At 35.9% G+C, this 72,089-nt stretch overlaps 1 protein-coding gene across 1 annotated transcript; it reads left to right on the top strand.

Annotated features, from left to right (window-relative positions):
* Positions 1-53,474: 53,474 nt before the first annotated feature.
* LOC101251711 (bifunctional bis(5'-adenosyl)-triphosphatase/adenylylsulfatase FHIT) lies at positions 53,475-61,639 on the top strand. The gene is made up of 5 exons (XM_019215702.3): positions 53,475-53,783; positions 53,872-53,982; positions 60,747-60,893; positions 61,167-61,265; positions 61,344-61,639. The coding sequence occupies exons 1-5, from the start codon at positions 53,664-53,666 to the stop codon at positions 61,458-61,460; spliced, it is 594 nt and encodes a 197-aa protein (XP_019071247.1). The 5' UTR covers positions 53,475-53,663; the 3' UTR covers positions 61,461-61,639.
* Positions 61,640-72,089: the final 10,450 nt, after the last annotated feature.

Below are 72,089 nucleotides of genomic sequence, written 5' to 3'. Positions count from 1 at the left end.
CCCATTGTTATTTGACCAAATAAAGGACGACCGTTCGAGGTAGTGTGTGATAAGAGTGGACTGGTACTTGGTATAGTTTTGCGACAAAGGTGAGAGAAGATTTTTCACCTAATCTAATATACAAGCAAATCTCAAAATGTTTATTAAAATAATTATACAATGACTGAGCTAGAACTCTTTGTTGTGTTTTTCTCATTTGAGAAATTTTTATTCTACTTTCTTGGTACTAAGGTCATAGGGCATATTTATAATTCTGCACTGAGGTATTTGATGGCTAATTACGATTCAAATCCTAGGTAGAATTGTCAGCTGTTGTTTCTGCAGGAGTTAGATTTTGAGGTTAAATTTAGAAAAGAGACAGAAAATTAGGTTTCCGATCACTTGTCCATGTAAGAGGGAGAGGCTATGTTCAAGCTAGGAGATGGGGCTGAAATTGATGATGCTTTTTCTAAATGAACATGTATTGGTTATTTCTCATGATATGATTCCTTGGGTTTTCAGACCTTTCAAACTACTTGGCAAGGGATCTAGTTTCATCGAATTTAACTTTTGACCAAAGGAAGAAATTTATGCAAGATGTGAAGATGTTCTTTTATTCTGTGAGCCTAATTTGTTCCGCTTTTTTGTTGATGGGATAATTCGTCATTGTAAGCCTTAGGTTGAGATGTTTAGTATAATTGAGCCATGTCATTCATCACAAGTTGGTGGGCATAAAATTTCTATTCGCACTATAGATAAAAATTTTGCAATGTGGGTATGACTGGCTTACCATCCATTAAGATGCTTCTATGAGTTTGATACTGCTGATTAAGTTATTTCATGTTTGGGGAATTTATTTTACAGTTGTATTTGGGAGATCACATGGGCAAGCATCCTCAAAAGCATGAGGGCCTACCAAGTCTGGATGAATGCTCCACGTCCGGATAGTTGTTGCGTCGTATCGTAAGCTTAAGCGTCCGTCCGTGTCTGAACCTAAAAGTATAGAGTTGTATGGGATTAGTACATACTTGTACTGAGTATGTGTATATGCAACCACACACAAAGTACATGCATGAGTACGAATAGATTTCTCCTATCGATATGAATTATGGAATGTCAAGTTAGTGGACTTGCCAAATAGATTAGGAAAGTCATGTTATGAGAGTAACATGGTATATCATACTTATCATTTTGCAAACAGCACATAAGATATTCCATATATTATATCACATTGTTCATATCATTCTTTCTTATTCTATGAGACCTTGAAATCATGGACTTGACATTAGGACTTCCTAGAATGAGGGCTCAGCACATGGGACCTCAACTAAGGAGCCTTCTTTTGCAAACACAGAGTCTGCATCATTCATTCATACGTATTTCATTTTTCATTCTTTCATATATTAGTGCATCAACCAGTCATACCTAGGATGTAGTTTAAGACTCTCATCGGGTTCGCTGTGCAATGACCAAGAATAACCTAGTGTCATTACATAAGTCTAACTCACCTCTTGATTATCCTATCCTAACACCTTTGATATCATTGATTTCATCATGTGCATTTGTTGAGGCTGGACTCATTCTTTCTTTGGGAACTTTAACCTTAACATACATAGATCATGTGAGTATCAATGAAATCCAGTGTCTGCCCCACACCGAAAAGAAGTGGAATCACCGGCAAAAGTGACCCGAACATTCTAGCTTATATAGGGAGTCGAACCCTGTTGGATCCCTATATTGGTAGTATAAGGTCAAAGACTAGGATATATAAGGAGAACCATACCCATCACGATGGACAGTCTCATCTCATGAGATTTACGTGAACCTCCGCCCTTCTCGAAGGAAGGCATCACCATTCATAGTTAACCTATTGTTGCGTAGTACAAAGTTTTATTACATTCAACTCATACATCATGGAAGTTGGATTCTAGCATAAAGACATAATAGCTCATAAGATGATTTCTCATCTCATCATTGTATTAAGTATGCATTAACTTAAATACTTTCATTAGAATGTTCATAGAGACTGGTCTCTTCATTAACTTTACACTCTCATAGGTGAGTACTTTTTGGTAACTTTTACTTAGGCTCATTTGAGATTGCTCTCATCTTTCACATTAGCCTCTTATCATGTTGTCACCACATTCATTATCTTTAGCACATTTTCTCTTCATAATTACTCACCCCTTTTACGTGAATGTTCATTTCATCATATGTCAATGCACTTGTCCCTTTAGTGTGTATCACACTCCAACTTAACCCTTTTAGGGTTACATCATTTCATCACATACATATTAGGTTCACTTGCTTTTAAACGTATGCTAGACTTATGAGTCTATACATAGAAGCCATGAGGATTCATTCATATTTCATTTAAGTGATTCATATCTTCCTAAAATTATGTGGTACAAGACTTATGCATCTTCTATGTATGCCAAGATCTTGACTTAGATCTGTGTAGGCAGCATTCTTTTGAACATTTATTCACGTACGACATATGTATCAATACGGAATTTGGCAAGGAAAAACAATTTTGAATCACTTGAATAATACTTATTCTTTTATTTATTTTACCTTTCTCCTAATCTTCACCCTCGGGTTGCAAACCCAATTTTAAATCCCCTCAATAACATTTTTTCCTTTCCCTCACTTTAGGTTAAGCGTTTAGTAATTAGGGGACCCGAGATCAAACCCCCACAAGCACATTTCATTATTTTTCTTCTTTCTTAACTACTTCTGTGTTGGCGGAGAGGATGTTAGTTTGAATCCCACTCCGCTCATCTCATTATTTTATAACTTTCTCCGTGTCTCCTCATTCGATCGAGAGGTCGTGGGATCGAATACCACTCCACCCATCTTTTCTTTTTTATTTATTTTTAACTTTATCCTTATTCTCATGTTTTACGAAAGGTGGTGGGTTCGAAGCCCACTCCTCTCACTGATTCATTTTTATTTTCAAGTATGAGAATTGGCTAAGGCACCCAGTTTTGATTCCCCTTAACCCCATTATCCTTACTTACATTTGTTTAGTGATTTTAACATGGTGAGGTCTCAGGTTCAACCTTTAGTGACCTCACTTATTTCGCATTCATTTTACATTGCATATTGTACAACTTCGCTTGTTCAAAACCAACTAACAAGGTCCCGGAAATTGGGTCATGTTTTTCAGCTCATTTTTATCAACAATTATACTTTCGTTCTTAGGGCATTTCCTGAATCATCTAGTATGTTTTTTAGGTGTAGTTTCATAGCTACATTTAGATAAATGTTTTCCACTCAAATCGTCCACATTACACCTCATATGAACATCACGATTTATACAAGTTTATGCATGTTAAATACAACCATAACACATGTCAATTTCGAATTTCAAACTAAAAGTATATGACACAGCTTAGACATTGCACACACATAATTTTTCACATTATTTTGGAAGACATAAATTATCATCCTTACAATTCCGAACACAGTTTCATGAACATATTCATCACAAACATCAACTTACATGCCTAATCTACAAGCAGACATACCAACCTTAGATCATTGGGAGCTAGTCACAGGGAACATGTTATTGGGAACAACCCTTGTTTTCGGAGTAGATTAATCTGAGACTTAAGGGTATCTTGGGAAAAGGACTAAGAGGAAGAAACCCATACCTGGTTTTAGCTTTCAACACCTTCAAAGTGCTGCCAAATCCACCAATAAAACAATTAACCAATGAGAAATTACCTTTTAGCTGTATGTTTTAACATTATCTTGTCGTTTGTATATTTTTTTTTAAGTTCTTCAACTGTGAAGAACTTTTGGTTTTTTCTTTGTTTCATATTTTATAAAAAGAAAGTGAGTGAAATCATGAGAGTGTGCTTGAAGAGAGGCTTATAAACATGAAAGAGAAAGATGAGAGGTAGTGTTCCGTTTGAACTAGGACTATTAGGCAAGACTTAGTACAATTAGATTAAATAATAGTTAATAAATAATAAAAATCAGATTTAATTTTTCTTATATAAGCATTTAAATATTATTTAGTTAAATTAATTCACCAAATTAAATAATCAAATTAAATCATTGCTCCCACCTAGGTTCAAACACGGGTGTAGTAAGATTTCGCTCAAAGGCAAATTTCTGCCCTTTTTACAGAAATTGCCCTCCGCCATATTGATTAAAAAATTAATTAAATACTTAGGGTAATAATGATGCTACCCTTATCCAAGAAAAAGATTATTTTACCACTAGACCCTCCAAACTTAAGATTGCCCCTTTTTAAGTCCGGTTAAGACTTAACCGGGTAGATCTTCATATTCAGGTGCCCTAAATGGCTGGACCCAACTTTTCCTAGATTAACTAACTCACCAAGTTGATTGGCTTGGTTATTTCAAGGTTTCAGAGGTCTGGTTCTACGCATATCAATCTGCGTGAACCCGTTCTAATCGTAGGCGTTCTAGACATATTAAGCATTACTTAGCATAGCCATTTTTAGGGTTGTTACATCCATAATGGTTGAGTCAGCTCTAAAAGATTATGAATATAATGAATGTGAGAAAAGAACCATTAGACTAGTTATGAGCAAGTGCTTTCACGTTCAAGTCTCATGAGACGAGACTACCACCGAGGTGGATAAGAAGTCTCCATAAGTCCCTAGTCTTTGAACTATGTCTAGCCAACATAGGAACTAGCATGTGATTTCCATCTAAGAGAGATAGGTATGTTTTTTTTTCACCTTGGACAGTGAGAACACCTCTTTTCGGTGTGGGTAGACACTGGATATCATTTCTAGCTCACATGATCTATGTCCGTTAATGCACAAATCATGTTTTTGGTTTACTATATCCGTGAGCTACTCCTTTTCGGCGTGGAGTAAACACCTGAGATGGATTATCCTTTGACAAGAATCACCCTTTTTGGTGTGGGGTAGACACTAGATTTCATGAGTAGCTCACATGATCTAGATTACTTTTAATCAGAGAATCACCTCTTTCAGTGTGGGGATGACACTAGATTTCATGTTAGCTTGCATGATCTTAGTTCTAAATATGTGTCTATGAAAGCAAGAGAGAATTATGATGGAGCGTATGTTCAAAGTGATCTATGAAGAAGAGCTTAAGAATGTCAATTGTCAATATCAATACTTATGAAGTTTTAGCAAATAAAGGGCAAGGCAAAAAAGATTGGCTTATAATGAATTATTATATCATGCCAATAAAGGGAATTAGAAACATTGTGAAAACTGAAAACCTCATAACTTCCCTAACATGAAAGAAATGAAAAAGATGGCATAGCCAATAGAGAGTGGCTTATGAAATGTTAATGGATACATATAGTAAAGAATGAATCATTGTAAGGTAGTGAAATCATTCCTTAGTCTTCGGATTACTTACTTGATTCATTGTGAGTATGGGACTACAATGAATCATTGCACTTGAAATAAAAACATAGGATCAAAGCAATCATTGAACTACACAATAAGAAGGAAAAGACTGAAAAAAATTCCAAGTAATGAAAAAAATGGGCTCTCAGGTTTAGCATAGCAAAATTTCAAATTTTTGCTCAAGTTATTCAAAAATTATGTTGATGTTTCTAATGTCTTTTTATAACATAGAAAATTATTTGTGTGCTTTGAATGCATTTAAATACGTCATATTCATACCACAATTCACAAATAATGAATAAGGAAAGTCTAATGAAGTCACTTTCCAGAAATAGCATGTTGTTTAGGAAGAGATTTCCTTGGTCATGCATAGCATTATGTGTATGTATGCATACACCCATACTTATTAAAAGTGTGTACTAACCTTATACAATTCACTATTTTTATAGGTGCAGGTCAGAGAGCAGATTTAAGATTCATTGCAGCGATTGGGACATAAGCGTTCTCCAGACCATTTGGTAGGTCCTTTTGATTTTGAGAATGCTTCAATTTTAGTCTAGACTTGTAGTTGACATAGCTAGTGGATGTTGTCCCTAGCGTTTCTTTCAGACACTTTATTTTTAAAGCTTTTGTATTAAGGTCATGTTTGGCAAACTTATTTATGAAATATTGATTCTCCCTTTGAATTGATTTTTATAATAGATGGTTGTTTCTTCACTTTGAGCTTAGTATATGATGTAACTATGCAATAAATATATGAAGTCTACGTATACTTTATATTTTTTAAAAAAAATTAAATTTTCGCAAACTTAAATATATGAATGTGATGAATGCAAGAAGAGGCTTGTTTGGGACTTTTGAGAGATCAACGATGCCAGTTGTGATTCGGATTAAGGAATTCGGGTCGTGACAAACCTGGTATTAGAGCATGACATGAAATTACCTTAGAACTAGAGCTCAAAACAACCACGTTATGTAGTTTCTAACTTATGGTTGTGAAGCGCACCACAATCATGACTTAGAGAGTAAATGATGTTAGGAATATTCCCTTCTTCTACTCTTTATCATGCCGTGTAGAGATTTGACTTTTTGTGTCATTTTAGCATCAAACTTCCATCTTGTGTGTGCGTGTATAAATATGAACACAAGAAGAAACGCAGGCAGGAGAGTTGGAGAAGCAGTTTTTGGGGGAGACCAAGCTCCTCCTTAAGCCCCAGCTGCTGGAGTGTGCGGTAAGTGCGGCCGTTTGCAATGAGGTGAGTTCATGGTAGGTTCTAATGCCTTTTATGGGTGTTAATAAACAGTACAACGCTGAGTTGGCTGCATACCAACTCAAGGATGTGGCTAAGGTATGGTGCAAGATATAGGTCAAGATGGTCGACTTGTTTTAAGAGCCAGACTCAACTTCTGGTCTTTACAAGATGAGACAACATTAGAGCTGAAAGAGTTTATATAGAGTGCCCAATTCACATCCTTGATAGATTCACTCCCGCTGATCTTTTGGAATTAGCCATGCTTGATTTTTATATAATCTTGGGTATTAGTTGGGATCCATAAGTGTTATGCCATAATAGACTGTCGAAATAGGGTAGTGAGGTTTCAGTTTCCAAATGAGTTAGAGTTGGAATGGGAAGGGTGTGGTTCAAGTACAGTCGTCCAAATTATTTAACATTTTAAGGCCAATAAGATGATAGCTAAGGGGTATTTATACCACTTAGTTAGAGTCAATAACTTAGATAAAGAAGTTCCTTTCGTAGACTCTTTGTCAATAATGAATGAGTTCCCATATGTTTTTTTGAAGGATTTACCAGCAGTCTTTCCTTAACGTGAGATTTACTTTGGTGTTGATTTAGATTCCAACACAAAGCAAATTTCTATTCCCCCGTATAGGATGGCACCAGCTGAAATCAAATAGTTGAAGTTACATTTAAAAGATCTACTTATAAGGGCTTTATCCAGCTGAGCATTTCCCTATGTGGTGCTCCAGTGTTGTTCGTAAAGAAAAGGGATGGGACCGTTAGAATGGGCATTGATTATTGGCAAATCAACACAGTCCCTATATAGAATAAGTACCCACTTCCCAGAATCGACAATCTATTCGACCAACTTCAAGGTTAAAGTTTACTTCAAAGACAAACCCTCTGACAGGCTATCATAAGCTTAAAGTGAGGCGAGAAGACGTCCCTAAGACAGCTTTTCGTACTATATATGGGCATTATGAATTTCTGGTCATTTCATTCGGTCTCACTAACGCACCAACCGCGTATATGGACCTTATGAATAAAATATTCCGTGAGTACCTTGATTCATTCATCATAGTATTTATAGATGCATCCTCATATACTCTAACTCTAGAGAAGAGCATGAAGTACAATTAAGAGAGACATTGCAAGTACTTACAGAACATCAGTTGTATGCAAAGTTAAGCAAATGTGAATCAAGGATGAGATTTATGACCTTCCTTGGTCATGTTGTTACTGACCAGGGTGTAGAACTTGATCCTAAAAAGGTTGAGGCAGTGAAGAAATGGTCGAGACCCCTTATTCCTTTAGATATTCATAGATTTCTAGGCTTGGCTAATTATTGTCTCAGGTTTGTGAGAGCTTTTCTACTATTGGTGCCCCGCTGAAAGACTTAACAAAGAAGAAGGTGAAATTTTAGTGGTAAGAAAAGCGTGAAAAGAGCTTTCAAGAAATCAAAGACCGACTTACTTCAATCGCAGTGCTACCGTTGCCAAGGAGTGGTGAAGGGTATGTGGTATATTATGATGCTTCCTAAGTAGGTTTGGCATGTATTCTTATGCAATTGGCAAGGTAATTGCATATGCTTCCAGGCAGTTGAAAGTCCACGAGAAGAATTACCCTACTCACGATCTTGAGTTAGCTGTTTTGGTCTTTGCATTAAAACTTTTGAGGCATTTTTTACATGGTGTACATGTTGATGTATTTACTGACCATAAAATTCATCAGTATGTTTTAATGCATAGAGATTTAAATCTTCGTCATATGATATTGATAGAGCTTCTTAAAGATTATGACATGAGTGTTCATTATCACCCAGGTAAGGCCAATCTATTGGTTGATGTGTTGCACCATTTGAGCAAGGATAGGATGGTTCATATTGATGATGAGAATGAGCTTGTAAAGAAGGTACACCAATTGTCTAGATTGGGCGTACGGTTGGTAGATACACCAAATGGGGTGTTTCATTTCATTCCAGTTCTAAATCATCATTTGTTGTAGTATCAAAAACAAGCAGCACCTTGACCCAATACTCAGGTAGTTGAAAGACTCATTGTTGAGTAAATTGAATTAATCATTTTTTCTAGGAGGGAATGGTGTATTCAGGTTTCAGCACAGATTATGTGTGCCCACTGTTGTTAATTTAAGGGCTAATATTATTGCATAGGCTTATGGCTCCAGGTATTCTATTCAATCAGGTTGTACCAAAATGTATCATGATCTTAGACAGGTCTATTGGTGGGAAGGTATGAAACGTGACATCTTGAAGTTTAATGAGGAGTGGCAAAATTGCCAACACGTTAAGGTCGAACACCTTAAACCTGGGGGTCTCACCTAGTCAATTGAGATACCATATTTTAAGTGGAAGGATATCAATATGGATTCTTTGGTTGGTCTGTCAAAGACTAAGAAACTATATGATTCTATTTGGGTTATTGTTGACAGGATGAATAAGTCTGCTCACTTCATTCCTGTGAAGTCTACTTACAGGGCTGACTATGCCAAGCAATATATTGATGAGATAGTGAGATGGCATGGGATTTCTTTGTCTATCACTTTGGATAGGGGAGACCAATTTACTTCTCAATTTTTAAGCTCTTTCCAAAAGAGCTTGGGTACCTAGATGAAGCTCAGTACTTCTTTTCATCCCTAGACGGATGGACAAGCAGAGCGTACTATTCAGAACCTTTAAGACATGTTGAGAGCATGTTTTATTAACTTCAAGGGGAGATCACTTTCCGCTAATTGAGTTCTCTTATAATAATAGATATTATTCAACTATTGGGATGGCACCTTTTGAAGCACTATATGGTAGGAGATTCAGTTCTATAGTTTGGTGGTTTGAGGTAGTAAAATCCTCCATCCTTCTCCCAGAAATAATACATGAGGTTGTGGAATAGGTGAGAATGATCAGGGATAGATTGGCTATTGCGTACATTCGTCAAAAATCCAATGCAGATAACAGAAAAAGAGCTCTTGAATTTGAGGTGGGTGATCAAGTCTACATGAGGATATCACCTATTAAAGGGTGATGAGGTATGGTAAGAAATGGAAGTTGAGTACGAGGTATATAGGTCCTTCTGAGATCTTGCAGAGGGTAGGAAATGTTTCCTACGAACTGATTTTACCAAAAAACTTGGCTTATGTTCAGCCATTGTTCCACGTTTCAATGCTTAAGAAATGTCTAGGCGATCCAGCATCGATCCTGCCTGTTGAGGGGTTAAGAGTTAGTGAGAACCTTTGTTATGAAGTGGTTCCAGTTGAAATTTTAGATCGCCATGTAAAGTTACTGAGGAACAAGGAGGTTGCCACCGTTAAAGTATTGTGGAGGGAGAAACATAGGAGGCCGAGCCTGATATGAGATCCTGTCACCCTCACTTGTCGAGTTCTTAAGGTTAGATATATTCTTCCTATGTCTAGTTTTTGTGTAAGAAACTCTATGTTTTACTACATTAGTCGATCTTGGTATTTTAAGTCCATAATTCCATGTCCTGTAATTTCACTATATGAAATAAAATGAAGTAATGTTTACATGTCATGTTGTTGTTTTTGTATAGCGTAGACACAATTTTTGTTTTGATTGAGTGGTGATGTGCATTAAGTTAAGTGTAATTGAGAAGGAAATTCCTCAATCTCATATATGAAGCTTCAGGTAAGCTTGAATGTTATGCATCATCCAAATAAGTATGAATCAGATATTCACAAAAGAGAAAAGTTTAAGCATGTTAAAGAAACTTTTGAAAATTACCCTCTTTGTATTAAATAATGTGGAGTGTCATTCGGGTACAAATGTTCCTAAAGGGGGATAATGTAACATGGAAAATTTCATGTCTAGTAAAGAGCCGAATAAGTCATTATGAATGTGTGTTGGGGATATATAGGCATTCCAATGCCCAATATTGAGAAATATTAGGCATATTATAGAAAATTGTCTAAGGGGGTATTAGCCAATTTCTATATAATACCCAAATAAGAAAAATATTGGGCATAGTAGAAAATATTTGCTTAAAGGGTGTTATACAATTTTTGTAAGTATTAATGAGATTGTCTAAGAAATTTACCTTCAATTAAGACCCTAAGCTAATAAAAATGACATCTCAACAAAACATATAAAGTACTATGCATCAAAGTGTCAAGCCTAGCTCCATTATAGATGACCATTTAAAATGATCATGTAAATTAAGCATTCACAAGGACATAGTGAGGGTCCTTGGGATATCAAGTAAATATTCCAAATAGAAAATCAAGAATTTTTTTTTATGAAATTAAAACCAACCCTCTTTAAAGAACATGGGAAAAGCATATGGGAATCGTCCATAGGAGGGGACCACCCTAACCGAATTCGGATAGGGTAATTAAGGACAGCATGTGCGGACGAGTCCCTCAATCAGGGGACTGACTAACTCTAGGCTCTAACTAACTGTCCTAACTTGCCAACTAACCTAGGTCTAACCGAATTAGACCCACTAGTACACCCGACAACCTAGGACTAAACTGGGTTGCCACTAACCTAGTACTAGTTAAAAAGACAACCTAGTACCTAACCTAGGATGGTCCAAAGAGTTAGTTATGATCGTAACAACTTAAGGGTACTTTAATAATTACCCTAGGTTACAAAATTAATTAATTAGGTAACTTAATTAATCAGTTTAAAAGGGATAAAACCGAAACTACAAAGGAAATTTCAAAATTTCAATTAAGACAAGAAAGGGACAACCTAGTACCTAACCTAGGATGGTCCTAAAGAGTCGATTATGTTTCCAATGACTTAGGGGTACTTTATTAATTAAAATAGATCCCTAAGTTAATTAAATTAAGGATATAATTAATTAATATAAATTCAAAATGTTTACCGAATCCATAGTCAACACCAAATTCCAAATTTTGGGTCAAGTCAACATTCTCCTATGTTTAGTCAACTAAGGAGGGGTGTTTTCATAATTAATTAATTAGTCTATTAAATTAACTTATTAAACAATATTTGAATTAGAAAATATCAGTTCCTAATACTTAGACTCACGTTCAATCACTAAGAGTTTCACACAACGCAAAACAGTAAACATCAAAGCAAAACCGAAAAATTTGTATAGGACGTACTTTGGTGATTTCATGCATTCTTCAAGGTTTCATAAAGGTGGTATTCATATATTAAGGTCTAATTAAGGTATGGGTTTATCTCCTGGAATTCTTTCTTGAGGAGTACTTTCCTTCTTACAATTCAGGAGATCTTGAAAACTAGGGTTGTTCCTAGCATTCTCATCGAATTTCCTTTCCCTAGTATTTTTTGTACTATTTAAATGTTTAACAAGTTAGAGATCATGATGTTTGTATGTGGTGCTCACTGACCTTGATGTGTAGGGTTCTTGAATTATGAATGTCGAACGAACCTATGAAATTGTAATCATATGAAGTTTAATGTTTACAACGTGAATTAAGAATCGAGGATATGCTAGTTACGTCCATAAATGTTGAAGTGTAGATGTGTTTTTCGGAATGCTGAATTCCTTTTATCGTCACATTATGAAGATGTTATATTCATCAATTGTTAATATGATGCTTTCCAAGATGTTTCAAAACGTTATGCCTAAAGTCATGAACTAAGATTAGTTAAAAGGACCTCCATGAATTCACATCTTGAGTGTATTGCTTATGTTCTGCCAATAAATTGGCTAACAGTAAATTGTCCCAAAAGGATGCATTCAAATGGCTATAAATTTATGTTAAATGATTAATGTATTGGATAATGGTTCATATATATTAAATTTAAATATGAACACACGTAAATTTGGTTTATGCCAACAAAAAATTGGGTATATAGTTTACTATACAAGTGTTTAGGCAAAGACTAATCATATGCCAATCTTGTGTACTTAGAATAAAGAAATGAGAACATAAGCACTTCTAAACTAATTCAATGAACCCATATCCAAGAGCATGTCGTTCATTGGGAAAACTCTCAACATGTTCTACAAGAATGATATATGAACTTATGGAACTCGTTGAATGAAGTGATCATCATCCATAATCGATGATATGAAGCTACATAATCGATGATATGAAGCTACGACACTAAAGTAAATAAGTAACATGAGTAATAACATAAATAATGAGGTCTAAGTTAAACAAATTACAAGAATGAGGTGTTAAAGGAAGTGAGACAATCCTCACTTACACCTAAGATACTATGCTAAAAATACTCACGAATGAAGCTGTTAGAAAGTGTGAAACTAGTCTCAATTTACACCAAAGGATGATATGTAAGGACAATTAACATTTAATCAATGTAAAGTAAGGATGACAAGTCATCAATAGAGTAAGTAAATATCAATCTAGAAGCAAGCTTCCATAATGTTTGAGTCAACTCAAAAAGATAGAGAAGATAATGAAAGTGAGCAAAGCACTGAAGACTAGTTATGAGCATGTACTTGCACGTGTAAGTATCATGAGACGAGGCTACCACCGAGGTGGATAAATACTTTAATCAAGTCACTAGTCTTCGAATTATGTCTAGCAAACATAGGAACTAACATATGGTTTCCACCAAAGAGACTAGGTATGATTCGATTTCACCTTGGCCAGTGAAATCACCTCATTTCGATGTGGGGTGAACACTAGATTTCATGTCTAGCTCACATAATCTATGTATTTTAATGCTCAAAACATTTTCTTGGTTTACTATTGTCGTGAGCCACTTCTTTTCAGTGTGGAGTGAACACCTGAGATGGATTATCCTTTGGCCGAAATCACTCTTTTTCGCTGTACGGCAGACCTAGATTTCATGAATAGCTCACATGATTTAGATTCATTTTAATCAGAGAATCACCTATTTACGTTGTGGGAAAGACACTGGATATCATGTTAGCTCGCATGATCTATGAAAGCAAGAAAGAATGATGATGGAACATATGTTCAAAGTTGTATATGAAGAAGATCTAAAGGATGTCAATTGCCAATATCAATACTTATGAAGTTTCAGCAAATAATGAGCAAGGCCAAATAAGATTGTCTTTTAATGACTTATTATATGATGCCAATAAACGGAAGTAGAAACATAATGACAACTAATAATCTCATTACTTCCCTAACATGAAAGTAATGAAACAGATGGCATAGCCAATAGAGATTGGCGTATGAAATGTTAATGGATACATAGAGTAACGAATGACTCATTGTAAGGTAGTGAAATCATTCCTTAGTCCTCGGATTGCTTACTTGATTTGTTGTGGGTATGGGACTACAATGAAACATTGCACTTGTAAGTAAAACATAGAATCAAAGAAATCATTGAAATACACAAGAAGAAGAAGGAAAAGACTAAAAAAAATTCTTAGTGTAAAAAAAATGTGCTCTCGGGTTTAATGTAGAAAAATTTCAATTTTCGCCCGGGTTGTTCTAAAATTATGTTGATGATTGTAATGTCTTGTAATCACATATAAAATGATTTTTGTTCTTTGAATGCATTAAAATATTTCATATTCATACCACAATTCACAAATAATGAATTAGGAAAGTCTAGTGAAGTCACTTTCCCGAAACGACTTGTTGTTTAGGAAGAGCTTTACTTGATCATGCATAGCCTTACATGTATGTTTGCATACACCCATACTTAGTAAAAGTGATTTATAACCCTATACAATTTAATATTTTTGTAGGTGTAAGTCAAATAGAAAATTGAAGATTCATAGCAGCAGTTTGGACATCAGCGTTCTCCAGACCATTTGGTAGGTCCTCTTGATTTCGACAATGCTACAGTTTTAGTATAGCCTAGTAGCAGACATAGCTAGAGGAAACGACGCCGGTTGTGATTCATATTCAAGAATACTGGTCGTGACACTACGAAGGTGTGATATTATGTATAAGATTAAATGATACAAGGTTGGTTATGAATTGCTTATGTGCCTTGTTATAACATGATAATGATAATGTGTTGATTCATATATAAGGGTTGTATTGAAAGGACATTCTCACGCAATTTCTAATTAGCTAATGATATGAATATACAAGGGCCTAGTCTTCTATGCTCTATACTTAGTAATGATGATTAATAAAGGCTTAATAAGATTCCAAAAAGGGACTCTAGCATAGAAGTGAATGACCTAGATGTGAGATATGTCCCTTCGCAATGTGGGAAGGTAAGGTCACAATGTTTCTCATGAGATGGTGACATAGTGCAATGGTGCATCAAAAGGGTCTCAAGTATATCTTTTAGTTCTTGAGCTATGTTTTCCCCATAAGAATACAAGCTAGTGGATCCACCTAGAAGGCTATGTTGATGTTTTTGTACTACCTTGGCAAGTAGTCCACCTTCTATCAGTGTAGTGTTTGATGACACTGGATTCCACATTTAACTCCTATGGTCTTTGTCGGTTAAGGCAAGTGTTCTTGAAAGAAAAATGAAGTAATAATGTCAACGCTTACTAGGGTGACCTAAGGAGTTTGAATTAGTCGAGGTAGGTCTATGGGACCTACCTATACATTTAACTAGTTGGCCTTGAGGGAATTCTTGTGAGGTTGTCTCATGTTATATAAAGTAAATGATATGCATATGTTAAGCTTACATGTTAAAGACCTTATACTATGTTTGTTTCATTTATGAGCATGCTATTGGTCTATGTTGCTAGATTTGATGATGATTCCTCTTAATGTTATGCTATATCATGTTAGACATTTCTTATGGTCTCTTCTAGGGTTTGCTTGGTTGAGTAAGGTTATGGGGTCTTACTTGGTCATTGCACTTGTGGACTTGATGTTGGGTTATGATTAATGGTCTTGTATGTATTGTAATGATATGAAATCTTCTACATGCTTTGTTGTTATAATATGATGTTAGAATTGGGGTTGTTATGTAATCGATTGTGCTATTACACATGTTGACTTGCTTAAACTTGATGAAGTTGGTCTTCAGTTGAATATAGTTGTCTTAAGGATATGTGATTATTGTACTATATGTGTTCTTGATTGTACATGAGGCTTTAGAAAGTAAATTTGTATGGTTAGTAAATGTCCCTTTTTTAGCATGATTTCTATGTTGTGTGTGCATATGTTTGCATGATTAGTACAGTACTTACCCAATTTCTCCCCTACACAAACGTTTTAGGTTTCGGTTGTTGAATGGCTCATGACCCTTTTTCCAGGAAGTCTTGAATCATTTCTCTATGTGTGGGTGATACGCTCAAACTTACTTCTCAAATGAGAAGTAAAGCGGTCGCGTCAAGTAAATAACCCAACTAGTGAGGTTGGGATCGTTCCCACGAGGAAAATAGTCTAGACTTAACTTCAACTTGTTATTACTATTGTTCGTTGATGACTTCCTTAGAAAGTAAAAGCATAAAAAGGGGGGTTTGTATTTCCTAATGAGTAAAAATAACTAACGAACTTGAAAGAGACACTTAACAGCTTTTAATGTTGGGTTTTAATCAATTAATCAAAGTAACTAGGGTTTACGTGTTCCCGACAGGTTCATAACTTGATAATTCTAACTATAACAATTCTTTCCTAGTATCTTGCATGCAAAGTGATAAGTTATGTATTTCTAAATCCTTGGTCCGGCATCTAGAAAATCTCACTCCGTACCTTGGTCCGGCTGCATGTGTTGCTTTCCTAACCCTGATCTTTACCTCATATTAAGCATCGTATTAGATATTTGACTAAGTTATTACCTCGTACCAATCAATACTAGCCTATTAGATAGTATACACTAAATCTATGTTAATAATTCTTTTCCTATTATCTACCTCCTTGGTCCGGCAAGTAGCATTAAGGCGAGTTCTAACGTTGATCATCCGTTAAAAAGACTTCTAAGCGAAAGAATTATTAATACATGCAAGACACTATTCTAGAATTGTTATTTTATCTAGGGTTTATCTCATTATTTGCCTATGGTTCCCACAACCCTAGTTATGGAGTTTAGTTCCTCATAGCCATAAACACAATATTCAAATATGTTAAACAAGAATTGATGTACTTACTTGAATGAGAAAGAATAAAGTCCGAAAATTTGTTTGATTAATCACCAAAAATCACTTGTAAGAATCTCTAAAAATCAAACACTCAAACACAAAGTCTAATAATATGATGTTTTATCTCACAGAGTCTAACCTCAAAAACGAGGTTTTTCAAACTATTTATAAAAAAATAAAAACCTAATTAAACAAGGATTCTAATTACTTGAAATCTGCCAAAACACGGCTGGGTCGACGGACCACGCGACGAACCGTCGTGGTCATGACGGACCGTCGTGGACTCCGTCGTCCCATACTTGGTGCAATTTCTTCTGCTGCTTTCTTCATTCCCCTCGACGACAAGTGTGACGGACCATCATAGGAACAATGGTCCGTCGAAGGTCTCATTTCAAAATACTTCAACTCTTGGAATCTGGGTACTGGGATCACTTCTCTGATCTTCACGACGAACCTGCAGGACGGACCGTCATAGCCATGACGGACCGTCACAAGCTTCGTAATCCCACACTTGGTCAGACTTCCCCATCTTCCATCAGCAGCTTCTCTACGCTGCCACCTACGGACCGTCTCAGGAACGACGGACCGTCATAAGCTCCGTAGGTGGTCTCTTCTGCATTTTTTCGCTCAAAATCTCCGCATTCAGCTTTGGACACATTTCCTGCAAAACAAAGAAAAACTTATATCAAAATTAGCACAAATAAGGCTTTCGGACACACTAAACTTAAGGAAATAGTATTAATTATACCGTGAAACCACGGTATATCAACACCCTCAACTTAAATTTGTTGTTTGTCCTCAAGCGACGCACTATGACTCACTACACAATCTTTGTACAATAGTATTCATGTTTTATCCTTTGCAATCATTTGGCTATCAATCCCGATTAATCTCATCAAATCTATGCATGCTATCACTATTAGTCTTGAATTTTGTGGGATTCGAACATGACACAGACTCACCATGCACTAAAACCTATCCTCTTCAATTTCTCACCGAGGTGCTAACAATTCCGGTATTGCAACTAGTGTCCTCACTTTAGAACAAAATCCTCATTTTTCACACAGTGATTTCAGTTTGAGTATAAGGATTACATTTCAACACTCGCTCTCAGAACAAAGTCACACTCATTCATACCTATTGCCATAAGCTTGCCCTTATTTTCACTGACTTAAGTTTGCTATACAACCCTTAGGATCACGATAGAACTTTTTTAGCTTGTAACGTAGGCTCAGAGTCAGGTAGGGTATATTTAGGTATACTTTAGTGACTTTTTGCCCTCCTTGACATATCGGCTTAAACTTCCACTTTCTATCACTTTATCTCGCCCAGTTTCTCCTATTCTTTCACCTTGCTGTTTCCCTTCTTTCTTCATTTGTGTAAGTAACTCTTTTCTTTTCTTGTTTGTAATTCTTGAATATTTCTCTTTTTCTTTCCTTTTCTTTCAACGAGTTCTTGAGTCACTTTACTTTTGTTCTTTCTATCTCTTTGTTCTTTCAACCCCACTTTCCAGAGCATTTCTCAAAACAGCCACCCTCAACTCATGGCTTTGCCATGAGTCAAGGTACACAATACCCAAAGTCGGGTTAGGGCAATAACAAAGGTTGTTTATGCATTAGCCACCCTCAACTTATGCTTTTGGCATAAGGTGAGGTGCACATGTCCAAGGAGGGACCAGGGCCAACATATTGTTCCCAGAAAAGATCAGTTGGGGTGAAAAAGAAAGGTCTAATTTTAAGCTCAAATTATTTGGATCAAAGAAGGATAACTTTCATTTGGTTTCTTTTATTTAGGCTAGAAGTGGGCTATATTGAATAAGGGCCTATGATCCTTTCCTAATTGTCTGTTACAGCTTACTTTTAGCAGGACTAACCAGGCAAGTTCTAGCTCAGTACCAGTAGTGGACTATTCAACTTTCCTCACACTCACTTGACATCTCATCACTATACCAGATTATCAGACACCTAGTTTGACTTGATGATTTAGGGTAATGCAATGGTGTAACTCTATGTCATGTTTAGAGCCACACAATTATCAGTTACTACGCCTAGTCATGCAACATTTTCCAGTTTTATCGGGATATCATTTTAGCCATCATGCTTCAGAGTTAAACTATGTACAAAAGATATAACGTGCCGGTTCAACAGAAAAAGTAATCAGTCTTTTGGGGAAAAAGAACACAGGCAAGAAAACCCCAAAAGAGGATAGTGAGTTGGGCTACTCAGACTTCACCCTAACACTCACTTTCCATTTACCCCACCCCCAACAAAAAAGCATAAAATTTTCCCCAATGCATAAAAAAATCTAAAGATTAGAGGGGTAGGTGAATCAAACCTGTGGCGCATAGCGCCGTCGATCAGCAAGCTGGTGGGTCTGGTTTCCCAGAACCCACATCCTCTGCAATCTGGACACCCTCAGTGGTGTCCTCAGCAATCTGGACACCCTCAGTGATGTCCTCAGCAACAACCGCACCATCAGTAGTGCCTCCTGCTGTCTCTACAGTGCGGGAGCTAGACGCCCCAGCCGCTATCTGCGATGCTCTGATTTGGTGTGCCTCCACCTCAGCAAGTGAGGCTCTCCTCGCGGCCTCCATCTCTCGGCGCTCCTTCTTCCTTGCTCGCGCCTCATCCTCTGATCGACCCCTACGCCTCTTGGCACTCTCTCGAGGGGAAGGTGGGGGAATTTTTGAAGTAGCAAACAGGGCTGCCAATACAGTGTCCTCAACAGGCTCGACAGGCTCCGGCACTCTCGCCTCTAGGATCGTGTCGATGTCTACACGAAAACTATCGACTGCAGCCTGAAGAGTCGACACATCTACCGGAGGGGCTGGGCGGGCTAACACTCTCAACTCAAATGCATCTAGGCACTGGTGAACCTCAGCAATCTTCCGCTGCATCTTCCTCTCCATACGCGCTTCAGACTCAGTAATAGACTTCTGCATCCACGGCTGGATATGATGCAGAAGAGTGGCCATTTGTGCCTCCAGTTTTTGGACCCTAGCAAGCGGGGCCAGTACCGGTAGAGGGGTTGTGTGAGAGGAGCTCGGTGCTGGGCTACTACCCAGGATAGACTCGACCGGGGTAGTGTCAGTGGACACCTGTGTAGCGGTGCGGGCTTGGGCCACCGTATCCGCAAGATCATCAGCAAGTGGTTGCAGCTCTGGACGGGGCCCTCGACATGGGGCCAACTCATTGGACTCGTCTCTGATGAGGCCGACGTGAACGGTGCCCTGCGGGGTCTTCAACTGATCTATGTGCCATATAGGCACACCTGCGGTCCTACAAAGGGCAAAAATCATACACGGGAAGGGGTAGGTAGTAGTGACCTTGAATGCCCTCTCGTGTATGACTGCCTGGAGAAGCCATGCGAAGTCGACCTCGAATTCGGCTATCATCGCCTCTATCAACACTGCTCGATCCCAAGTGACGATGTTATTAGCAGCTGTGGGGGAAAGGCAGTGACGGACGAGCAGCCACAAGAACTTCGCGATGAACGTGAGGTTGGCCTTCTTGATGGCCCCCTTCGGCTCAGTGACCCAATCTGCACCCTCTCCGTCGACTGATAGGTGTAGGGCCATCCACCTCTTGGTGGTCTCTCTTAGTGCCTGCTCGCGCAAGAACTGGCCATCCTTCACTATCTGCCAGCGGTAGTCAAACTCGGCAGTGTGGGGAGTCCGCGTAGCATCTGCACTCTCACCGTATAGGAACCGGTGGATAGCTGGCAGGGAAATGTCAACCTGCACGCCCCAGACTCGAACCTACTCCAGTGGGGCCTGTTTAGCGGAAGCAGCCCGCTTATCGATCTGTGATCGGAGAGTCGCTACGTAGGATGCGTAGAACTCTTGGACCACTTCCTCACTGTATCGTCCCAACGGACGGGCTGTCCACTCTAAGCAATGCCTGGCGAATAGGTTGTGGATCTCTGGCATCGATGGGAGACTCCCTGTAAGTACCCGCCGCTCCAAGGTGAGTGTCTGAGTCATTACTCCTTTATCAGTCAGGAATTTGGCGTCGAGTAAACTTGAAACTGGCCTTCCACGCACCATCGGTTTGGCTGGTCAGAGGCTGGGGTGAGGACCTGGGCCGGTGCGCTGGATGTAGAGTCTGAACTGTCAGCCTCATCAGACAAGGCTGACGCTGCAACAGTGGCGGGTGCGGGAACCTCAAAAGAGCCTGAAGCTTCCTCGGACCATGATACTCCTGAGGATCCAGACGCTCCTTCCTCATTTGTGGCTGACCCATAGGGTGTGCCGGTCAGTGTGCGCTCCTCATCAGACTGGGAGGCAGTGACTATGCCGGACGCCACCGTCTTGGGTGTGGCTCTGGGGGCACGTGCAGCATGGGAAGGTGCGGAAGTGCATGAGGGCACATATTCAGGGTCCCGCTCATCATCAGAGCCGATGATCAAGCGTGCAGGCGGAGCGGCAGACTTAGATCGCCCGCGTGCGTGATCTTTGATACGCTCAAACTTACTTCTCAAATGAAAAGTAAAGCGGTCGCGTCAAGTAAATAACCCAACTAGTGAGGTTGGGATCGTTCCCACGAGAAAAATAGTCTAGACTTAACTTCAACTTGTTATTACTATTGTTCGGTTGATGACTTCCTTAGAAATTAAAAGCATAAAAAGGGGGATTTGTATTTCCTAATGGGTAAAAATAACTAACGAACTTGAAAGAGACACTTAACAGCTTTTAATGTTGGGTTTTAATCAATTAATCAAAGTAACTAGGGTTTACGTGTTCCCCACAGGTTCATAACTTGATAATTCTAACTATAACAATTCTTTCCTAGTATCTTGCATGCAAAGTGATAAGTTATGTATTTCTAAATCTTTGGTCCGGCATCTAGAAAATCTCACTCCGCACCTTGGTCCGACTGCGTGTGTTGCTTTCCTAATCCTGATCTTTACCTCATATTAAGCATCGTATTCGATATTTGACTAAGTTATTACCTCGTACCAATCAATACTATCCTATTAGATAGTATACACTAAATCTATGTTAATAATTCTTTTCATATTATCTACCTCCTTGGTCCGTCAAGTAGCATTAAGGCGAGTTCTAACGTTGATCATCCGTTAAAAAGACTTCTAAGCGAAAGACTTATTAATACATGCAAGACACTATTCTAGAATTGTTATTTTAGCTAGGGTTTATCTCATTATTTGCCTATGGTTCCCACAACCTTAGTTATGGAGTTTAGTTCCTCATAGCCATAAACACAATATTCAAATATGTTAAACAAGAATTCATGTACTTACTTCAATGAGAAAGAATAAAGTCCAAAAATTTGTTTGATTAATCAACGAAAATCACTTGTAAGAATCTCTAAAAATCAAACACTCAAACACAAAGTCTAATAATATGATGTTTTATCTCACAGAGTCTAACCTCAAAAACAAGGTTTTTCAAACTATTTATAAAAAAATACCTAATTAAACAAGGATTCTAATTACTGGAAATCTGCAGAAATGCGGCTGGGTCGACGGACCACGCGACGGACCGTCGTGGTCATGACGGACCGTCGTGGACTCCGTCGTCCCATATTTGGTGCAATTTCTTCTGCTTCATTCTTCATTCCCCTCGACGGCAAGTGTGACGGACCGTCATAGGAACAACGGTCCGTCAAGGGTCTCGTTGCAAAATACTTCAACTCTTGGAATCTGGGTACTGGGATCACTTCTCTGATCTTCACGACGAACTTGCAGGACGGACTGTCATAGCCATGACGGACCGTCACAAGCTTTGTAATCCCACACTTGTTCAAACTTCCCCATCTTCCATCAGCAGCTTCTCTATGCTGCCACCTACGGACCGTCTCAGAAACGACGGACCGTCATAAGCTCCGTAGGTGGTCTCTTCTGCATTTTTCGCTCAAAATCTCCGCATTCAGCTTTGGACAGATTTCCTGCAAAACAAAGAGAAACTTATACCAAAATTAGCACAAAAAAGGCTTTCGTACACACTAAACTTAAGGAAAAAGTATTAATTATACAGTGAAACCACGGTATATCAATGGATATTTCCTTAAATTCTGATGATGATGCCTTTCTCTCACAATACCTATGTTACATTGTTATAGTATAAAAACAATTATTTCACTCTTGTTGTTTCAAGATATTATTGTAACCCTAAGTGACATTTATACATTTGTGTAAGGTCTATGTCCATATTGTTCTATTATGTTTAGATGGTTTAGTATGCGACATCCATATTTAGACTTAATTGTGTATGTTATATATGTGACATAAAAGTAGAAGGCGAAGTAAGCTTCTTATTGAGAGAAGTCTAAGTGAACTCCCTACGTATATTATGTGTAAGTGAAAGGTCTAAGTTAATCTCATGAAGTAGATGTCGGTGAAAAATTTTAAATTTTTGAACTTTTTATCCAATGAATTTAATGACGAATGCGAAAAGGTTAGTCTAGGAGGTGCTCCCCAATCTGAAAAAATTTATATCAGAGCATGAGGTTGAATATTTTTAGGATGTATGTCTCATTAAAACACATATATGTATATTCCTATTCATAATTGTGAAGCACTCTACACTTATGAATGAGATACTATGTGATGCTTAGGAAACTCTCATCTTATTGCATTCTTATGTCATGCCTCTAGAGTTTTATTATATGTTGTCACCTAAATCATGTATCATGGTTATATATATGAATACTCGAAGAGAAGCTGTACGAAGTGCCAAGGAAAGGATTGCAAATGCGAAGGCTCATAACAATCAAGCTCCTCCGCAACGCAATTAAGTCCTTCCACTTGAAAAAGTTTCTATGGGTAATCAAGTTCCGATTGTTCCTCCACTGATGACCGATGGGGAGATAAGGGAATTTTTTCTCAATTTGGCCCAAGACATTACTACACAAGCAAATCCTGTCACTTCTCAAGTCCAAGCTATGACGGCAAAAGTGAATTGGAACGTTGGATCTCCAATTCCTCAACATGCTAGCACTATGGCATCTCGTTTGATACACATTACTAGGATGAACCCTCCTATTCTCTATGGGTCAAGGTCAGATGAAGACCCTTATGATTTCCTATATGAAGTCTATAAGATCCTTTTTACTATATGAGTGACTACGCGTGAAAAGGCCAAGTTTGCTGCCTATCAAATCAAAGATGTTGCACAAAGTTTTTACACCTAATGGAGAAATAATAAGGTGCTAACAGGTGATCCGCTGACTTCGGAGATCGCAAAGAGCTCTTTCTTTGATCGTTTCCTAAAAAGTTGAGGGAAGCTAATTTTAAAGAATTGGTCAACCTTCATTAACGAGGTATGAGCATACTTGATTAATCCTTGAAGTTTACTGAATTTTCTAAGTATGATTCATCCTTGGTGTCTAACCCAAGGTATGAGATGAGCCATTTTCTTACGGCAGTGTCTGATGACTTGGTGGAAGAATGTTATTCGGCTATGATTTATATAAAAAGTGGAACAGAGTAGGTTAAGGAAGAGAAAGATAGAGGCCAAGAAGACCAAGTCTTTTGAAAGTGGTTTTTCAAAGGGAAGGTTAGAAATTCAAGACAAGTCTAGATTCAAGAAGAGGTTCTCCAAATCAAGTCACTTAAAAATTTCTCAAAGCTCATGAGGATAGGGTGTCTAACCCGAAGTCCCGAAAGGCCAGAAGTGCAAAGTCACAAAGTGATAAACCAACTTGTTCCAAGTGTGGTGAGAAGCATTTGGGTGAATACCTATTTTTGACGGGAAATGGCTATAGTTGTGGAAAAGTGGGTCACAAGGTTAGATATTGCCTAACATTAAGGGGCAAGACAAGAGTCGTGGGCAAGCTAAAGAAAGTACTTCTAATGTTTATTCTCCAAGAAATAATCACTTTATGCTATTTATTACAGGGGTGAACAAGAGAGTTCTCCCTATGTGGTGACCGGCATGTTACAAGTCTTCTCTATAAATGTTTCTTCTTTACTTGACCTGGGTTCTACCTTGTCATTTGTTACTCCTATGGTACCTAAGGAGTTTTTTAGTTTTACCAATACCTTTAATCAACAATTTATGGTGACTACCCCGGTGGGTGAGTCACTTGTTGCCAAAAGGGATATAGATATTTTCCCATAACGTTGCCCAATAGAGTCACTCATGTTGAACTAGTAGAACTTTATATGGTGGATTTTATGGTATTTTTTGAATGGATTGGTTGCATGCTTATTTTTATTTCATTAATTATAGAATATGCGTGGTCAAGTTTAATTTTCCTAATGAACCCCTTACGTAGTTGAAGAGAGGAAGTTCTATTCCTAGAGATCGTATCATTTGTTGTCAAAAGGCTTGTAAGATGATCTCTAAAGATTGTTTATACAATATTGTGAGAGTCAAAGATTTAGAATCCGAGTATCCTCCGATAAAGTTAGTCACCGTAGTGAGGAAATTTTTGGTGGTCATTTGAAATGATCTCCCCGGAATTTCTCTTGAACGAGAAATTGACTTTGGTATTAACTTACTATCATATACAAATCTCATTTCAATTTCTCCTAATTTGATGGCTCCTGCCGAATTGAAAGATTTGAAGGTACAACTCATGGATTTAGTACACAAAGGCTTCATTCAACCTAGTACTTCCCCATGGGGTTATCCTGTTCTTGTTGTAAGGGAGAAGGATGGGTTACTTAGGATGTGTATTGACTACCGTCAACTCAACAAAGTTACTATAAAGAACAAGTATCCTCTCCCTCATATTGACGACTTGTTTGATCTACTCTAAGGGGCAAGATACTTTTCAAAAATTGACTTAAGGTTAGGATATCACCAACTTAGGGTGAGAGGTGAAGATTTTTCGAAAACGGCCTTTCAAACAAGATATGGTCACTATGAGTTTAGGGTGATTTATTTTCGATTGACTAATGCCCCGGTAGAATTTATCAACCTAATGAATAGGGTGTTTCAAAACTACCTAGATTCCTTTTTCATTGTCTTCAAGACAATATCTTTGTGTATTCGAAAAAGGAGGGTGATCATATAGGGCATTTGAGAGTGATGTTATAGTTTTGAAGGAACATGAACTATTTGCAAAATATAGCAAGTGTGACTTTTGGTTAAGGTTGGTGGTGTTTCTTTTTTACATCATGAGGGTGTAGAGGTTGATCCAAATAAAATTGAGGCGGTTAGAAATTGGCCTAGACCTTGGCTCTAACTCACATTAGAATGTTTTTGGGTCTTTCCAGATACTATAGGAGGTTTGTGGTTGGTTTTGCGTCCATTGAATCTCCTTTGACTACTTTGACCCAAAAGAATATGAAATTTTAGTTGTTGGAGGCTTGTCCAAGAAGCTTCCAAATCTTGAAAGATAGGCTTATCACCCCTCCGGTGTTGACCTTAATAGAGGGTACTAAGGGTTTTGTGTTATATTGTGATGCATCCCGAGTGGTATTGGGTTACTTCCTTATGCAATATGGGAATGTTATAGCATATGTTTCTAGACAACTTAAGGTGCATGAGAAGAATTATCCAACTCATGATCTTGATTGAGTAGTCGTGGTATTTGCTTTGAAAATATGGAGGCATTAACTATACGTCGTTCATGTTGATTTGTATACCGACCACAAGAGTCTTCAATATGTATATACTCAAAATGAGATAAATCTCTAACAAAGAACATGGTAGGAATTGTTGAAACACTATGAGATGAGTGTTCTCTACCACCCAGTAAATCCAATGTTGTTCTGAATTCTCTAAGTCGTATGAGTATGGGTAGTGTGTTTCATGTTGAAGAGGGAAAGAAAAACCCAATGAAAGATGTCCACAAGTTGGCTTGTTTGGGTGTTATATTGGAATATTCTTCAAATGGTGGTTCTATGGTCCATCATAAATCTGAATTATCTTTGGTTGTTGAGGTGAATACAAAAAAACACCTTGATACATCATTTACAAATTTAAAGACATCGGTTCTTCTCAAGCTTAATGAATCATTCTCCTTAAGGGAGATGGTGTTTTGAGGTACCAAGAGACGCTATGTGTACCCAATGTGGATGATTTGAGAAATTGGATCCTAGAGAAAGTTGATGGTTCCCGTTATTCGATTCATCCATGTTCTACAAAGATGTGTCATGACCATAGATAATTTTTTTGGCGGGATGTCTTAGTCATAGAAAAATTTGTTGCAAAATGTCCAAATTGACAACAAGTAAAAGTTGAGCACCTAAAGCCGAGTGACTTACTTCAAGAAATACATGTTCCTGTTTGGAAGTGGGAAGATATTAATATGGACTTTGTAGTGGGTTTGCCTTGGACTCGAGGGAAAAATTACTCTATATGGGTGGTTGTTGATAGGTTGAGGACATCCGCTCACTTTATCCCCGTTAATTCTACTTATTCGGTGCAAGAGTATGCTAGGATCTATATCAATGAGATAGTGAGTCTTCATGGTATTTCTTTATCCATTATTTTTGATAGAGGTGCTCAATTTACAACTCAATTTTGGAGTTCATTCCAAAAAGAGTTACGCACCCAAGTGAAGCTAAGCACCGCTTTTCATCCCCAAATTGATTGTCAAATAGAGCGTACAATTCAAACCCTGAGGATATACTTAGGACTTGTGTTATTGATTTCAAGGGGAGTTGGGATAAATGCTTGCCTTTGGTGAGTTCTACTATATTAATAGCTATTATTCAACTATATTCATGGCTCCTTTTGAAGATTTGTATGGTAGAAGGTATACATCTCTTATTGGTTTGTTTGAAGATGGTGAGTCCTCACATTTTTTCCCCGAATCGATCTATAGGACTTTGGAAAATGTTCATATAATAAGGAATCAGTTGAAAAAAGCCAATATTGTGTTAGTTTATATTAAATGATTTTATTATACCTATTGAATATGAAATTGGATTGGTTTAGGGTAAGTCAAATAATGATGGCTTGTTGAAGGATAATTCATAAGACTTTTTTATCTTGAACCTGTACTTCAATTCTGACGACTTTTACTTGGCGATAAAATTCAATTGAAGCATGCCTTGTGATTATATTTATTAGGTGTTGGTATGATGATGTTATTAAAATGTATTGATTATGTGAAGGTGTGAGATTATGTTTAATATGAAATGATATATGGTTTGTCCTGAATTGCCTATGAATGTTATTATGATCTCATGATGATAATGTGTTGATCTCACATATAAGGGTTGTATTGAAAGGACATTCTCATGCAATTTCTAATGATCTAATGATATGAATATACAAGGGGTTAGTCTCCTATGATCTATAAAAAGTAATGATGATTAATAAAGGCTTAAAGAGATTCCAAAAAGGGACTCTAGCTTAGATCCGAGTGAACTAGATGTGACATATGTCCCTTCACAATGTGGAAGGTAGGGTCACAATGTTTCTCATGAGATGGTGACATAGTGCAATTGTGCATCAAAAGGGTCTCAAGTATATATCCTAGTTCTTGAACTATGTTTCCCCCTTAGGAATACTAGCTAGTGGATCAATCTAGAATGTTATGGTCATGCTTTTGTACTACCTTGGCAAGTAGTCCACCTTCTTTCGCTGTAGGGTTTCATGACACCGGATTCCACATTTAGCTCATGTTGTCGATGTTGGTTAAGGCAAGTGTTCCCAAAATTAAAATGAATCAATAATGTTAACACTAACTAGGGTGACCTAGGGGGTTTGACATAGTCTAGGTAGGGGTATGGGAATCTACCTATACATCGCTTTAGTTGTCCTTAACGCAAGACTTGGGATGTTGTTCTTATGTTTTATAAAGTACATAATATATCTTTGTTTAAATTGCATTTTTATAACCTTATACTATGTTAGTTTCATTAATGAACATGTTATTGGTCTATCTTTAAAGATATGATGATGATTCCTCTAAATGATATGTTATATAATATTACACATTGCTTATGGTCTCTTGTGTGGTTAACTTGGTTGCGTAAGTTTATGGTCTTTACTTAGTCATTGCACTTGTGGACTTGATGTTAGGTTATGAGTAATGGTGTTGTATGTATGATAATGATATGAACTCTTCTACATGCTTTGTTGAATGGTGTTGTATGTATGATAATGATATGAACTCTTCTACATGCTTTGTTGTTATAACATGATATTAGAATTAGGTTTGTTATTTAATCGATTATGCTATTACACATGTTTACTTTCTTACACATGATTGTCACGACCCAAAAGTACCTCCTTGAAGTTATAGAGAATCCTCATTTCGTGGCATGGGGTACTTGACCCTTTGGGTCATGTACAAGCCCTTTAACTATCGTTCATTACATAAGACATGAAAAGTAGTGCGGAATTAACAAACTTCACGACAATTAATATAAAAAGGAATTCTTTATAAATACTTAGAAAATCTCATCGTAACAAGCCAACTTAAACACGACATAATAAACTTAGGACACCGCCCTTTACATTTGAAAGAGATACATAATACGTCTTAACATAAAGAAACTAAGAAGATATGAATTATGCCCTCAAATATATGAGGACACACTTTGTCTTGAGAGGAACTTTCCCAAGCTTTGCCTTCTAGACATCAACCATTATTCCAAAACCTATATTTAGATTGTATAAAAAAGTATGGGGTTAGTACAAACAATGAACTATGGCATACGCAAAAACATGCAAAAGAGGAAATTTTAGTAAAATAAAATTTCATGCCGAATAAATAAAACATTCATAAATGTAGAAGACAACATAAGAACCATCACTTAACACTTAGAGAAGTATTTTCCAAAATTTTAAACCAAAGGAAGGAAATTACCGTAAAGTAACCAAAACTTACAGTGAACTCCTTAGACTTTTACAGTGAACAAAAATGACTCCAAAGTAGTGAACTTCCACAGTATTACCAATGAGGAAATAAGCATCCTTTACGTCGTAGTTTCACTATCTAAGATCATCCTAAGACTCACTAAGGTATGTCATGAAGAAAGTATGCATATGGCTCCTTCAATATCCACCTAAGCAACCCACAAGACTACCTCCCTTTTTGGCATACTCACCTAGGGAGAATAAGCACCCACTCAAAGGCAATACAATAGAAGAGCACCCAACAACACACCAAGAATTCCCTTTCGGAACGCCTACTTAGTGCAATGAGTAGATGTCATCCCATACCACCACCTACCCTAAGTAGTACACTCTTTTAGAAGACTTGGCACGAAGACTCCCCTTTCGAAAAGTCCAACCTAGTGCATTGCATAGATAGTGTCCCATTCCACATCCTACCCTTAGTAGTACATTCTTTTAGGAGACATAGTTCAATCAATTCAAATAAGACTCACCAAGACTCCCCTTTCGGATTGCCTACCTAGGGCAATGGATAAATAGTGTCCTTTCCACTACCTACCCTAAGTTGAACGCTCCTGTAGAAGACTTAGCACATTCATCTTATTTGTGGAAGTTAGCTTAGCCTACATAGACGATGAGAGCTAGACATGGAATCCCGATATTAACCCCTATCGGATGAGGGATCCTCACTTTCCTAGAACGAGGTCATTCTGTTAGCTTTTACATGGTTTTTCTAATAGTTAAACCTATGCGGACGCATATTTAAGGGATAAGCAGATTGCTACTAGTAACTCATTCTCTACTAACGAGGAATACTCATCTCAAGAGGTACATTGGAATACAACATCTCAACTCACAAAGTATAACCACCTCTTCTTTATATCCTCTCGGTGCAAGTCATAACTTCCCAAAGATTCTAACCTTTATGAACTATAGGTTAAGGATAACTAGGGAACACCACATATCAACTCACGAAGGGCATTCATCCTCCAACCTATATTAGAAAGATCATGGGATGTAGTGGGGTTGCTACTACATACTTCATCTAAACTCACAAAGAGTGTTCACCCCAAAACTCCCCTTTATGACTTAACTTCATTCATTCATTCAACTGGGAGTGTGTGTGTACATGTGAGAAAACCTTGCACATAAACTTCATTTCATTTACATTTAACTTATATACATGCTTAGACCTTCATTCATCACATCACACACTTTACATGCTTCACATAATCATTAAGTCCTTTAGACATAATAAATAAAATACTTATCATAACAAGCTTCATAAAATAATTAACAAGAACAACTTCATTAAGAATACACTCTAGTCTACTTCACATAATAACCTCATAAGGAACATTTAACAAAAATAGTATTATTATCATATTACTTCACATAAAAGACTTAATATACTCATTCACAATAAACTAGTAACATAACATTCATAGACTTCAAGTAAACACTGCCACCAAAAAGGTGGACCATACCACTCAAAAGCATTTTATAACTAAAGCTTAACCAGCATAACCAACCTACCCTTTAATCCAAGCTTCCATAACGTATATTGTTTTATTGAATATCTCATCGTAAATTATACCTTAGGGAAGTAGCTAAACATCAATAACAACATACGGAAACCATTGTTCAAAGATTACAAAACTAAGCTCATATAATCCATTTCTTAAGGCAACATTAGATGAAAAGATTTAACATGATTTCATTGAATATTTAGCCTTAATATCATCAACTAAAATTAGAAACATCATTATTAAGTCATTCCAAACATTTTCATGCAAGACTCATATTTAGATTTGAAGATAGAAGAAACTAGGATTAAAAACTCTTTTTGCAATCTTTTACAAAGGGGATCTTTGAATGGAAGAGAGTTCAAGGATGGATACCATACGTCTTATTTAATAAAAAACCAATGATTTTTGATGAATAAAAGACCACCACCATCCCTCCTAGTTCCTTCTTGACTTCTAGCTTCCATAGTGACTTGAGAGAGTCTTCTAAGAGAGAGGAGTTTGGGTGTTAGGAAATGAAGTCTAGAACTAGGTATTAGGTTTTAGAACACATTAATATATATATAAAAAACCCTTCAAAAATTTCCTAATATCATAAAAGACTTGCGATGAATTTACCAAACACCCCAAGCCAAGGCAGCCCCTTAACAACTTTTGCAGGCCTCCCAAACGAGACCTAACCAATGGACCGTCTGTCCATAATGGACCGTTGGTGGGGTGTCGTGGGTTGACACTTATAAACATTTGGACCCTGGACAACTGACCTTACAGGTCCAATCTACTTACCAAGACAAAGGGCCGTTGGTTTACCTACTCGTCGTTGTTTTGGTCTCGTTGGTGGACACTGCCTAGGAATTTATGGTCCAAGTCTTGGGCCCTTCTCTAGGTCCCCTTATGGGTCTTAGGAACATCCCACATAAATTTCTAATAAAACAAACACGTAAAACTTACTCAAACACATCAAGACACACAAGCACTATCTTAGGCACGCCTTCCGAACGTCTTTGACGTTTGACTTCAAAAATAAACTAAACTTGAGACACTGCCTAAGAACACTAAAGTATCTTATTTTAAATTCATGTTCACTCAATAAACATTTAGAAAGCTCTAGATCACCTTAGTTCATTTTGGGGCGTTACATTAATTATGTTGGTCTTATGTTTAATATCATTTTGTATTAAGGAATATGTGATAATTGGCTTATATGTGTTCTTTGTTGTGCTTGAGGATTATCAAAGTAACTTTGCATGGTTGTATCAAATGCTCCTTTTTAGTATGATTTCTATGTTGTGTGTGCATACGTTTCCATACTTAGTATAAGTGATTTGCTAACCCTATTTGTCCCTTCCCCATTGAAGGGTTCGTGACCATTTTTCAAGGAAGGCTTGGATCATTTTTCCATGTGTGAGTATCTCTTCCGGTTCCGGGGGTGATGCCTTTCTCTCACTCTACCTATGTTACATTGTTATAGTCTATACACAATCATTACACTCTTGTTGTTTCAAGATATTATTGGAAGCCCTAAGTGATATTTATACATTTGTCTAAGGGCTATACCTATATTTTTCTATTCCATCTAGCTTGTTTAATATGAGACATCCCTATTAAAACTATATTGTGTATGTTATATATATGTGATATAAAAGTAGAAGACTAAGTAAGCTTTTTATTGCGAGGAGTCTAAGTAAACTCGCAAGGAGTCTAAGTATACTCCCTATATTTATATTATGTGTAAGCGAGAGGTCTAAGTAAACCTCATCAAGTAGATGTAGATAAAAAGTTTGAAAGTTTTGCACTTTTTAGACTATGAATAAAATGTCGAATGCTAAGACGCTAGTCTTAATCATCTCCGAGGACGACAATCCCGATTACTTCTAGGGGTGATCCCCGGATGTAACACTTGCAACTACTTTAGAGAATCTAAATAGTGAAAATAAGGGCAAACATATATTATTTAGAACTAACTATACCTAAAATCACTTTTGATCATGAATATTTAATGAATCCTAAAACTCCAAAATCTATATCATTTGTGTGAAAAGGATTTTATTTGAAGTAAGGGCACTAGTTACATTTATCGGAAAGTTTGTATGATTTTGAAAAATGTATGTTGTGATGTTTGTTGCTCGATCTTTGTCCAATCTTAATCTACATGAGTTCGCTTGTTGATTTTGATAGAAAATATTTTTACTGAGAGAAAAAAATGGATTAAAATTATAAGCTAAATCATTTCTTGAGTTTGTATTTCTAACCCTAGAAAATGTCATTAGACTATACTGCATTGCTTGAGGACAAATAACGACTTTAAGTTGGAGGTGTTGATATTTTTTAAGTTTATTTTACTTATAATTTATTTCACTTAATAATTTTGTATGTAATGGCCATTTTGTATTAGAATAAACGTTTATTGTGCTAGATATGTAGGAAAACACTTTGATAAGGTAGAGAGAGAGGACTGAATTTCTTCTAAAGTGGGCACCTATGGAAGTAAACTACTGACAGTAGGTCAACTCACACTTTCTAGGTTGGTTGTATTGATTGAGAATCGAGGAAGTGTTGACGTAGTATGAAACTACGAAAGCCATTGACGAAGCATAGGTCGACGTACAAGTTGTACTGCATATCCATTGTTCATAATGGAGATGTTCAGTTCCATTACCTGATTAAAAGTTCCAAATGTAAAGCCATGAAAGGGGTCCCTCGGACCGTAGGTCAACCGACAATCCATTATACAGGCCCAATTTTAGTATTTGAAAGGTAGAAGGTTCCAGCTTTTGAGAAAATTTCACGTGTAAGGCCATTGAAGGGACCTATGGTCCGTAGGTTAGTCTATAGTTAGTAGATCAGACTCATATATCCAAACCGCATTCCGAAAAGTACATCTTGATATTTCATTGCCTTTATTTTTAGGATAGTATTTTCTATAAATAGGGCATGGAAACCTCATTTTTGGGGGGTACTTACTATTGTTTAACTTTACTTCTTTGTCTGTTCTTAGGAATTAAATTGCACTATTAGTAGTTTGATTTCCTATTTTCAGTTTATAATGATTTTTTATTTGAATTTCAATTAAGATTAAGGATTTATTACATTAATTATGTTAATTTTATGAATTATTAATCTAAAATTATAAATGTGTTCTTGCTACCATGGGTAACTAAATTCAAAACTAGGGTTGTGGGAACCATGAGCCATAAACAAAGAATGAATAATAACTAAGAAATTCTTGCATAGTGTTGAAGCTTCAGTTGATAATTCGTTATTTTAGATGTTTTTTTAAAGAGTGCACGTGTTAGAACCGCCTTGTATCTTCTTGCTGGACCAAAGATGGAGTTAATAAGAAAAGAATTTTAAACACAAATTTAGTATGATACTATTACATAGTCAAATTTCAATTGGTACGAGGGTCAAAACTAAGTGATATATTAATATGGTGTCTAATCAGCTGTAGCGGCAAGGGTTAAAAAATTATACACATATAGTTGGACAGTGTGGGGCCAAATTTTCTATTTGGCAAAAAAAGCAATTTGAGATACAAAACTTTCCACTTTGTGTGTGATATACTAGGATAGGATTAATATTATTAGGATTACCTATTTACGATCTTATGGTGAACACATATACCCTAGTTTCTTTCTATCATTTATAAGAACAAAGTTTGCATCTTGGTCACTTATCCTCTAAACTACAATATGTTATTTGTTACACAACCCCGTCCCCCTTTAGTTACTTGTATTGGAAATACGTTGAGTAAATAAAAAAAATTGTGACTTAAGTTTAAATTTGAACGAAATTTTTTGTTGGATCGATCCTTACCTAGAAGTTATGTTTTTTAATTTAAATCAATCCCTTATACTTCATTAGGGAGGTGTGATATGAAAGTGTCACGATTGTGGACCTCGTCACAGGTCCAAAATTATCAGCGTAGGCCCTGACAACACTTCCATTATGGTCAGTCTAAGAGATCTTTACAAGCCTCCCTCAAGTCTTTGGGGAGTGATCTAATCCAAAAATATGTCTCCGATCAGGGTTGCCATCCATATGATTCAGCCTAGATGGTGAGAGATGCAACATTCACCGCTTCAGGTCATACTATTTTACACACTCTGCGTGTCAGAGTACCAGGTCCTCAAATGTAGGTATTGTGGGTCGTAATGGTTACTACTTTGTGGGACGGTCTTTCTAGGGTTGCTATGATTGTGGAGAGTTAGACCATTGGTCTAAAGATTTCCCTAGGATTAGATCTAAGAGTTCTACTACCCAGACATCTCAATAAGCTCTAGTAGCAGTTGTAGGAACCCCAGCTAGGGTAGATGACAATGCCATGACCATGGAGGTGATCAACAGGCTTCCCGAGGTTGAGCAGGGGGTAGAGGTGCTACCGACGGGGATGAATGACAAATAAAACATCATAGGGTCACAACCCTTACATCAATTGAAATGAAAATATAGTCTTTTAAAAAAAGAAACAAAAACATAAGGCATGTCCTCAAACATAGAGGACATACTAAGCTTCTTAAGAGAATGCTAATTCCCAAGCTTCAACTTCTAAAATCAACTTCCCAAGCTTAAACTTCTAAAATAATCCTAACTTACCACCTACACTTGTAAAAATAAATAAACGTATGAATTGCACATTGAATGCACTAAATATGGTGAACATGCAAAAAAACCATACAAAAACGGATATTTACTTTAAAACATACTTTTATTGATCTTTTGATAGAAACCTAATTAAACAAGTATAAGAACTATCTTCAAGTAAATATTAATATATAACACATAATAATGTTATCCATAAGGTACAAGATTAATCACTTAGAATCCATATAAACATTTAGACCTCTTAACAAAGGTTAACTTAATACACACCTAAGTAAGATACGAAGTGGACGCCAATACAACTCCTTCACACACACCTAAGTGATTCTCAAGACTACCATAAGTACGAATATTTCCTTTTCATTATTTAGATTCTCCACCTAAGGTTACTCTAAGACTGACCTGAGTAAGACATGAAGTGGCCGCCCATACACCCTGTTCAAGCCCACCGAAGCAATCCTCAAAGCTACCTTAGATTAAAAACATTCTATTCAACATGTTTTAACTAAGTCAGCATTATTCATTGAAACCATTTAAAAGACAACTAAAAAATTAGAGTACTTTTCATAATTATCTTGAATGACCTAGAGAACCCATTTTATCATCTTTAAGGCCTACTAGTGTCATGTGTAGATAGAGTCTTATTCCATTACAACACATTGTAGAACCTATATAATACTAGAATGTACATCACATATGATGAGATTAGGCATTAAATGCCCTGGACCATAGTAGCTTTGTATGGAATACGATGTTAGAAGGATCTCACATCGTTGAAGGTGTTCTACTTGTCAAAGGTAGAACTAGGACCCATCCTATGTTTGCACATGGTTAAGGGATATCAACGACTTCTTTGTACTCTATTCTCATTCTCAAGTAGTGTTCCTACCATTAGAATATCCTCTAAGTGCTTTGCCTTTATTCTCATAGAGTTATTCATTCCATTCATGCATTAGAGAAGGTACCATTACTAAGTTCTACAAACTCATAATACTATTTTCCAGGATAGCTCATTCTTAACCTTTGTTTAATGTTCAAGGTTCCATATAAGTCTTTCCTAGAAGGGCACATACTTTAGGTATACCAATCTTAAGACTTCATTCTTGATGTAATTCATACACATACATGACAAGGGTGCCTAAGACTACTTAGTCAAGAGATGACATTCACATAGCTTTCATACATCAAGAAAAGGGACCTAAATCTACCAATCAAGACACAACACATCAGTTAAAGGAATCATACTTTCACCTCACACATGCATAGACACAATATCATCTTTTACATTATTCATCTATTAAAGCTATAATGTGATGATACTATTCACATAATAATGCCGACAAGACCATGTTCAAAACATATATAACAATTTAAAACCGCCACTATAAGTGGAACGTACCAATCAATAAAAATTTAATATCAATTTTATAGTATACAAAGGAATTAGGTCAACTCACCACTTTCCAATAGACATCATCATCATTCCTTTTCCTTTCCAATCAATCCTCAAAATGAAAGGTTCTTACCAATAATAATATATAAAAGACTAAGTCAATTATCCATCCATATCAACGATCCAAAAATAATAAATATAGATATCAACATTATAAGGCAAGACATGAACAATCTAACATAGATCAATACATAATTCTATAGTCCAATACAAGTTACACATGAATTCAATAAGATTAAGCCATGATCAATTCACTCACTTTAGAGACAAAATTAGGAATTCAAGGACTCCATAGTGTCATGGAGTTTTTTATATTAAAACCAATAATTAAAATTTATCAATTCATAAAACATAAATTTAAACTTTTTCATGCAACAACCCATACTTAGAATTCAAAATACGATTTCATGTTTTTTAAGATCTTTGAAAAGCCTTTGAAATTGGCTCCTCAAATGAGAGAATAATCAAGGTAGAAATTACCATATATCAATTCAATAAATCCAACAAAATCGATAGATAAATCAGTGAAGAGCTCTAATCCTAGCTTCAACATGGCTCCTAGCTTCAATGGAGTCTAGAAAGAACTTTTTTTGATTTTGCGGTTTTAATTTTGTTTTAAGAGGTCTAAGTGTAGGATTTAGAGTCCTAAATAATATAAAATACCAAAAATCACCCAAAATAACCGTGTAGGAATTCATTAGGACATTGCGTTAATTTTCCAGCTTGCCCCCACCATTGTCAAGACCTACTGGGAATAGCACTCCCAAATGATGGTTGCCATTCTACTGTCCTTCTTTTCATCGATGAGGATTCCTTCTACGGAGTCGTTTAGGTCATAGACTAACTATTTGGGGGATAATCTCCCAAAACTATGTGTGGAACCATTCCCCATATCGACGGGGCATCGATTGAAAAACTGAACGTGGTTTGGTGGTCATTTGTTGGACTGCTTTTTGAAGTTTTATTGCCAAGGTTTGGGTCCTCATGAAGGAACCTTAGGTTGGTATTTGGGGAGTCTTAACTTGAGGTTTTTACCCTACACATGATCATCTAGGTATAAGTCCTCTCTTATCAACGTAGGGAACCCAACAACAAGTAAAACATTAAAAGGCACTCTAGCATACACAAAGACTAGTTTCCAAAAGTCTTAGTTGTTCATTGACGTTTGAATTACAAAATATTCAAATTGACTTCGAATGATAATTTAAACCTTATTAACTAATAACACACATGATAGGTTCTAGTTTAACATAATTCATTTTTAGGGTTATGACATTCTCTCCCACTTAAATAAGCATTAGTCCTTGAATGACACCAAAACACGTTCAACATTTTCATGAGTCAATGTCTTAAGACTAGAAGATTATAACCGTACCACATCATACACAATACACATAGCTAGGAGGAAAATAAACTCTACTCAATCAAGAGACTCAAGAACACAAAAAGACAGTAGGAACAAAAACTATAATTTTATCGTGCATTAAGACTAAATTTTTCATTTCACATATGAGGAACTTCCTTCTTAACATATTATCATGCTCATCACATTATTTCTAAGAACATTATGCCTATTTCTCATAAAACAAATTATGCAACATTTTCAAGAACTTCACTGTGAAGCATACTTACAAGTTCACTCATGCAACAGATAAAAAATTCACTATAAAGGCATAACAATATGAAATAAAAAATCATTCAAAATCAATTTACCATATAAACATTATGTCATGAAAATATGGACAAAGTAAGGAGATTAATGAAATTCATTTTCACTTAGACTCCTAAACACATGCAAGATGCTACTAAAAAATTTTAACTCTCAAGCTTGAAAGAATTGAAGAGAAGGGACAAGATTGATCAACTAAAATATTCACCAGACTCCCCCACTAGAAGGAAGCCAACAACTCAATAACAAAAGGGTACACTATAGCTTGCCCATACATTCAGGCGAGTTTGCTTTAGCTTGGAGGTGATAGAAACGACCATGATTTGGAGGAATAGGAACCATACCTTCACTGAGATCTTTCTTAGCCTCTCTCCCTCTAGATGCAACAGTAGGACAATATCTCACTTTGTCATCATAATTCCCACAACAAAAACACCCATTAGTTTTGGATAGACACTTTCCAAAATGTTTCTTCCCACAATTTGAGCAAGTAGCTTTAGCAATTTGAGAACCACCACCTCCGTCATAGTTGGCTTAGGAGCAGTTTGAACATCTCAATTTGGAGCCCTCTTCTTTTTGACGACCCGGGAGCACCCCCTAGATGTAACTGGCATCTTCGTCCTCAGGGACGACTTGGACAAGTCTCTTAGCATTCGTCATAACATATCTTAGATTAAAATGTGGAAAAATTCACACTTTTTACATATTTATGTATGCATATACCTCTTACATACTATATATGGAATTTACTTAGACTTTTTTCATATGAAGCTTACATAGCCTTCTCTTTTAGAAAAGATAACAAACATATAAGGATGAAGTCTCATAATTTCTCCCATTAAACCATCTAAACGAAGTAGAACAATCAGGAATAGCCCTTATACAAATTAATAATTTCCACAAAAGACTTACAATAATATCTTCAACAATAAGAATGAAATGAATGTCTTTACACTATAGAAAATCCTACTATGCTAGACAGATGGCACCATCCTCGAACATTGAGGACTCACCAATCAACTAAGGAAAGATGTTGAAGTTGTCTTGCAATTGGCCTAATACCTTCTATTGCACGAACATAAATATTTGTAGAATCATAAAAATATAGGTTAGTACAACTACTTGCACTAAGTATCGATATATGCACATAAACCATTTGAATTCATGCTTGAATGGACATTTAGTTCAAAACTATACTAATTCACTTCCAAAATCCTTTATGCACAATTATGAACATATACATTCCAATAGGCATAAAATGAATTAAATACCATATTAAAATAAGACCAACGTCATGGCAAAGTAAAGTCAATATGAATATTATCAACATAAGTCATATCAAAATGAATTGCATTATATTAGATCATATAAGGACAACAATTTCAACATAATGTCACATCATCAATACTTGTAGTAGATTTCATAGTATCTCACATATATATATAAGACCCTTACTCACCATCCCTTCCCAAGACTACACATGCAATGCCTATATGATGCCCCGTAACCCCACAAAAGCAAGAAAACCAAGCACATAAGAATATTGGATCATCAACATGTAATGTTATCATATACATTACATTCATATAATTAGTACATAAGAATAACCTCCTAAGACTTCCCACAATGCAAACTCGTGCAATGTATAAGTAGAGACCCGTACCCCTACCTACACTAAGTAGAATCCCTTAAGTCACCTTAGTTAGTGTTCACATTATTACTTTGAATTTTACTTTTTGAAACAATCGCCTTAACCGACAATAGACCATGTAAGTAAAACATGAAATCCGGTGTCATAAAACCCTACACCAAATGAAGGTGGCCTACTTGCCAAGGTAGGACCAAAACATTATCATAGCATTCTATGTGGATCCACTAGCTAGTATTCCTATGGAGGAAACATAGTTAAACGAACTAGGAGATATGTCTTTAACCCTCTACATTCCCATTAGCAATTGGATACATCATCTCATGAGCACATTTGGTGAATCTCCATTCTATGGGGAGTCAACATATCTCATAGTCAAGTTCACTTGGTGCTAAGCTAAAGTTCCTTTTTGAAATGTCCTTTAAGTCATTCTTATTCATCATCGGTTAATATAGGCCATAGGAGACTAACCCCTTGTATATAATATCATTAGGTCATTAGTTATTGAAACAGAATGTCCTTTCATAACAACCCTCTATTTGTGAGATCAACATATCATAGTAAGGCACAGAAATGGTTCACATTCAACCTTCAATCATTCTAACGTTAACATGATCTCACAATAAACATAGTCAAGACATTTCATCGTAATCATAATATCATCATCTTCTTAGTCTAATCACATAGAATACTTCAATTGAACAACATAATCAAGAATACACCATCATTATTGAAGTAAAGAACACATAATCATAGAAGTCTTACCAAATAACTTCCAAGACATTCTTCAAGATCTTACCCTCAATAAAATACAATTAACAAATGATTCACTTACCATCATCATAATATAGTGAATTAAACAATAACATAATCAATTATAAAAACCCTAATTATCTACAAGTTCAATTCATAGATAGGTTTAGGCAAAAGGGTTCAATCATGAATTCTTCAAGAACTAGATCCAATCCCAACAATATATGACCATGGAAAGTTCATGAATGAAATAATCTTGAAAGAAATCTTCTACTTTTATTTTTCGTTAGGGTTTTTCCTTAGGGTTTAAAGAGAAGAGAATGGCAGATTAAGAGATCGAAATCTGACTGTTTTAGGCCTTTAATTAGCCAAAAAATTTGTGTATGGATTTCTTAAAGATAAGAAAACAAAAAGTGAACCTTTTAAATGATTTCTCATCGGCTAATTCGTTACTACGGTGTAGCAGATTACTAAAATAGTCATAACTTTTTACTCAAAACTCATATTGTTGAGAAATCGGTGGCATTAGAAAGAAGATTTATATGTAACAAATTCGATAATTTAGGGGACATGTAACTCTTTATATTCTAGGATATTTGGTCATTTGGATATGACCCAAGTCTAATCTTATATCAAAAGTTAATCGGTTAGGAAACTTTCAACTCAAAGTGACCTTAATTGATATCGAAAATCATTTCCACACCAAAGAATTGACATTACACATATGAAAAATTTAAGAATCACCAGTATGATTTTATTCACAAATGAATAATGGTTCGGGTCTTACCTTAAAAAACTTTGAGGTATTACATGGACATCAAATCATACACCTTTATGGACCGTTCCTTCAATATAACGACAACAAAGACCTAACGAAACTCCCCACTATAACTTGCAGGGACATAAACCTCATATGTAAGGTTCCAAGGCAGTCCAACATGTATACTAGACCCTTTGATAGTGTCAGCAATTTTATCCTCATTTTCAGGAACAACACTAGCATTGGCAATGTATGTTTTAAAAAATAATTAACAGTGGTATATCAATATTTAGAATAACTAAGTTGCTTCGGTTTCTTCGTCAAATAGTTCAAAATTTCATCCACATGTTGCACAGATACATCGACAAGTGTATTTTTGTTTAAATTTTTTGTATGCATTCACATCTTGATCAAAACATAAGTGGGCATATATTTAGCTCACCAGTCCAACACCTATTGTGTTGAGAAATTATGTAGAACCAATCCTTTTCTTTGGAAATGCAACTACAAAATCAAGTTGTTTGAATTGAAGTTTTGAGCAATTGACTAAGTAGCGATCATCTTTATTTCTTATGTAATTGTAAAAACATTAAACATAATTATTTAGTGGACATCAAGAAGAAATACTAATAATAGTTGAACGACTTTATTTTTTTGTATGATGCTTGTAAAAACCCTCGTTATCTATTGCGAGAAGGATGACATTAGTCCAGTTGGGACCTCGTCCACAATATTAAAACCTTCAAATGGATAATGTTGCTTTACATCACAACTGTCGACTTTCTTCTCTTTCTTTTTCTCTTTTCGTTTCTCTGTTGCTCTTCTTTCTCCTTCTCTTTCTCCTTGCCTTTGGGGTTGAGGAATATACTAGAACATTAGTTGTTGATATTTTTTTCTTTTACTAATTATAGATGATGATTGAAAAATAGATTTTTCAACCTCCTACACTTCAAAGGTTGTGAGATCTTCTTGAATGTGTGGACATCAATATTATAAGTCATTTTTTTACAAATATTAGTGAGTTATTTAACGTGGCTAAAAAAACAATCATGTTGCTACTCCCATTCTTTGCATCGACAAGAAGAGCATTTGATGCTAGAAGAGGAAGCAACAACAACAAAATATTGAGTTGTTGTCATATATGTAGCTTTATGCGCAATTTATTTATACCTATGTTGACATAGATGGACATTTTGTTGCCACAAATGTATCTTTTGTTGACGAAAATGGATCATCTGTTGATATAGAAGATTCAGTTTCAATATATGGGTTACATGTTACTATAGATGACCATTTTAATTCTCTAACACATAGGTGACATGTTCTAACATATGACAACTATGTTGGAATATTTTCCAACATATCACTAATATGTTGAAACATACGACACATCTTTCAACAAATGAAGTCATAGTTGAACAAGACGATATTTCTGAAATCATATGAACAAAATGGTCACAAAAAGCATAACAAAAATAACAAAAAAAATGTTTTCATTGAACAACAACAATACATATACAGTTTCTCAAAATTGCGCTTTTTGTTTAAAGTTTGTTGATTTTCTTTCAAAAACAATAAATAATTGGTACCCTTCGACCAGTATTCAATTTTCACATTTATAGACTAGCTTCTTGTTCATTAATCAAAGAAAAATAATTTAGTATCATGAATGTATTGTTTGAAAAATGTAAAATCTTTCTAAATAATGACTTACTTATTTTAAGTTAGACACGATTTTCAACTCAGAAAGAGAGATCGACAGGCAGAAATGAGGAGGAATATAACAAGGAGAATATTTGTTGATAGTCGAATTTTCTGAGGAAGAAGAAGAAGAGAATAACGTTGGAGAGAAGAAGAAGAGAAAATTCTATTTTCTTTTACTTTTTTTCCAAAAGTGGTTGGGATAAAATTATAAAAGTTGAAAATGAAGTTCTTTTTTTGTATTCTATAAAGATTATAAAGTTTTAAAAATGGTAATTTGGTCCGAAATTTATTTAATTACATTTTAAATTGGGTCAAAGTGTCACCAAAAACAAAACTTAAGTGACACATTTTATTATTTTCTCCGCAAGTTCATCCTTTTAAAATATATTTTTTTTGACAAAAACAGAACAACTAAAGAATAATGATAAAACCAAGTCACGTGTTTGTTATTGTTTTTACATATTGTTTTTAACCTTTCACATTCTTTATTCAAAAAAGTTATGTTTCAATTACTACTTTTCTATTCTTTGTTAATACTTAATATAAGAAAAAATTGGAGAGTCACCACTATTATAACCAGTGCTATTTGTAACCTTTTTTGATTCTCCTAATTACTTGTAATTGTTTTTATCTTCTATAATTTTGTCCAGCCGGTGCCCTTTAGAATAACAAACATATGACTTGGTTTGTTCATTATTCTTTAGTTATTCATTTTTTTGTCAAAAATAATGTATTTAAAAATATTTTTAACTTTTAAAACATGATTTAAAAAGTTTTTAAAAACTTAATGAGATCTTTTTATGATTTACTAGCTCTAGTATAATCAAAGAACACCCATTTGACAATACGAGGGACTAATATCATTCACATGATAAATTTATCACAACATATTTAATGGTGTCAATAAACATTAACATGAATGAACAAGAAAAACTAGTTATTACTAGCTAAAGAATAAATAATAAATAAATTATCAAATTAAGTATATTATATTATGAATGTAAAAACACAAACATTGTAACACCCCGTAGCCAAAACAGACCAAAAATTAGTTTTTCAGAAAAATCTGCAGGTGCTACAAACGGTGGCATCAACGGACCGTAGCTTGAACCACGGTCCGTCCTGCACAACCGTCGATGGGATGAGAAACTCCCAAAAATTTCAGCCTAGAAAAATTGGTTAAGTCTTGGACGACGCATGGACTTATGGTCGTAGGTCAAACGAAGGTCGGAAGTTCGTGAGCGTCAATCAAGACTCCCTTCAACCACTCTCTAACAAGAGCTATAGATTAGCATCATGGTTCATAGGTGAATCTACGGTCCATAGGTATGACCTTAGGTAAAAAATTTGCAGCCAGTTAAGGGGAAATGCATTAGGGTCAACTTAAAATGATCATAACTCTTAGCAAAAAAATGAATTAGGTCTCCCATTAGGGTTTAGGCCCGATAGCAACCTTCGCAGGGGTCTTTTTGACCTTTCCCACTCTGCTTAAACCCTATGTTACATCGTTTTGACCCTAAATCATCAAATTTTATTCAGTTTAAGTCTAGAAACATAATTAAAACATATCAAAGTCAAATCATTAAATCAAAACTTAGAAAATCAGAAGCAAGAGAAGAGAACAAAGCTCAAGAACCCTAGTTCTAGAACGCCACAAGCTCCAGCAGTTTCAGCCCCGAAACTTAAGTATTTTCCGTGGATTTCATCACCAGATATGTGGGATTTCACTAGTGAGTTCCTTTCACCCATTGGGTCCTTAGTTTCAGTCTGTTCTTGATTCTCTTATTATGATTAAAACTAGGGTTTCTAGAACTTTGATATAACTTAATGAATTTATTAAATATATGTTCTAAATCAAATTATCATGTTATTACTCAGATTATCGCATGAATTTCAGAACTCTAGTTTTGTATTTTTTTAGTTCTTGAATTACACATGCTAGGTCATATATTTTAGACACTTCAGATATACATGCCTCAGTTATAAATGCATAATTATCAAATTAATTGTTGCATTATCAGTTTGCATGTTCACTTTTGAGCTATCAAATATTTACAGAAATTCAGATATAATCAGTTAGTTTATAGAATTCATTGGGAGTAGCATAATTTCGATTTGGACTAGGGTTTAGCATACTCAATAGTCCCTGAACTACTAGCCGAGTAGGTTGTAAGTCCCCTCTATGAGAAATCAGTTTAGTAATCACGCAAGCATGCCTTTATACCTTTGATTGGGTATATTGGGTCCTCTCGATGGGGCGTATACATCGGACTCCACGTTTAGCTCATGTGGTTTTATTATCGGTTATTAGTAGCTCCCACAGTTCAGTCAGACTCTATGCATTGACCATTTATCAGTATATTCAATATTCAGTTTCAGCATGTTATAAATTGGTCATTGCATCCAGTTAGCTCAGAAAGTAACACATCACGTTCAGATTATTATACTTGTTTTTGTGCTTGTGCAGTTATGTTTTATTTCAGTTGTACTCTATCCTACATGCTCAGTACCTTTCAAGTACTAACGCATACGTGCGCTACATCTTCTCGTGATGTAGGTTCAGGTTCTCAGCATCCAGATCACGCATAGATCGATTTCCCAATCTCCAGTTCAGCAGATTCAGTGGTGAGTCCTCATTCTCCGAGGACAACAGTCATGAGTTTCATTTCAGTCTTTAGACATTTAGTTTTAGTTTTTGCTAGATTTAGCTGGGGGCTTGTTCCAGTATTTCTAGTCTAGTTTAGAGGCTATTTTCAGCCATTGTTAGATTCAGCTTAGTATTGAGTTAATATTTCTTTTGTATTAAACTCATTGTTTTCAAATATCTCAGTTATAGAATATGGGTATTCCCCATCTTTTCATTTTAAGTATGATTTAGCTTCCGCAATAGTTTATTATCTTTAGTATGCTCATGATCATGCCAGCGGGGTTAGCTTGGGATCACTTGTGGTCCTAGGTTCCGTGTTCGTGTCTCAGGGGTAGCTCGGGGCGTGCAAAAACCTTGTATCAGAGCACTAGGTTCAAGAGTCCAAGGTTGTCCGGAAAAGCCGCTCTAAGTATATTCCTTTTCATGGGTGTGAAGTGTGCACCATATCTAATGAAAGGGAGGTTATGAAGTGTTTTAGGAAAAAATTGTATGTTCTTGTTACTCTTATCATGCGTAAGGTATGATCTAATTCCATTCTAACTCGACGTTGAGCGCTTAAGATCATGCCTTCTCGGAGAGCATACACATGGAATGCTAATGCACGTAATGCTAACACATTTCCTCTAGTACCAGATAAGGAAGTTCAAATGCAGAATTTTAGAAAGCCAATTCAGCTTTTGGTCAAGAATATGACCAACCAGAACAATCAGCAAGTTCTAGTTCCTACTAATAGAATTGATCGATCAATGGCAGCCAAAGTTTGTGATTTTGTTAGCATGAATCCGTCTAAGTTTTTAGGGTCGCATGTTGGTAAGGACCCACAGAAGTTCATTTATGAAGTCAAGAAAATATTTTGTGTGATGTCAGTAACTAGTAGTGATAGGTGAGATTGGCATCCTACAAACTCAAGGATATGACTTACATATGGTTCAGTAGAAAGACAACAGAGATGACTTTGCCTTTTGTAACTCAGTATAGCGGTCCAATTCAATGTCATTCCAGAAACTCTCTCAGAACTTTTCTCAGTCTCTACTCTAGTCGGTGACCCACCTATAACTAGACGGGTATACGAAATTTGCCCTGTCACAATCTCTCAGAAAGTCACCTCAGCAAATCTAGTAGAGTTAGAAATGGTAGACTTCGATGTAATTCTAGGCATGGATTGGTTACACTCATGTTATGCCTCAGTCAATTGTAGAACTAGGATTGTTCGTTTTTAGTTTCCAGACGAACCAATCTTAGAATGGAAGGGTAAAATCCTAGCGCCTATTAGTCGATTTATTTCTTACCTTAAGGCCAGAAAGATGATATCTAAGGGTTATCTCTATCATCTAGTTTGGGTTAATGATTCTAGACTTGAAACCCAACTCTTGAGTCAGTTCCAGTAGTTTTTGAATTTCTAGAAGATCTTCCCGGAGTCCCTCCCAAAAAGGTAATCGACTTTGGAATTGATCTCCTTCCAGATACCAGCTTATTTCTATTCCTCCTTACATAAGGGCTACAACAAAGCTTAAGGAATTGAAAGAGTAGTTGAAAGACCTTCTAGATAAGGGTTTTATCATACCTAGTATTTCACTATGGCGTGCACGAGTATTGTTCGTAAAGAAGAATTATGGTTCTCTCAGTATGTGCATTGACTATAGACAGTTGAACAAGGTCACAATCAAGAATAAGTATCCCATCCCCATGATTGATGACTTGTTTGGCCAACTTCAGGGTGCTAGTCATTTCTTAAAGATAGACCTCAGATCGGGTTATCATCAGCTTAGAGTCAGAGATATTGACATTTTGAAAACAGCCTTCATAACTTTGCATGGTCATTATGAATTTGTAGTTATGTCGTTTGGACTAACCAATGCTCCTGCAGCTTTCATGGATTTGATGAACAGAGTGTTCAAACAGTACTTACACTTGTTCGTTATTGTCTTAATTGATGATATCCTCATTTACACTAGGTTTGAGGAAGAACATGCAAGTCATTTGGGAGTTGTTTTGCATACTCTCAAAGATCGCCATTTATTCGCTAAGTTTAGTAAATATGGGTTTTGGTTGTAATCCGTTGCTTTCCTTGGTCACATTGTATCGAGCGAAGGGATTCGCGTAGATTCACAAAAGATAGAAGCAGTGAAACAATGCCCCAGACCTACCTCTGCTACAAATATCAGAAGTTTCTTAGGTCTAGCAGGTTATTACAGAAGGTTCGTGGAAGGATTTTCATCTATAGCCTCACTATTGACTAGGTTGACTCAGAAGATGGTCAAGTTCCAATGGTCAGATGACTATGAGAAAAGCTTCACAGAATTGAAAACTAGATTGACTACAGCTCCTGTCTTGACTCTACCAGAGGGTTCATATGGTTATGTGATCTATTGTGATGCATCCAGAGTTGGCCTTGGTTGTGTGTTGATGCAAAGAGATAAGGTTATATCTTATGCCTCTAGAAAGCTTAAGGTGCATGAGAAGAACTATCCAACTCATGACCTTGAGCTTGCAGCAGTGGTGTTTGCACTCAAGATATGGAGACACTACTTGTATGGTGTTCATGTAGATGTGTTAACCGATCATAAGAGCCTTCAGTATGTGTTCACCCAGAAAGAGTTGAATCTTTGCCAGAGGAGATGGCTTGAGTTCCTTAAGGATTATGATATGAGTGTGCGTTATCATCCTGGAAAGGCCAATATAGTTGCCGATGCTCTTAGTAGATTATCTATGGGTAGTGTAGCCTATGTTGAGGAAAAAAGAAAGGAGCTAGTGAAGGATGTTCACAGGCTTGCTTGCTTAGGAGTTTGCCTTATGAGCATATCAGACAGCGGTGTAACAGTTCAGAATGGGGAAGAATCGTCTTTGGTAGTGGAGGTTAAGGAAAAGCAAAAGAGTGATCCGATCTTGCTTGAACTAAAGGGTGAAGTCAACAATTAGAGAGTGGTGGTTTTCTCCCAAGGGGAAGATGGTTTACTTCGCTACCAAGGTAGATTGTGTGTTCCTGATGTGGGAGAGTTGAAGCAGCATATTCTTGCAGAAGCTCATAACTTTAGGTATTCTATTCATCTAGGTGCCACTAAGATGTACTGCGATCTCCAGGAAGTCTATTGGTGGAATGACATAAAGAGGGATATAGAAAACATTGTGTGTAAGTGCCCGAATTGCCAGCAAGTCAAGGTAGAACATTAGAAACCAGGACGTATGACTCAAGAGATCGATATTCCTACTTGGAAGTGGGATGTGATCAATATTGATTTAATCACAGGGTTACCTCGTACTCGCAGATAACATGACTCAATTTGGGTGATAGTTGATAGGATGACTAAGTCTTCTCGCTTTTTGGTGGTCAAGACTACATATTCGGTAGAGGACTATGCCAAGCTTTACCTTACTGAAATTGTGAGGTTGCATGGGGTTCCTTTGTCTATCATCTCAAATAGAGGTCCTCAGTTTACCTCTCATTTCTGAAAGTATTTAAAAAAGGTCTTGGTACTCAAGTTAACCTTAGTACAACATTTCATCCACAGACGGATGGGCAGACAAAGCGTACCATTCAGACCTTAGAGGATATGTAGAGAGCTTGTGTGATCGATTTCAAAGGTAGTTGGGATGATCACCTTCCTCTTATTGAGTTTGCCTACAATAATGGCTACCATTCCAGCATTTAGATGTCCCCTTATGAGGCTTTATATGGACGTAGATGTAGATCTCCTGTCGGTTGGTTTGAAGTAGGTGGGGCAGGTTTGATAGGTCCAGATTCATTCCTTTATGCTATGGAGAAAGTGCAACTTAGTAGAGATAGACTTAAGACAAACCAAAGTCGTCAGAAATCTTATGCAGATGTAAGGAGAAAGAAACTAGAGTTCCAAGTTGATGATTGGTTTTTTCTAAAAGTCTCACCTATGAAAGGGGTGATGAGATTGGGAAAGAAAGGGAAGCTCAGTCCTAGATATGTAGGCCCTTACAAGATCTTGAAAAGGGTTGGCAAGGTGGCATGTGAGTTAGAGTTGCCAGCAAAATTAGCAACAGTGCATCTGGTCTTCCACATCTCACTCTTGAAGAAGTGCGTGGGTGATCCAGCCTCTATAGTACCATTAAAGAGTGTGGCGGTGAAATATAGTCTTTCTTATGAGGATGTACCAGTTGAGATTCTTGACCGTCAGGTTAGAAAATTGAGAAACAAAGAAGTCGCTTCAGTCAAGGTTTTGTGGAGGAGTCAGTCCGTAGAGGGAGCTACTTGGGAAGCAGAAGCAACTATGAAAGTCAAGTATCCTTACCTTTTTCCTTCCGATTCCACTCGAGCTTGAAGTAATATTTCCTCTTCATTTGTACATTCATTCATGCATAAATTTTGTTTTAGAATCATGTTCCCTCAGTTTGTACTTTCATTTTTGGCATAACTACATGTACTCAGAACTCCGTTCTCAGCGTTTAGTAGTGGGGTTTGCATCTCTCTCCCTCCACTTCAGCTAGTTTAGTCTTTATTCGAGGACGAATATTCCCAAGGGGGAGATAATGTAACACCCCATAGCCAAAACAGACCAAAAATTAGTTTTCAGAAAAATCTGCAGTTGCTAGAAACAGTGGCATCAACGGACTGTAGCCTGAACCACGGTCCGTCCTGCACAACCGTTGATAGGATTAGAAACTCCCAAAAATTTCAGCCTAGAAAAATTGGTTAAGTCTTGGACGAAGGACGGACTTACGGTCCGTTGTCCGTGACCGTCGATCAAGACTCCCTTCAACCACACTCTGAAAAGAGCTATGGATGACCAGCATGGTTCGTAGGTGGAAAATTTGCAGCCAGTTAAGGAGAAATGCATTTGGTTCAACTTAAAATGATCATAACTCTTAGTAAAAAATAATTTAGGTCTCCCATCACCTACCCACAGATAGATAATTGAATTATCTTTCCATATCCACCGACATTGCTAAAATCAAACCTCTGAGTAAAAAGTTATGCCCATTTTAGTAAAGGCTTGTCGAACGGGGCGTCGGGCGCACGACGTACCGTTAGTCCTGGCTGTCGTGAGGCTCGACAGCAACCTTCCCAGGGGTCTTTTTGACCTTTCCTACTCTACTTAAACCCTATACATCGTTTTGACCCCAAAATAATCAGATTTTAGTCAGTTTATGCCTAGAAAATAATTAAAACATATCCAAGTCAAATCATTAAATCAAAACGTAGAAAATAAGAATCAAGAGAGGAGAATAAATCTCAAGAACCCTATTTCAAGAACGCCACAAGCTCCAGTAGTTTCAACCCCGAAACTTCAGTATTTTTCCGTGGATTTCATCACCAGGTTTGTGGAATTTCACTAGTGGGTTCCTTTCACCCATTGGGTCCTTAATTTCAGTCAGTTCTTGATTCTCTTATCATGATTAAGCCTAGGGTTTCTAGAACATTGATATAACTTCATGAATTTATTAAATATATGTTCCAAATCAGATTATCATGTTATTACTCAGATTATCGCATGAATTTCAGAATCCTAGCTTTGTATTTCTTTAGTTCTTGAATTACACATGCTATGTCATATATTTCAGACACTTCAGATTTACATGCCTCAGTTATAAATGCATAATTACCAGATTAATTGTTGCATTCTCAATTTGCATGTTCAGTTTTGAGCTATCAAGTATTTACAAAAATTCAGATATAATTAGTTAGTTTACAGAATTCATTGGGAGTAGCATAATACCGAGTTGGACTAAGGTTTAGCGTACCCAATAGTCCCTGAACTACTAGCCGAGTAGGTTGTAAGTCCCCTCTGTGGGAAATCAGTTTAGTGATCACGCCAGCATGCCTTTATAACTTTGGCAGGGTATATTGAGTCCTCTCGATGGGGTGTATACATCGGACTCGACATTTAGCTCATGTGATTTTATTATCGGTTATAAGTAGCTCCCACAGTTCAGTCAGACTCTCTGCATTGACCATTTATCAGTATATTTGTTATTCAGTTTCAGGATGTTATAAATTGGTCATTGCATCCAGTTTGCTCAGAAATCAACACATCACGTTCAGATTATTATACTTGTTTTTGTGCTTGTTCAGTTATGTTTTATTTCAGTTGTACTCTATCCTACATGCTCAGTACCTTTCAAGTACTGACGCATACGTGCGCTACATCTTCTCATGATGTAGGTTCAGGTTCTCAGCATCCAGATCACGCATAGATCGATTTTCCAATCTCCAGTTCAGCAGATTCAGTGGTGAATCCTCATTCTCCGGGGACAACAGTCATGAGTTTCATTTCAGTCTTTAGTCATTTAGTTTTAGTTTTTGCTAGATTTAGCTGGGGCTTGTTCCAGTATTTCTAGTCTAGTTTAGAGGCTATTTTTAGACATAGTTAGATTCAGCTTAGTATTGAGTTTATATTTCTTTTATATTAAACTCATTGTTTTCGAATATCTCAGTTATAAAATATGGGTATTCCCCAACATTTCATTTTAAGTATGATTTAGCCTCCGCAGCAACTTATTATCTTTAGTATGCTCATGATCATGCCCGCGGGGTTAGCTTGGGATCACTTGTGGTCCTAGGTTCTGTGTCTGGGTCTTGGGGGTAGCTCGGGGCGTGACAAACATAATAAAGAAAATGATAATATAGTAATTTACAAAAAATCATTCAACATTGAAAATTTGATGATATAAAAATTAAATTTTATACTTAAAAATATGTAAAACATAAAATTCATTAAAGAGTAAGAATTTTTAATTCTTAATATATGTGACAATGTCAAATTTCTAATTTTAGGAGATTAAAAAATGTAATGAAGGCATGTATTAGTTAGGGGCAACTTTCACATATAGTAAACATAAAATTCATATTTAAATGTTATAGCAAAATATAAATAATTGTGTTTCATAGCAAACTTATATATGTATAATTCGCTATACATATACAATTGAAGCGAATTGTATAAAACGAATTGTATGAAATGAGAAAGAGAGAATTTATATACAATTTGAATTGTATAAAACGAGAAAGCGTGAAAGGCAGAATTGAATTGTATAAACGAGAAAGAGAGAAATTATATACATTTTTGAATTTGTATAAAACGAGAAAGAGAGAAAGACAAAAAGAGACTTATGAAGGGAATATACAATTGAATCGAATTGTATAAAACGAGAAAGAGAGAAATTATATACAATTTGAATTTGTATATAAAGAGAAAGTCAAAAGAGACTTGGGCAGGAAAATATTTATATTGTATAATTATAAGTGTATAAAATAAAAATATAGGTATTTGCATGCGTTTATAGATTTTTCTCTCATTTTATACAATTAGAAAAACAATATATACAATTCTATTAAATAAAGCGACAGACGAGCGACAGGAAGCGAGCGAGAGAGGGAGAGTGGCTGCTAGAATAAGAGGGAGAGAGGGACGGACAATGAGTTGTTATGAAATACAGATAAATCAAAGGACTATTATATTTATATTATATTATAAGTTTCTTAGTTTATACAATTATCTCTATTAGTTATGTAATTTAAGAAATAAAATAAAAGGAAGAAATAATGATGAGCGAGTTTTGAGGAATAGAATAAAAATGAATAATTAATATGAAGAAAAGGCGAATAAAATAGAAACGAGACCTAGAAATGTTGAAGCATAACGCGACTCCATTGTCAAATTTCCTTCAATTTCATTTTAAGGCGAATAATCATCTATTTTCCTTAGCGCGAATCTCCTCTTCAAGCAGCAGTCACTCCCAGTCTAAGGTTTCTCTCTCCTCTCTCTCTTTACTGAAATCTTGTTCGATTCATTGATTTCACACGTCTTTTTTGTTCGCTTATAATTGGAACCCAGATGGAGACAGCTTCTTATATGTTTGGGCCATACAAGATTCACAATAAAGAAGTCTTTTATTCCACTCATTTCTCTTATGCCTTGGTCAACCTCCGCCCCCTTCTTCCTGGTATTTGGATTTCTTGTTTTTTTTTTTTTTAATTTGTTCCTTTACTTTTTTTTTACCCAAAACTTGATCAACTTCCACCTATGGGATGAATTTTTGAGCTGTCATACCAAACAGTTATTCACTAAAAATTATTGATTTTTCCCCCAAAAGGACAAATCCGTAGTGCTGCTTTAGTTGTGATAGGACATGTATTTTTCAATTAACATCATTCTAAAACTATGAGGCTAAGAGGCTTTATGCATTGATCACCAACAATACATAACAATTAACAACAATCATTTAGATGACACAAGAATAATTTTCATCATTACGAGCCTATCAGGATTAGCTGAATGTAAATACATGATAGGTTGTAAGTGCTAAAAGTCATTGTTAAGTAATGAAACTTATTTTATATATAAGTACTTATGTGTTTAAACCGGCTATGGTGCTTAGACTCTTCAAAAATGTTGAATGGTGCATGTTGGGTACTCCAAAACTAGTGCATTTTGATGAATCCAACACGGGTGCAGTAAAAATTTTGGAGAGTCTGAGCAACATAAGAAATTGCTAATATGCGGTTGATGAGTTTAGTAAAATAAGTGTTGATAAGTTGTTCTTTTTTTTTAATGACTAAAATACCATTAAAACTTCCGTAAAAAAAATTAAATTTTAAAGTATGTTTGTAAGGAAAAAGAGGAACGACGGATGCACCAAGGGTGTGGCCTAGTGGTCAATGAAGTGGTTGAGACCTTTGAGGTCTCAGTCTCAAAACTCAGTAGAGACAAAAGAACACTAGGTGATTCTTCCCATTTGCTTAGCCTTCGTTGATAGAGTCACCTGGTATTAGTTGCTGGTGGGAGATGACAGGTATCCCGTGGATTTAGTCGAGGCACACAAAAGTTGGACCAAACACTACAGTCATTGAAAAAATATGTTGCTGGTGGAAGTTGGAAGTTGGCAGGTATCCCGTGGATCTAGTCGAGGTGCGGGAAAGCTGGCCCGAACACCACGGTCAGAAAAAAAAGACCGAAAGAGGAATGACGAATGCCAGTGATGAGGAAGCTGGAAGTTCTGTTTTGTGAAAGATATGTTGAGAATTAGAAAAAATATTAAGGATAAAACAAATATCGAGTGAAGAGGAAGTTAGGAGGTTTGTTTTGGAAAAGATATTCTGAGTCTAACCATAAGTTGGGATGACCAACTTATGACTTTGGCTGATTTTTGACTTATAAGTACTTTGGTGTTTATCTTGATTAAAAAGTACTTTGGTGTTTACCAAATGTGTAAATAAGCTAAAAGTGCCTATAAGTTAGTTTGAACAACTTATAGGCTTAGTCAAATACCCTTTATGCCTGGTGACAATCAAATGGACTGCATAATTAACAAAGTTGTAGCACAGTGACTGCATGTTTATTGGGTTTTGCTTATTCAACCCTAGACACATTCAATGCCTCATACTTCAAGCATGAATACTAACTGCTGGACCACTTTTTCTTTTTTTTTTAGTGAAAGCAAATAGCCAACATCATACTAGGAAAATGAACACTATAATGACTTAGGCATAAGACAATTGGTAGTGCTTTGATGCTATTACTGTAAGTTAGCTGCTAGTCTAGACCTACGTTGCTCGGACTCCAAAAATTGTTGCAGCACCACTATCAGATCCTCCAAAATGCACTATTTCTGAAGGATCCGGCACCCAGCCATCGACAATTTTAAAGAGTCTGAGCAATGTAGGTCTAGACTAAGGTCTCACTTACAACACTTCTACTGTGCTGATCTGGTAATTTGTCAGAACCAAACTTCTTAGGATGTGGAATCTATCAAAATTATTTTGATTCTGCTATTTTTATATAAAATTTTCTCTGAACAATTTGTATAAACAAACACCAACAACAGATTCTTGTTATGCTCAGTGTGTTCCTTTTGCTACTTCCTTTTTCAATTCATACTTCTGTCGTTTGTATATCCTTCTGCTAGGACATTGTACATTGGGTATTTATTCATATTTCTTATGTATCTGGAAGACAAAAGCTTTATACTTGTGTCATCATTTCCAGTTCTTGCATGAATATCAACGATTGAGCTCTCTTTTCTTTTCATGCAGGTCATATCCTTGTGCATTCTGTAATTGATTGGTTGATGGAGATTCATTTTAAATATCTCTTTTTGTGAATATAGTCAGTTGTGATGATACCGAGGAAGATTCTGAATGTGGCACTTGTTTATCTCCTCACTTTACTTTTAGTATGTTTCTGTTCATTCACCCTATGCTTATATATTTCTTTTAAACGCAAGACACATATGTGGGTGTGTATGTGCAAATAAAATATGCCTCTGAGATCAGTTTAGAAAGTCCAACATTCTTTTAAATGGTGGCACTCTCAATCGGTCAGTTAGTGTATCAACTATGCTCAATTGAACCCTTATCATCTAGTCCGTTCTTTTTTTGTCCATTTTATTCTGTTCTAAGTACTACTTATTTTGAAATGGGTAACATGTATTCCTCAGCATTAAGGGCTAAGCTGGTCACCTCCAAAAAGTATTAACAGAGAAGAGAGAAAATAAGGAGAAGAAGAAACAAACATAAATACTTACAAAGAATCTACGTAATCAACTAATTGGGTTTCCTCTTCTATATTTTGTTCTTTACACCAAAAACCTAAGGAAGTAATTACTTTCCATTTAATCTTCTGTACCGAGCATTCGTTCCTTTAAAACTCATCTGATTCCTTTCCTTCCAAATATTCCTCCAGATACAAGAAGGTACTGTCCTCCACCACTTCTTTTGACTCTTGCTGCCCCCTTTATGATCCAACAACTCAATGAATCTAATGTGCGTTCTGGCATTCACCAGTTTAGGATAGCTAAACCGAAGAATAAAGCCCATACTTCTTGTTACTTTGCAATGCAAAAATAAATATTTGTTGGTTTCCGGCTCCTCTTTGCATAGTAAGCATCTAGAGTCGATGTTGATGCCCTTTTGCAATGCTTCATGAGTCAAACAGGCTCTCCTAGCTACCAGCTAGACAAAACACTTCACTTTAGTGGGAGCCACACTCTTCCAAATAGCTCCATGGCCCTGTTATTCTGATTGACCCCACATGTACAATCTGTTGACAACGACTCTTCCATCTGGGTGTTGTCTCCATAATAGACTGTTTGTTTCCAAGTTAATGTCCAGAAAGCCTTCTACATATCCAATAGTTCAATTACCCCTTCTATCTCCCAGTCATTTAACAACATTCTAAATACCAAATTCCACCCTTGTTGAGACCACAACTCACTGATTTTGTTATCGGGATGCACATTGATAGAATGAAGTCCATGAAACAAACTTTGAAGAGATCCTTGACCAGTCCAGTCATTTTTTCAGAATAAAACCTTATCTCCCCTCCCAACTTTAACTTTTGTATCAACTTCTAGAGCCGGCTAAAAGCTTCTGATAGTCCTCCAAATTCCAAATCCATAAGTGGTTGTTACTTCACTTGAACACCATTCCCCTTCTTCGCTGAATTTGTGTTGCATCACCTTTTTCCGTAGTGCATGCTCCTCTTGGTTGTACCTCCATAGCCACTTGCTTAGCAGACTTTTGTTCAGTAACATGAGCTTCCTTACTCCCATACCCCCATAATTCTTCCCTTGTTGAACTTTTGCCCATTTTACTAAATGGAAACTGCTAATTTTTTTTTGCCAGTGGAAATTCCTTCTCAAAGCATCTAGAACTTTGATCACCTCACCAGGTATAGGGAAAAAGGACATCATATAAGTTGATAAGGAATCTAGCACTTTATTAAAGTGACTACCTCCCAATGAAAGGTATTGAGACTTCCAAAGTGCCAACTTCCTCTTTGTCTTCTCAATAAATTCTATCCCAAATAGTAATGGCTTTATGGTTTGCCCCCAATGGCATGCCTAGATAAAGTGTTCGTAGCTTCTGTACCTTGAACCTCAAGATGTTTGTTAGTGTTTGTATCTGTTTAACATCTTTCGGAGGAAAGATATTTCTTTTTCTCAAGTAACCTCGAGTCCAGAACAAGCCTCAACCTTAAATAGCATAATTGTTCTTGTTTTGCTTCATTAAACTCTATTGTATCATCATCATACAGTAAATGTGTCAACTCCGTATTCTCATGTGCCCTGTTTCTTATATTGAAGCCTTATATTATTTTTCATTTGAGGCAAATTAAGGTTTTTTTTTTTTGTATTCAAATAAAGGTCTTCTCTTAAAATAAAAAAGTTACTCCCTCCGTTTAAAAAAGAATAACCTCCTTTCTTTTTTAGTCTGTTTAAAAAAGAATGACCTTTTTCTTTTTTTGGGTAAACATTTTAGAATTAGCTTTCCACGTGGCATGTTTAAGACCACAAGATCAAAGGTCAATTTCGTACATTTAACCTAACTTTAATTTATGACCACAAGATAAAAAAATCTTCTTTTTACTCTTAAACTCCGTGTCAAGTCAAACCAGGTCATTCTTTGTGAAACGTAGGGAGTAGTAACTTTCAAGTCTCACACTTATCGTTGCATGGATGCATGTCACAACCATTATATAATGACCTCTGAAAAAACCACTCCCTATGTAAATGTAAGAAGAATAATGAAGCGTATTTTTTCTTCTGTTTTGTCATTTCTAATCTTTTCCAATGTTGTATATTGCACATCCATCTGAATATTCGCATCTTATGAATGTATTGAGCTTTAGGGCCCAGAATTCTCTCTTGTGCAAAATTACTACTTTACAACCATTCTATAGTAGTTGCTTTCATCTAATTATGTTTATCATCTCTAAGTGATTCCTTAGCACTCCTCTCTTTCAAACATCAGTTTTAAATGTCATATGTTACATTTAGTTTATCTGGGAAGGAAAGCCTTGGAGAAATTGGTAAAGTTGTTGCCATGTCACCAGTAGATCACGGTTTCAAGTCGTGGAAACAGCTTCTTGCAGAAATGCAGGTTAAGGCTGCATATGATAGACCCTTGCGGTTCGGCCTTCTCCTGACCCCGTGCATAGCCGGAGATTTAGTGCACCAGGCTTCCTTTACATTTAATCTATCGAGCTATTCTCCTAAAATATTAACCTAAATATTTGAATTGTCTTCACTTAGACACTATAATCCTGTTTAATCTCAAATCACCTACATTCTTCTCTTTTGAAATTGTAATGTAATTTTCTCGACTTCGCCTTTATATTCTTTATGAAGATGCTTACACTGCTTCGATGTTGTTTTCGTTCTACTTATTCAGGAACTCTTACTTTCTATATTACTTTTCCACATCACCAACTTTTCATCAACTCTTCTCTAGTTTCATCAATCTATACTATATCATTTGTAAAGAGCATGCACCATGTAACCTCATCCTATATTCTATTGAATATTGATTAGCTCTCTCATAACAAGGTAAACAAGAATGTGTTCAGTGTAGATCCTTTGTATAAATCCACCCTTAATGGAAACTCCTCTATATCTCCTCCATATCTCCTTAGCTTCTCTTACTGTCCCATTCCTTTTAAACACTCTTTCATATATCCTTTTTTTGAGTTGTGTGTATTTGATATGAATTACTTTCTTTCTCAGGGACCAACTAAAGGTCATTTCTTCACACTTGTATTAGATGGCTTCTCCATCTCTAGTTTAATGAATATCTTATGGAGATCCTGTTTTCTATCTCTATAAATTTCGTCCAATCTTTTTAGCATAACTATGAACGTTGTTATAAATCTACCATGCAAATTGGTTATCCATCATCTTTGTAGTTTCCCTAAATCTATGGTCAATCACTCTTTTCCAAAGCTTCATGATGTGATCATACACCTAATACCACATTGGTTTGCAAGACTTCGAATCTCTCTTTTGTATTTGTATATGTTCGAAACAAAGTACTTTTTTCACCTGTTTGACTCGTCTCAGATGTTAGTATAACATTAAATAGCCTCGTTTGCCAAGCTACTCGACAGGATACCATGTGGAAAACATACTTTTCTATCTCTCATATTTTTCATGGTATCCTTTACTTTTGCAGACCTAAATAAGGATTTATGCATCAAAATATGCCATTTCTCCTCGTGATTTCTGTTGAGCAATTGATTGAAATAACATCTTCATCTCTCTAACTCCCATGTTTGATCAAAATTTGTTGGCAGTTGTATTTTCCCTTGGTTCACTCCTTTATCACTTGGTTCTTCTGGTTGTGCTACTTTCCTAAGTAGATGCAGAAAAGACATCCAAAAAAACTACCTGTGATATCCTCTGGACATATATGAATTAAACATGCTTTGTTAATTTTTAAGGATATGTTTTGTCTGATTATAAACTAATTTATGTAAAAAGTCTGCAATACGGAGGAGTTGGCTCCCATTACTGTAGCTTATTTGATTGCTCTCATAGACTCATCCTCCAAATGCAGTTAATAAACTTTTCAAAGACCAACATTATTAGGTTCATATTTCTTGAATTATGAATAGACAGTTATGAACAAATTGTTCTCTGTTGGAAATGATGTTTGTTCCAATCTTTTGAAATATCTGTAATTTTAATTTTCTCCCACCAATGTATTGGGTTCTGTTTTGTGCTTTATTTGGCTTTTGCACACAGAATACTCTACATCATACTTGTTTCTTAAAAAGCTCGCATTCTTGTTTTTTTCTTTTCTAACCTCTGACCTGTAGTACGAGGTGGCATTCTTCTAAACATTTTGCTAATATGGTTAGACCCTCAGTTATCTCCAATCTTAAAACTTTGCTATGGTTACAACCGTCATATTTGGTCTACTTAACAAAATGTACATGTGCTTGTCTGCCCAAGGCGTGAAGTAAAACGCTTTGCTGAGCTTACTACTGATGAGACTAGCGACTTGTGGCTTACAGCACAAAAAGTTGGCAAGCAACTTGAGTCATACCACAAGGCGTCTTCTCTTACATTTGCAATCCAAGTAAGTAGGCTTTTTTGTTTTTATCCTTAAACCATAATGTTATTGTATGTTCTCAAAAAATACTAGGATTCTGATATGCTGAAATTTTCGAAAAGGCATGTAAATGCAGAATTTGACATTTATAAAGTTTTCTATACATCAATGTTGATATAAAATGGATAGGTGCATTTTAAGTGTGTTTGAATTGTGCATACTCCTTGAATTTTGTTTTTTTGGCCTATTCCTCTGCTTGGGAAGCTGGTGCTAAGTTATTTATTTCTGTTAATATCTCAGGATGGACCCCAGGCAGGACAGACAGTTCCGCATGTTCATATTCACATCATCCCACGGAAAAGTGGCGATTTTGAAAAGAATGATGAGATTTATGATGCTGTAAGATTCAAAATTGTGCTACTGATTGGGTGGATTTGAAACATAAATTATATTAATTCTTTTGTATTGTTGATGCAGTTGGACGTGAAGGAGAAAGAGATGAAGCAGTCACTTGATTTGGACAAGGAAAGGAAAGACAGAAGCATTGAGGAGATGGCTGAAGAGGCAGATGAATATAGAAAACTTTTCCATTGAAGAAGCAGATGAAACTTTTCTTGTGATTGGGCTTACATCATCTCATTATTACTCTCTTAGAGTCTTAACTGTTGGGCAAGTGCTTTGTTAATCTGTTGTGGATTCCTTATAAACTATATGTGATATAATTGAAGCTGTTGCTGTTTTCTTCTATACTCAAATTCTTTTGTTTGGATGAATCACCTTTCTCATAGCTTTTGGCTATTATTACTATTAGGGTGGCTACTATGTACCACTACTGTTTACATTGACAGCTAGCATATAATTTGAAGGGGGTGAGAGTTTATCACCTTTGGTATATCGGCTGTGCCCACACTGGACAATTGAACCTTCAATTCATAGCAAAAATATGAGTTGAGGGAATTTTCAGGGTTTTAACCTAAACCCAAATCCTACTTTGGAGTTAGGATAGCTAAATATGAGTTCGTGGACAGGCGACGCTACAATGTCTTCCTCTGCTTTATTATCAGGAAAGATGTTACAACCTACTGAAATGTACATGATCTTTGAAAAGTGACCTAGGAATTATTCACTAGCTACTTTTCAACCTGCTATTTAAGTTATATCCCCTTTTTTTTCCAAATTATTTAACCAGTAGTTAGTGTTGGCAAATTTTGACACAAGTGTTGTTGTTTCTTAGAATTGGTCGCAAAAGACTTGTCTCACTCAAAACTACTTTAATGAATAAATAGTATTAATAATGCTCAACTATACCTCGCATATAAGGCATAGATATGCAAAAACAATATGTAACATTTGAGGGTGGGGTTGAACCACAAGGACAAATAGAGATGATTACGCTTCAATTGATTTGTCAACTCAAATTAAACTAATATCATGTTATCTTAGACAAATACAAAATATTGGGGTGGGTGGGTGGGTGGGTGGGGGGATTTGGAACCACTAAATTACTTCAATTTCAGGTATCAATTGCATGAAATCAACACGAACGAGTTTTAACAAGATGAAGACGACTAGGGGTGTATGCATTATAATGAAGTTTCAACAAAATAGGCAATGATTAGGCAATTTCAAATTAGTCAATACATAGATAGCATTTGGTCTCTAACTCTGCCCTTAAATGAGAAATAAAATCAAATTACACTATCTCTAGCATGAACCTATGACAAATTTCTTAAGTCATCACTAATGAAGTCTTACCTAACTATATTTTGCTTTCTCAAATCAAAGTAGTGTTAGAGTTCAATCAATGTTTGCAATCATTAATTTTTAGTTCAAAACTTTAAGACAACAACAAATATATACATAATAATTGTGTTTAGAACTATTTAGGGTGTGTTTGGTATGAAGAAAAATGTTTTACATGAAAAGGTTTTCTTGAAAACTAAGTGTATATTCAATTAATTTTCTCATGTTTGGTTAGTGAGTAGAAAATATCTTCTGGAAATGTTTGGTTGGTGAACGAAAAATATCTTCAGAAAATATCTTTTATTTTTGGCTTGAACTAGAAAATACTCTTTAGAAAAAAATAACTTTTGACCCGGTTATAAAATTGAATTATTTTTTTTAAAAAAATTGGTTGGCGGATGGCTGGGGTTGGGGTGGCGTAAAAATCAAAAATTTTAAAATTTGAAATATTTTATAAAAATAATTCTTTAAATTTTTTACGGGAGAGGGGAGTGGTGGATTGGTTGGGGGGGGGGGGGGTAGGGGCTGGTGTGACATAAAAATGAAAAATTTTAAATTTTTGAAATATTTTTCAAAAAGAGTTTTTTTTTTTTTTATGGAAGTTGGCTTGTTTGGGGTTGCGTAAATATTTAACCAAAACAATATTTTTTGTGGGCGGAGGGGGTAAGGGTGGTAGGTGTTGGGTTAGGTAAAGAACATGTTAAAATGTTTAAAAAAAATTCAAAAGATAATATTTAATTTTTTTTATTTTTTTTTTGTTTTGGGAGGGGGGCTGATTTGAGCTCAGGGATAAAAAAATATTTAAAATTTGGAAAATAACATTTTTTTTTAAAAAAAATTATGGGATGAGAAAGGTCGGGTTTACGGGATAAGGTAAGGAAAAAATATTGAAGGATGAACTAGAGTTTTTGAAATGTTTTCCTTAATATTTGAAGGAAAATCCTTTTTCTTAAATTTGAGGAACTTGAGTTGATTTGAAAAATATTTAAACCAACCAAAAATGAAAAAATTGAAAAATATTTTCTATAAAATGTTTTCATTCATACCAAACACTTCCTGAATCACTACTTATTAAGTTTTACACACACATCTTGCACACCCACCCTTAGCTAGAAGTTTAACTACTCATAAATGGAGAAATAGAGATTATACTCGTAAAGAAAACTCAATTTCTTGCATAATCCGTAACCAAAGTCGAATCCAACCTTGAAGATGTACAAATTTAAGTTATCTTCTTGGGCAAGTAAGAACTTCTATAATGTCTATTTTCTACTACAATAAAATAGACGATAATAGTACCTAATTACACATATGATCATTCTTTACTTAGAATCTTCAAAAGGAAACACTTTCACCACAAAGTACGAGTTTTCCCTCGAGCTTTCGTATTTCACTTTCATTGCATCGGCTGAATGCCAATACCCAATGTCCACCATTGGTTGCAATGCTGCTTCAGCGCATCTCTTAATGTTCAAATCTATGCTTGGTTCAATGGAATGTCATGCCTAATTGTTTAACCTCAATGCTTCAGACAATTTCTCCGTTTCTAGTTGGCAGAACGTCAATCTTCACCTGCTGAACATCGATTCCTCGCCAATGTGTTCAATGAATTTTTGCTCTAAATACTTCAATTTTAATTTTCTCATAAATGTATGCGCATAAGAGAACTATGGCTTAAAATATCCTCCATTAACATTGAAGTATAGAAATAATAAATGAATATAGTTTAATAAGCTGCAAAGATAACAACTCATCTGTCGCTACCTAGGATACCCCCAAGATGTAACATGGCATATAGAACCCCGAAATACTCCATACAAGCCACTTAGTATATCATAACATAATGTAATTAAACAAATAAAACAACATGTAAGTCAAAAACAACTTTATTGAAAAGCTGAAGTCTAACTCATGTTTCAGCATATCCATCTATTATAATAGAATGAAAGTGGGCCTAGCCCATACATCATGATCAAAAAGAAAATACGAAAGAGAAACTACAATAAGGAAAGACCCTCCTTGAACCATGAGAACTCACCAAGCTCGGGGAGGATAAAAGTCCAAGCTCTAGCCACTAAAATGGAACCCTATTTGTCGGACCTTAACAAAAAATGCAATAAGTATGATAGTTATGCATAAAAACATTTAAAACATGTGTAAAGGGACATTTGATTTCATGACATGCTATTGACCAAGTAAAATATACTATAGTAAGGTTAGAAAACACAAGTCATAACATTATGGTGAATGCAAGCTAAATCAACATTAAAACTTTGAACACCTGAGACATACTCCTTTAAGTAACCTTAATTCATTAATCATCATTTTGTGAAAAAAATAGCTTTAATAGACATAGAGACCATGTGAGCTATAACATTATTCCCCAGTGTCTTCCACACTGAAAAGAATTATCTACTTGCCTAAGGTAGAACCATAAACTTCTAGCTTAAGTGGATCCACTAGCTAATCAACATATGATGGAACATAGTTTAAGGGATAACGAGATCGCTACTAGAAACCCGACCTCTACTAGTGGGAAAGCTTCCATCTCATGATAATTCTTCTATAACCCGACCTCTACTAACGGGAGAGTTTCTATCTCAATATCAATATCCACTCGGTGCTAAGCATGATTCCCACATAATAGTATTTTCTTACTTATTCGCATTATTCATGAAAATACATGTCATCTTGTAAATTCGAGATAGTTCAGTAGGAGGTGAGAATAAGCTTTCAACTTTAGAATCTTGTTATGTAAGAAAACCTTTAACATCATACTAGTGTATGTTTATGAGGATAGACCTTCACAACACAACATAAAACATCATTACTTTGACACTTTACTCTCATAGCACCCTTAACATTTTTCTAGGTTTCCATATGATCATTCATAAACTCATATTTTTCTCTTTCAAAGCTCAAAACATACTTTCAGTCACCAAATATAGAATTCAACCATAAGATTCGGATTTTATCTTCAATTCATGTAATTCTAGTACTTCATACTTTGGATCATAACACTCTTCTTTCATAATCAACAACCCACGTCACACGATCATAATTTTGAAAACATAAAAGCAATGTAAATCATCAATTCATGCATATTTAAACATAATTAAATCATTAAGATCAATAATCAAAAGAACCCATGTTGTTTGAAGAAAAACAATGTATGCAACAAGGATGGACTAATGACACAATCTAAAGCACATGTACGTCCCACATTTTTGGTTCATTACCTTTTTCGAATATGAGGTGTTACAATATCTTTCCCTTTGGTTCATTCATCGCCAAATGAGATTCAAACTTGTTCTAAAAGAGTAGGAGAGGAACTAACAATCCAACCTAACAATGCATTGCATGAAAATAAGGAGTAATTTTCCACTCCAACATAGGATGTTCTCAAACATCAAATGAGGGCTGAGCTAACCTGACAACCCATTATGCGTGGAATGCACATAAATAAGCAGGAAACATCAACTTCGAACTCATCATACTCAAATACATCAAAAGTAAATAAGAGCTACATATAGCAACCCAATATGCATGAAAATTTTAGATTCCCATATTCAAGGAAAAACTAACTTCTCCAAGCTAAAACACGCTCAACACAATCTCATGGAGCCTTTAAACAATTCATTCTCAAAAAGTTTATCTTATACATGTTCATCTATTCATATTATGAAGTCTATAGGCAACTCATACTAAATGCACACATCATGAGGAAAATAAATCATATAAGTCATTTCTTTCAAAACATAGGCTTTTTCAAGAACATGCATAACAAAATGAGATCATGGAAACACATAAAATGTACATGACTCACAACACATAAAACAAACCAAGAGGAAATCATTACCTCAAACTAGAGTAGGAGTAGAAGGAAATAGATGAGGATATCAACATACTATCGGACTTGGCTCCTGAGTAGCACCCTCAACTAAATGATTCCTCCATTGAACTTTTACGGAAGAAACTTCCTTATTTCTCAACTTTTTGACTTTCCGGTATAAAATCTCAACCAACACCTCCTCATAATAAAGATTCTCTTTAACTTCCATACCTTCTAAGGAAGCTATGGATGTTGGACCGCCAACATATTTCTTCAACATAGATACATGGAAAACTGGATGCACCGATGCCAACTCATTTGGAAAATTAAGCTCATATTCAACTTTACCATCATTCTTCAAAATATCATATGGGCCTACAAAACAGGGATTAAGCTTTCCATTCTTCACAAACCTCATAACACCCTTCATGTGTGAGATTTTCAAATAAACTCAATCATAAACCTCAAATTTGAGATCCATCATCCTAAAATTCACGTAAGACTTGGGTCGACTTTGGGTTGTTCTCAACCTCTGTCAAATAAAAACAAATTTTCTCTATGGTCTCATGTACCAATATTGGACTTATAAGAGCATATTCACCCACCTCAACCCATTCTATAGGAGATCTATTTCCATAAAGAGACTCAAATGGAGCCATATCGATAATCGAGTGATAACTATTGTTGTAAACAAACTTAGTTAATGGTAAAGGGTCATCCCAAAAACCCTTAAAATCAATCACACATGTCCTAAATATATATTCCAAAATTTTGAATAGTACGCTCCGGTTGTCCATTGGTTTTGGGATGAAAAGTTGTGCTAAGCTTAACCTTTGTTCCAAGACCCTTTTGTAATGACTTTCAAAACTGTGAAGTAAATTTGGTTACTCGATCACAAATTATGGACAAGGTTATCCATTTAACCTTTCCATCTATATCAAATACAATTAGCATAATATTCCACCGAATAGGAAACCTTGATATGAATGAAATGAGCAGATTTAGTCATCAAATCCACTATTACTCGAATCTAGTCATGTTTTTGCCAAGTATGTGGAAACCCTACAATAAAGTCAATATTCACATCTTCCCACTTTTAAATAGGAATACCGATATCTTGGGATAAACCTCCTGGACTTTGATTCTCAACCTTCACTTATTGACAATTAGGACATGTAGTCACAAATCCCGCAATATCCTTCTTCATTCCATTCCATCAATAGATCTCCCACAAATCACAGTACATCTTGGTGGCTTCCGGGTGAATGGAATATCGAGAACTATGATCTTCTAACAAGATATGTTTCCTCAAGTCATGAACATTCAAAAAACATAACCGACCTTGATATCTAAGCCTTAACAGACTTTTTGAGCATCACATCTTTCGATTCCACTAAAATTGGATTAAGACTTTGTTTGGCCTTAACATCCATCACAAAAAACAACTCAGAGGCATTACAAACCATAACACCACCATTGGTGTAATCCAATAGTTTAACACCTAATCGATCTAGCCTATGAACATATTGCACCAACTCTTTCTTTTCATCCTCAACAGGAGCAATACTACCCATTGATAGTCAATTAAAAGCAACTACAACCACATTTGCTTTACTTCGATGATAAAAGACTGTCATGTCATAATCCATTAATAATTCTAATTCTTGACCACAGGCGTCTTGATAGGATCTACCTCAATACTTTTGATTGACACAATACCTGAGAAAAGATACAGACCTTAGCCAAAATTGACATTTACTAAACTTTGCAAAAAGTTGTTAGTCTTTCGAATTTACAACACGATCCTTAAAGGATCAACATGCTCTTTATCACTTCTTTAATAGATTAAAGTATCATTAATACCACAATTACGAACATATCAATGTATTGTCTAAACACCTTATTCATCAAACCATAAACGCCGCCAGAGAGTTAGTCAACCCAAGCGACATTATCAAAAACTTATAATGACTATAACGATTTGGAAAATGAATCTTTGTAATATTATTATCCTTCACCCTCAATTATTAACCGAACGAAGATCGACCTTAGAGAGGTATCTATCCCCTTGAAGTTGATTATATGAATTATCTATTATTGGGAGAGGATATTTGTTCTTAATGGTCATATTGTTTAACTAACGATTATCAATGTACATATTGAGGGAACCATCTTCTTCCTAAAAACAACACTGGAGCACCCCATGGGAGATATTCGGTCAGATGATGCCCTTATCCAACATATTCTTTAATTAATATGTTGCATATTTTGGGGAAGGTCAACAACAAAGTCTATTTCCTGCTCGAAGGGAATACTGGGCAAATCATCAGGGAAAACTTCTTGATACTCGTTAACTACGGGGACTGACTCAAAAGTAGGGGCTTTGGAATCTATATCCCTCATCCTAACTAGATGGTAAATAAAACCTTTAGATATCATCTTACTAGATTCAAGACAAAAGAAAAATTGACCTTGGGCATAGAATTTCCCCGATTCCACTCAAGGGTAGGCTCATTTGGAAACTGAAATTTTACCACTTTAATGTAAGACTCCGAAAGTACAAGACCTTATCTAGAGAATCACATGTTTATCTAAGGTTAGTAACACTGTCATAAGGCCTAATAAAATGTTAACAATCCATTTAGGAAGTTTTGGATTCAAGACATCAAGAAACGTCCATGAAATCCGGAAACTAGTCAAATTTAAATAGTGAAGCGTCCTTAGGTTTCGGAAAGGTTTGGAGGTGTTGGATGAGGTAAAAAACTTGTAGAATGACTTTCGATAGGTAAAAACATGCATATAGGGTGGAAACTTCCAGATACGACCCCAAAGGGTCCCCCTAGGGGTCCATGAAGGGACCCCAAACTTGGCTTGGCGAGCTGCCAAAACAGTAGCCAAAATACACTTGGCAGAAACAAGTCCATGTTGCGGACTTAGGCGGACTTTGGTCAAAACTCAAGTCTGAGTCTCCAGAAGGTCATGGACTCCACTGTCTTGAGAATTAATTTAGAAAATCATGTGAGAGAATCTCCGCGTCGCGGACTTATTCCCCGACGAAAATCTGAAAATTGGAATTCAAGTTTGACTTTATTAAAGGGCCAACTTAAGTGAGGGTTATTTTGTCTATTTTGTGAGATGCCTCTATATTGATTTTAGATTAGTTTTCCACCCATTTTTACTCACTCAAATAAAAACCCAAAAGCTGTCACCTCTCTACTTTCTCTCTCTATTTAACCTACATTGAAGGAAGAACAAAACTTGAAGAAGAAGACCAATTTCTAAAGGATTTCACTTGAATTTTGATGTATTAATATTCATTAAGGTATGGGTTCTTAACTCTTGGGTTTTCTTTCCCCAAGAGTTCCTCTCAAAGTTGATTTCTAAAACACCCAATTCCAAGGGTTTTCCTATTCTTATGGGTTTTCTTCTAAACTCCAAATTGATGGTTGATTATGATTAATTATGATTTTCTATGACTAATTAAGTGTAGATTATTGGGTAATTGATTTTAATTGATGGAATTTCATGCAGATCGTGTCCTTTCCCCAAATTCCCCAAAATCTTTGATCTTGCTTATGAATTGATGGGAATTGATCAATGTATTGATTATTAGACTTTTCTTTATCTATTCTAATTAATTCATGGACTATATAGGGTAATGTATTGTTGGGATTGAATCTAATTCTTGAAGAATTCATGATGAACCCTTTTCCCCCAAACCCTAGGTTATGAATTGAAGGTTAATTGAATAGTGATGATACAATTGACTTAGTTATTGTATTAATTACTATTGAATGATGTTACTATACCTATTATTGGATGAGATTTGGTTGGTTGATGTTAAGAACATTATGATGTATTTTGAAGGAGATTGGGTAAGTTTTTATGATCATAAACTTTACTTCAATTATGATGGCTCGCGATTGATGATGTAGTTCAATTGAAGCATGTCTTGTGATTAGCCTAAGTAGGTGCTGGTACGTTGTAAATTGAAATGTCTTGACTATGTGATTGAGAGATTATGCTTAAGATGAAATGATATAAGGTTTGTTATGAATTACCTATGTATCTTACTATGATAAGATGATAATAATGTGCTAATCTCACAAATGAAGGGTTGTGATGAAAGGACAATTCTCATGCAATGCCTATTGAGATATTGAATATGACTATACAAGGGGTTAGAACCCTATGACCTAAACTAAGTTATGACTATTAATAAAAGACATTTAAAAAGGGACTCTAGCTTTGCACCGAGTGAACTTGTAGATGAGGGGTGACGCCTTCCTAAGGAGGGAAGGTAAGGTTCACCATACTCCTCACGGGGTGGATAGTCTCATAGCCCAAAAAGGGCATAGAGTGATATTACCATGACAACCCCCAAGCTCCATAAACTATGTTGACACCATAGGAATACTAGCTAGTGGATCCATCTAGATGTTATGTTCATGTTTGGTTCTACTTTGGCCGGTGGACCACCATCCATCGATGTAAGGATTTACAAGACCGAATTCCACACTTATAAATAGTGGTCTATGTCAGTTAAGGCAGGTGCTCCTAAAAGTAAAATGAAGTAATGAAGTAAACACTAACTAGGGTGACTTAAGAGGTTTGACTTAGCCTAGGTAGAGGTATGGGAGTCTACCTATGCCCTGCACTTGTTTGCCTTGAGGGTAGCCTTAGGAGATTGTTATTATGTTCTAAAATGTATATGTTGACTCTACATATATGATGTTAGTTTCATTCATGAACATGATGTTGGTCGATATTGATAAATACGATGATCACTACTACTGATCCTATGTTATGTAGAGTTAGACATTACTTGTAATCCTTTGTTTGGTTTACTTGATTGAGTAAGGTTATGGGGCTTTGCTTGGCCATTGAACTTATAGGCTAAAGGGTGGGTTATGAGTAAGAGTCTTAATTATGTTATGATGTTATGAAATGTTATACATGTTGACTCGACTATTACTTGTTGAGGTTGGTCTTGTGTTGTACAATGTTTGACATGAATTTTGTAATTGTTGGTCTATATGGATTCATGATTGTGCATAAGACTTTTCAAATTACTTTAGCATGGTTTTGAAAAAACGTCCTCTTTTGCATGATTTCAATTGTTTTATGTGCATATACTCATACTTAGTACAAGTGTGTACTAACCCATGTTTTATGTTTACTACAAAATGTAGGGTCTAGGCCGTTGAGCTTTTAGAAGGCATTTGAAGATTACCTGGATATTTTCCAAGTGTTCGGTAGGTCCTCACTTTCCGAGGACGATGCCATTATCAAACTATTGATGTTATTCTAGTTATAAGACTTCTAGTTTCTTTCCTTTTCATTTAGAGACGATTGTTATATAGCCTATATGTGGCTTTTATTTGGTTGATGTACGCCGCTGCCCAATTGTTATACTCTTATTTATATGGATTAATATGAGACATCCATTTTAAGATTGTGTTATGCATCTTATATATATATATGTGTGTGTGTGTGTGTGTGTGTGTGTGTTTGTGTGTGTGTGTATCATAAAAGTAGAAGTAGAAGACTATGTATTCTTCTCATACGAAGGGTCTTTGTATACTCAATATGAATATATTATGTGTAAGAGAGAGGTCTAAGTAAACCTCAATGTAGAAGTAATTAAA

Source organism: Solanum lycopersicum, chromosome 9 (assembly GCF_036512215.1).
Source record: "Solanum lycopersicum chromosome 9, SLM_r2.1".
Taxonomy (NCBI): domain Eukaryota; kingdom Viridiplantae; phylum Streptophyta; class Magnoliopsida; order Solanales; family Solanaceae; genus Solanum; species Solanum lycopersicum.
This window is presented reverse-complemented; position numbering and strand designations above follow the sequence as displayed.

What these genes read in the sequence shown, in the direction of transcription:
- LOC101251711 (XM_019215702.3), top strand. Translation starts at nt 53,664, where the DNA reads ATGTTGAAGCATAACGCGACTCCATTGTCAAATTTCCTTCAATTTCAT. An exon ending in GCAGTCACTCCCAGTCTAAG is followed by an intron (nt 53,784 to 53,871) that starts GTTTCTCTCTCC and finishes ATTGGAACCCAG; the next exon opens with ATGGAGACAGCTTCTTATAT. An exon ending in ATGATGAGATTTATGATGCT is followed by an intron (nt 61,266 to 61,343) that starts GTAAGATTCAAA and finishes TTGTTGATGCAG; the next exon opens with TTGGACGTGAAGGAGAAAGA.